The 72,089-nt window shown below is 36.8% G+C and overlaps 1 protein-coding gene across 1 annotated transcript; it reads right to left on the bottom strand.

The window, feature by feature from the left end:
- Positions 1-39,954: 39,954 nt before the first annotated feature.
- Positions 39,955-41,754, bottom strand: LOC145166071 (protein NUCLEAR FUSION DEFECTIVE 4-like). Its single transcript, XM_079084998.1, has one exon. The coding sequence runs from the start codon at positions 41,670-41,672 to the stop codon at positions 40,044-40,046; it is 1,629 nt and encodes a 542-aa protein (XP_078941124.1). The 5' UTR covers positions 41,673-41,754; the 3' UTR covers positions 39,955-40,043.
- Positions 41,755-72,089: the final 30,335 nt, after the last annotated feature.

The following is a 72,089-nucleotide window of genomic DNA, read 5'->3' as shown; positions in this document are numbered from 1 at the left end:
GCTGAAGATAACGTCTGGCCCTAGCTGATGAACATTGAATCGACCCATATTGAGCACTCTCTCCTTGAATCACTAACTCTCCCCTACTTGGGGTCTGAACAGGTACCATCTGATGCTCGCAATCAATCACTGCCCCATTAGGGCTCAACAAGTCCACCCCTATAATAACCTTGTTCCCGCGCAAAGGAATAGGAACCAAATGAATCGGATACTGCTCACTGAACATCTCTAGAACACAACCCCGATGAACCCTCGATACCCGGATAAATCAATCATCTGCAATATCAAGAACTAATGGACAATCTAACTCCCCTGGAGCACCAAAAAACCTCTTTGTGAGCGTAAGAGATACAAAAGATCGGGTAGCCCACAAATCAAACAATACCAAGGAAGAGATATCATTCACAAGGAACGATCCTATAACCAAAACACACAAATATAAGAGAAAAATCAACATAAATAATGAGATAAGGAGAAGATATATACCCGTCACCACATCAAGTGTTGCACGAACCTCCCCAGATGTCAGCCAAAAATCCCTGCTCCTCACCACAGGCGCATCTGCCTTGCCCTGGTGGCCATCAGTAATCTATAAAGTCGTTGGAGCGGGTGCTACCACTTGTCCCGCTGCTGCCAAACTCAAGCAATTGGTCTTCTTATGGCCCCTATGATTGCAATGGAAGCAACTCAGATCAGATGTTTGGATGGTGGTGGTAGTAGCAGTGCAATCCCTTCTAATATGAACCAGCCTGCCGCACTTGAAGCAGCCGGAACCACCCACACTGCACGTCCCATCCTGTGCCTAACCGCACTTGCCACAACGGCCCGACCCTGCTGGCCTCTTGATCTCAAGTAAAAACCCATGGGCCTCTTGCCCGAACCCTCTGAATCCTAAACCTGATCTGGCTTCCTCTTCCTCTCCATCTCTAAATCTCTCTCTCTCTCTCTGGCTCTTGCAATCATATTATCAAGTGTCTTGCAATTGGATCGGCTCACAAATTTCCGGATATCACTCCTCAACATCTCATGGTATATCGCCTTCTTCATCTCCTCATCTGCCACATACTGCAGAACTAGCAATGCCCTCTCGCGGAACATAGCAGTTATTTCAACCACCGTCTTAGTACTATGCTGGAGATCCTAAAACTCTCACGCCAATTGCAGGACCTCAATCACTGGTGCGAACTCGGCCCGAAATCTCGTCACAAAATCCTCCTAAATCATGGACTCAATCGCCTCGCCTCCCAAGGCATGTCCTACCTCCTCCCACTAGTCTCGAGCTCTGTTTTTCAGAAGACAGGAAGCAAGTATTGTTGGATTAATGTCTAAGTCCATAACTATAATTAGTATGTACTTGACCCGACCCGGCCTGGTCCATTTGGGTTGCACTTCACCAGAACAATTTGTATAGATAGACTTATGAGAAAAGGATATTTATGATTTATTAATATATTATAAGTTCTAATATATTAATATGAAATCATATTATTTAATTAGTATTGATCAAGAATTAATTTGGAATTACTTTAGTGATCAAAAGAGACTAGTTAAATATGGACTCATATAGTATGACTAATGTTATTTAGGATGGGTTAAGCCTACATGGAAGTCCATGGTTAGTCCATGGATCTTTTAACCCATGGATCCTAAGTAATGTGGAAAGTCATGGGTATTAGGGTTTACCCTAATCATGCATACTATATAAAGGAGTCCTTGGCTCATAAAATTGGCACTAGTGTGTGAAAAAGAAAGGTGGCCGGTTTTTCTAGTGAGCTCCATATTCTCTCAAGTCTTCCAAGTTGTTTTGGTGATTTGTGATTCCACTTGAGGCATTCACATTATTGGTGCTAGGCTCTTAAAGCTCTAAGGAATCAACCACAAGAAAAGGTATGTAATTCTATCTAGTTTTGTTATACAAGTACCTATGATTATATGCTAGTTAGGGTAATACCTTGGAAACTTCAACTTTGCATGTATAATAGAGAAAACATAGATCCAAGGTATTTAGGGTTGCATGTACACCTTAGGAGTGTTAGAATTCTCAAAACACAACAGTGGTATCAGAGCCTAGGCTTGTTTTCACTTATACTTGATGTAAACTTATTTTTCAAAGCCAAGAAACTACCCAGACTGAAAACTCGACGAGTTCTGGCCAAAAACTCGACGAGTTCATGTGTTAGAGCATGAACTCGACGAGTTCCTTGTAGAACTCGACGAGTTGGTCTCCCAGAATGTAGATTTTCGAGTTTTTTGGCTGGAATTGGACTAAGATCATTACCCTAAGCTGTTTTTGAACTTATAAACATATTTTTGATGTGGTAATGATCATACTAATTCAATTCAAAAGATAATTGTCAAAAGTTTCATGTTTTGTATTAGTTTGATGGTTAGGCTAATTACATGAAAATTGTTTGACTTGAATTACCTTGTTCATATGAGTTTAATATAGAACTTGTAACATTCTTGGTTGAATTGTTGTTTTTGATGATTTTAATGGACTCCATAAGTTGTCCTCAAGTTATGGAATTCCAAAAGTAATTCTTTTAAAATGGATCATTAAAAGTTATAAGTTATAAAACTTGAAGAGTCCTTTTCATAAATTGTTTTATGATCTCCATAACTTGTCCTCAAGTTATGGATTTTCAAGAGTCTTGTCATTAAAGAAACATTAAACTCATATGTTATGAATATGAAAAGTTTTGAATAGTTTCAAAACTTGCCCTCAAGTTTTGGAATTTGTAAAGTCTCACACACATTAATACTTCAATTCCAAAACACCCTAGAATTTTAAAAGTTTAAAATTTAACCCTTATACTATTATATTATTAAAAGTCTAATTATATATATATATATATATATATATATATATATATATATATATATATATATATATATATATATATATATATATATATATATATATAAGAGTAAAGTCAATCTTACCGTTAGTAGGCCTCATTCACGAAGCCAGTCTATAAGGGGGTATAAGGTTACTGCCTATAAAATGGCAGTTTAATGGGTGTCCACTCTCACCCACCGCTTCCTTGACTGGTGGAGGGTCGTTAGCCGAACGGGTAGGAAAGGACTATAATTCTCCCTTCACTAAAAGTATAATGATAAAAAACTAAGTAACTAAACACTTATAAATTCTCAATCTTAGCTACTTAGGAAAAATGTGAAATGGTGCTAACCCATGAAATTACACTTTGCACCTTGTTAAGTCGTTAGTGGAGCGTGTGTGGTTAACCGTCACACTAATCTGGGACTGACAATGTAACGCCCGTAGATCCGGGCTAGTCAATTTAGAGACAATGAGCATCAAAAATGAGTTTCTGATGGAAGATTATTTAGAAGGATTAATCTTAACCAAGTTGTAGTATATGTTACAAGGGTTCCGTACATATAAAGAACGCCGAAATCCAAGTTATAACGAAGAAGTTATGGTCCGTCGAAGTTTCGCGGGAAAACCGGCACGGCACCGGGAAACGTAAAATAGTGAATTTACGATAGAGGAATTTTTGGCCTTAGTAATCTAAACCAAAGTTGTAGTATACGTTAAACCGAGAGCGTCCATAAAAAGAACACCCAAATCTGACTTCGTATGAGAAAGTTATGAATTTTCTAAGATTTGGCCTAGCAGTGCACGACCCGAAACTCGAATTTTAGTTCGAGCGGTTTTTGGCCTACGCGACCTAAATTAGAGTTGAAGATTTCATTAATAGGAACTCAACGATAAAAAGACAGATGAAAACGGAGTCTGTATGAAGGAGTTACGAATTATTCGCGGTCATTTAACAGTCTAATCTTCTTGTACTGTTAAATTTAAGATCGGTCGAGAATTAGGCGACAGAGTCTAAATAAAATTTGTAGATATTGTTTTTACCTACGCGTGAAAAAAAATAATATCGAAAACGGATCTCGTATGTGAAAGTTATGAATTTTTGAAAATCGACTGATTTCCACCCTATGTGCGATGCCACGTGTCAGCGCCAGGCTGTGCCTTGCTGTATCCAGCTGGCTCACGATGTGAGCATCTTAAAACTCACGACGTGAGGCTGCCTCCAGCCCCCTATAAATAAGAGGTGAAGCCGTTTTCATTCCTCACACCTCCCATCACTTCCCTCTCTCTGTAGAACCTCTCTCTAGACCCGAAACCCCCCGAAAAACCTAGGGAACCTCCCTAGCACGAGGCGGAAGCCCCGGAGCGCCCTACGGCTCCGAGAAGAAGAGCCTTTCGGCTCGGGAACGCTGCTCCAGCGAAGCCCGGTTTTGAGAAAAACCCGCTGTAAGTGAGCTACGCCTACCCTATCTTTAGTATAGCTTATGTTTCAATATAGTAATGTCATTAGGACCTTATAATAATTATTTGGGCTATTATTATGATTTATATAAGTGTCGTTATAATATCTTTTTTTCTACTCGCGGTACGGGGAATCTGGTTTGGAGGGCCGCTTGGGTTGCTGGATTCAGAAGTGCTTTATGCCGAAATGATCCTGCCCTCCGGTGTTTCATGTCTGGCCCTTGTCTGTACATAGTGGTTGAGAAATATTGTTTCATGCTTGTATAATATTAATAATAGCAAGCCTATTAATTAGTCTCGTCGAGCATTAGACTAAACTCTAGTGGTAATGATACTAGGTTTTGTCCGAGGAAGATTGTTTTAAGAGTAACGAAGTGCTGTCCGAGTACCGAGTCACCACCTTTCCAGGTGAGTGCATAGTCCCTTTCATCTTACACATAGATATGAAGTATTTAATATAAATTACGTGCTATGTATGCATATTGTCTGAATATTTGCTGTCTATGCTGGGTGAAAGATTTTTTTATACATGTTTTAAATGTTTTAAACTGTATATGTATTTTATATCTACAAAATGTCTTGGTAAAACATGGGTAGATGAAATAGTTGTTGTGTGATAACACGATGAAAGACCTCAAGGTTGACAGTGATCCAATCATCTAGTGGAGTATAGATGACGACCATAGACTATACTAGACAGTCCAGTGGAATGCTAGCAGGCTCGTAACCTGTATGTGTTCTTGAATTAGGTGCTCATTAGGTATTTTGAACTGAGTGTGCTCACCAGGTATTTTGAACTGAGTGTGTTCACTAGGTATTTTTGAACTAAGTGTTCACCAGGTATTTTGAACTGAGTGTGTTCACTAGGCATTTTTGAACTGAGTGTGTTCACTAGGTATTTTGAACTGAGTGTGTTCACTAGGTATTTTAGAACTAAGTGTTCACTAGATATTTTGGACTACGTGTTCACCAGTTGTAGTCCATAAACCCTGGTAACGATGGACTTTGCGCCTATTCCATAGGATAATCCTTAGGAATGAATGAACGAGAAATTGTTGATTCTTAAGGTAGACCCTTAAGAGTAAAGAAGATAATGTGGATGGGTAATTGGGTTGATTGTTTGATGTTTAAACATAATAATTATATTATTGTGGGTTGAAAACCCTATGTACTCACCAGGTTTCCCAACCTGACCCACTCAAGCTTATTTGTATCACAGGTGTCGATATGAAGCTACTTTACACTGAGAGATTTAAAAGAGATGTAGATCACTAGTGTAAATGAATGTAAGTTATGTTTATGCTTATGTTTCTGTATTGACGATGACCTCCCAAGGTTTTAAAAGGAATAAAAATACATTTCTTCGGAAATGCTTTTGATAATGTATTTATCATGTTTTTCTGGGAGCAAATTCCGCAACATTTTTATTAAAAAGAGATACTCTGATTTTATAAAGCATAAACAAAATCAGTCTTTTCTGGCCGTGAAAATGGGGATGTCACAAACAATGTGTGGCAAAGGGTAGCTTGATGTTAACCATGGATCAATGGAGCGTGTGTGGTTAACCGCCACATTGATTAGGTGGTTGTAACATTGGGTGTACCAAGCTAATTTGCATGGTTATTCACTCCTTGTTTGTGATCCTCGGCATCCCAGTCACAAACTTGAAGGGCACAATCGAGATTTAAACATGCCATTGAATAGTTCAATGAATCTCAAAGGATCTAGGAGTTTCAATCCACTTAAAACTTAATGAACAATTTCGTTTTTTCATGGTAGAAATTGGTAAATCGTCATTTACCTACCTTCAAATATTTTGTAGCTTGGATTACTGCATCCCTCTTCCAAGTTATAAAATATTGTGTTGGATCCTAGCCTTAATATTTCATATTGGGTGCTATATTAAGGACTTAAATCAACTAAACTTAAATTTCTCCCTCATAGATGTCTATTTCAGACAACAATGGTCTTCCAAATCTTTAGGAACAAGTTTCCTTATGAAGATGATATCCCACATGACAATCAAGGTGAAAGATTTAATCCTTTTGTTGTGCATTAATGGGATTGGAAATCATACTTCTCTTCCTCCACCTCCTCAAATTATTCTTCCTATCCCACAAGTTTCAAGACTTAAAAAGTTCAAGGTCACTCAATCCTTATTGGCAAGTAAAGTCTATATGTGCTCGAGTCTTGAAGATCAAGTCACATATTGACAGACCGGGAGAGTTGGGTGTCGAAGTATCGAGGAAGCTAGTTTTTGACTTGGTTCTTCAGTCACTCACTGATGACAGATCACGACATGACCCTTATCGATCTTACCTATTTGCTTGTTGTTGTTGAATCAACAATGATTTGGTCACTAGTAAAGCAAAATTGATTAGAAGATCCACTTCCCAAGTTTCCATGGAACAATCCAGAAATGATTTCTTCTCCTAGGGAGAGCAATTGGCTAAAGTCAAAAAGGTTTGAACTTAAGATAAAGGCCAACTTTGGAATTGTCTCATGTGTCAATGTGGAAGAAACCATTGGTTTCTAACTGCCAATAAAATGGACATTGGAAGCAAAGCTGCCCTGACTACCTGAGAGATCTAAGAGATGGTAAAGTCAAAATGTTTGACTCTACTTCAGGTAAATCCATTATCTAACTCTATTAAGCTCCTATTTGGAGATTCTTAATACATGATGTAATGTAATTACATTTTTTGATGTTTTAGAGGATCAAAGGATGCTTAAAGAAAGAGTGTGTTGATTCTGATCGCGAAGATGGATTTCGATCGCATGATTCGATGATCAAAATTTTGAGCTGCTTCATAAGAGTTATGATAGATTGCTTAGGAATAAATAGCAACATAGTTTTCATATGTATTTGCATTGTAAAGATAAGTTTTTCCGCAATTTTTTAAATAAAAGAAAAAAAAATATTTTATTTTAAGTATCCTTACAATGGCATTTGTGATATCTGTTATTTATATGTTTCCATTGATAGCAATATGATAAAATGGATTTGATTTTTTAATTTGTGGTAGTGTCATAATTTACCAAATGAGGAAAGATTCTCATCACCCAAGTTTCAGTTGGATATAAACTTGGAATCATGCAACTTGTATTGTATGATGAATGAGAACTTTTCATCTTTTGTAAATTAAGACTAATTCCTTGTTTACATGTATATGTGAATCAAGTAAAGGACTAAGGGATCAGGAACACTAGGTTGTACGCTGGTCACGTCCACCACAAAGGTCGATACGATTATTCGTCATGATTTACTAAAGTTCAGTAAATATGGTTATGCTTACAAGTTTAAGTGTAATTCCGAAACATTGGAAAAGTTTCAATGATTGGCATAACGAATAAGAAGAATCAAATTAGGCAGAAAGATAAAAGTTTCTCCAATCTGAAGAGATGGGAGAGTACTTGAGTATCTTGTTTTATGATTATCTTAGTGACTATGAAACCATATCACAATTAATCCTCTAAGGACACCTTAGTGCATTTGTTTGGCTAAGGAGAGGAATTGTGAATTGTTGAAATGGTTAAATCAAGAGATAAATCATACTTTGTTCCAAAATCAAGTCTTAGAGTCATACTCCAAGATTGAGATTTGAGTGACATGATCTTAAAGAAAGGTTTATAACACCTATAAAATGTAGAGTAAAATGTTTTATACTCTTGTACATTTGAAATTGGTATGTTGTGATGTCTTGGGTAAGACAAAGACCAACTATGACCAATTGTATGAAGTGTTAGTCTTCATAAGAATCCACACTAACTCTTGAATATTTGTTTTGTCAAGGAATGGTTCTTGACAAGAGAATCTTATATGTCAAGAGGACAGTGGGAGTCTTAAAGGTATTGGAAAAGTTCAAGAACTAATCAGGAATAAAACCTATTGTTTAATCACTAGCACACAACTTGTGGTTTGTCACCCATTGTGTTGACATATTCTTGTTTATGTGCCATTCCAGTTGGTTGACTATGCTTGTGAGTTCTATAACAACCTGGAAGCAATGGTAGGCTCTTGTGCTACCAAGTGGCAAGATATTAAGATTGAATAAGTTCAGTCCATATGAGTTTGGATTTGTCACTAACCTTGTTTTATGATTATGGTTTGAAAATTTTGCATGGATAGGAACACTTACACTATAAAAATCTAAGTGTCATAAGGTTTCTCTCCGATTCATGAAAATGATGGTGAGGAAACGCTTTCACTAAGTAGATTTTAAGTAGATAGCAATTGTGATATTTGCATTCTCAAAGTCGTTAATGGAGCGCGTGTGGTTAACCGACACACTAATATGGACTTGTGAGAATGGAAAAAGGTCTAAACATTATGATTACGACATCCCTATTCATAATTGTTTAGACACACATGTGACCTATCTAAGGAAAGGTGTATGATTTTGATAAAGACTTTTCAAAGCATCTTGTAACAGAAATCTGAACTTCGGTAAGAAAGTCAATAAAGTATTGATTTCTAGAAGTCCAGCTGATTTCTGGGTATATGTCAAAGCTAGTGGGAGCATAAGTGTTATGTTAATAATCATCATGTTACTGGGAGCATGATTATTATGTTAAGTATTGCAAGTTAGCAATGTTAATTATAGAAATCAAAAGTTTCAGTTTGCTTTGAAAAATTGTTTTGCTATAATTAAGGGAGAGGATTTTGTACTCCATTCCAATTCTACAAGATTAGATTGAGATTTTAATCAACTTTAGTCAAGGATATATATGAATGCTATATTGGAATGGTTCAACATAAGGAAATTCTATATATGTTGTGTTCTCAAAATTCGATTATGATTACGGCATCCCTCTTCATAGTTCGAATTGTGAGAATATAGCAAATAAAATTATTTTAGCAAAAGACTGGTCAAGTATCATGTCTTTATTCTGAAAGGAGGCAAATCTTGTTCAGAAGCGATAGTCAAAATGGTAATATGGAATTGTTTCCATAGGTGGAAGTTATTCTTTAAAACTGTGTAGGATTAGAAAACCTAATGTAAGAAGGATGTTCAAAGGAATGTACTTTGAATGAGAGACTTCGTTTCCATGGAATTGCTCTCCATTGGAATACTCTGTAATGTCTGTGGCCAAGTCTCTGTGACTTTTGCGCATAGTCATTACAAGAGGATCATTGCAAGTTTAGAATCGTACAGATTACAGTAAATGGCAAGATTTTGGTATTCTTACATTTACGATATGGATTTGGAATTGTGAAATGAGCATCATTGAAATGTTGTCAATTGATCTGTTTCACAAAGGAAGGACCATAGGTAAACATAGTGTGTATGCTTGGAGCATGGCATAACTATTGTTTTAATTCAAGTATTAAGTTGATTATCCAAAACATTATACATGAATAATGAGTAATCAATATGGTGCTTAGATAAAAGGTGTTTTATTTACACTCAAAATTTTTTGGGGCCATATAGGATTAGTATTATTCTTGTGTTTCACTTTGCATGTTTTGACTTCTCGAATAACTAGGTTATTCAAACCATCCACAGTCGATCATACTTTGGAAGTAGGTATTGAGGCAAGACTGTCACGAATGGGTATGTAGTTTGTCTGGGTGTTTTATACATTTAGACATAGCTGCAGTGCTCATGAGTGCTCCTGGAATAAGATTCGAGTATTGGATTAAACCTACGCTCATTTGTATCACTTCATGGATTTTATCATGAGTGATCATGATATGATAATATCTTATATTCTTCAAATGGAGAGACATGAGTTGCAGTCTACAAGTCGGTTACACATTGATTATGTGAAAACGCACTAGTAACTTGGTGTTATAAAACGCATTTTTGTGTGTGATTTGATGAGTAATAGAGCAAGCATATGATTCGAAGTTTATCCATTCTTTTTACCCTTAAAGGGATAAAAAGCAATATTTGTGGGCCCCTCGATGATTTAGTGATGACACCCCTAAGTGCTTGGCCAAGCCTGGACTGATTTGATTTGTTAAATTAGTCAATTGTCATAAATCGGAAATCGGGAAACAACAGATGGACAGAGAGAATGATTATAATCCATGTCTCAGTCCATATGATATCTAGAATGAAGGAATATATGATCCCTTATCTAATGGACGCGTCATTGCTTTGTTCAGAGTTCGACAGCGGCTTTAAGAGCTACGATTGCTAGTCGGGTTATGAAGTCGTACTTGCAATAATAGTTATTAGACTTATCCAAGTGGGAGACTGTTGGATTAGTGTCTAAGTCCATAACTATAATTAGTATATACTTGACCCGACCCGGCATGGTCCATTTGGGTTGCACTTCACCGGAACAATTTGTATAGGTAGACTTATGAGAAAAGGATATTTATGATTTATTAATATATTATAAGTTCTAATATATTAATATGAATTCATATTATTTAATTAGTATTGATCAAGAATTAATTTGGAATTAATTTAGTGATCAAAAGAGACTAGTTAAATATGGACTCATATAGTATGGCTAATGTTATTTAGGATGGGTTAAGCCTACATGGAAGTCCATGGTTAGTCCATGGAGCTTTTAACCCATGGATCCTAAGTAATGTGGAAAGTCCTGGGTATTAGGGTTTACCCTAATCATGCATACTATATAAAGGAGTCATTGGCTCATAAAATTGGCACTAGTGTGAGAAAAAGAAAGGTGGCCGATTTTTCTAGTGAGCTCCATATTCTCTCAAGTCTTCCAAGTTGTTTTGGTGATTTGTGATTCCACTTGAGGCATTCACATTATTGGTGCTAGGCTCTTAAAGCTCCAAGGAATCAACCACAAGAAAAGGTATGTAATTCTATCTAGTTTTGTTATACAAGTACTGATTATATGCTAGTTAGGGTAATACCTTGGAAACTTCAACTTTGCATGTATAATAGAGAAAACATAGATCCAAGGTATTTAGGGTTGCATGTACACCTTAGGAGTGTTAGAATGCTCAAAACCCAACAAGTATGACCTTTTGCCCCATCGGGACAACTGCTAGTGTGGAAGGAATTAGCGACATCCACTAACCAATGTCTGCTCGCGATCGGGTCCTTCTTCCCAAAGAACTCTGGAGCTCCACATTCCCGGAACTCATGGAAAGTTAAAGTACGAGCTCCCATCATCGCTACCATCTAAGAACGGAATGAACCCAAGCGTTCCTCTAAAACCTCTATCATACCCTCCTTGATCGTACCAAATATCACATGAGTCTGATCAAGAATATTGTGGGCAATCTCAGACAAAATGAACTCTCGCATCTGCTCGTCTAAATGTCCAACTCCACAACCCGAACTAGAACCACTGCCAGATCCTCCTCGTGTGGCCGCCATACTGAAAATAGACCACATAAAACATCAGAACATATTATATATACATCGAGGAGTCCCATACTCTACAAACTTCCCAATATCGTCGCAACTTTCCTTGACTCGAGTACGGATCCTCTACTTCCAGTAATACGGGCCCATACTACCTTCCACATCTATCCATACTTTCCTCAAGGACCGCTCTGAGTCCTCCAAGTCACTCCCTTATCCATACATACAACCCTCAACAAGAAAAGGATCCCAGCACCAAATCTCTTTCTAGGCTTCCCTAGGGCAATTACCACACCACTCTCCGCCATCAGCTGCAGAAGGAACTCCCTCTAACCCCCCTCTAACTATCTCACAAATACAATTACATATCACCAACACCAGATAATTATTTGAATGAAATGTCTCACACTACAACGGTTGAACTCAAACAAGAGATGCACAATCGAGTTAAAACCTAACCTTCTAAAATTATTTAGTCTCAATAATATGTAACATAACATATTCGCTTACTAGTTAGCTGAAGTCAATGGGAACTCCTAAAAAATACAAAGCAAGCAACATTCAAGCATTGAGAAATCAGAATCAAGCACAACCTAAACATGTCATCCTATCACTGACTGATCAGTACTAGCAGGCATACAAAGGCATCTCTCCTAGATCCTTAGCCCTAATCTAGCATGCGATTCACAGATTCATAGATCAAGCATATCATAAAACATGTACGGGTATTTTGGGACAACTTACTTGAGCTCGGTCGATTGCATGCACCATACCCCTTTCTTTTGTTAGAAAATTCTTTTTATAAAACATTCCTGAAACATCCCAAAAATACGGTCCAAAACTTTTGTTTTAAATAAGTAATAAAAACCATGAATATCAATCATCATATAAAATATAAGTCGTGTAACTCAAAAATAACATAATATCTGTCAATGTATCAAAATCATATATCAAATATCAGTGTGAATCGTCCCAGACTAAAACTGTGGTGTGTGCCATGCAGTTATCCGGAGCCCTTCCCTTGCTAGTGGAAGTACCTGAAACCAACACTGAAAACTGTAAGCACGAAGCTTAGTGAGTCTCCCCAACTACCACATACCATACACATATCACAATAACATTTCTTGGGCCCCGCCCCTGCTACATCGAGTCAGGATCGGCATCAGGCCCCGCCCGGCATCGAACCATATTCCGCATCGGGCCCCGCCCGACATCAAGCCCCGCCCGACATCGAGAACATCTCGGCGTACATATAAGCATATCAACTAACACATAACATAAGCATATAACACTAACATACAAACATTCCTCGGTCATCGTCCGACATCGGACTGAGATTCGGAAACATACTAACATTCCTCGGGAACCACCCCGGCATCAGATCGAAGTCCGGAAACATACTAACATTCCTCGGGAGCCACCCCGGCATCGGACCGAAGTCCAAAAACATAGCAACATTCCTTGGGAACCGCCCCGGCATCGGATCGGAGTTCGAAAGCATACAAATACAAACACATGCAAGAATCACAAAGACATCAAGCATACAAGCATTCCTCGGGACCGCCCTGGCATCGGATCGAAACCCGGAAAGCATATAAACCTACATCGGGCCCCGTCCGACATCGGACCGTAGTTCGGAACTACTACTATCTAAACGGGCCGGCCTTGGTGCCTTAGACCCGTTCCTACAGGAGAAAACTCACCTCGCATGCTAACTGTGAAATCTCGTGTGAGGAATCTCTGACGGCTGCACCAACGACTCCTCGACTATTAATTTCACAAGAACCCATAGTCAAAATCCGATAATCCTTCTTAGGGTAAAATGACCATTTTACCCCCGGTTAAAGTCAACGTTCTGGTCAAAGTCAAAGTCAAAGTCAAGGTCAACTCCCAGTCGACTCAACTCGTCGAGTTACCTCCTAACTCGTCGAGTTCCTATGCTATTCAGACTCGTGATAAAGCGAGTCAACTCGTTGAGTCCCTTTACAGACTCGTCGAGTTCTACCTGGTACAAGATCGGGACAAATCGTCTCAACTCGTCGAGTCCCCTTCTGGACTCGCCGAGTTCCTCTGTCTGTTTGGGCTATATTAATGGATTAAGCCCCTATACTTCAGATCTAAGCTTCTTACCTCACACATCCACTGGAAATGTCCTTTTAAGGGTAAAGTTTCCAACTTTACCCGTTAATACCTCTTCTTAATGGTTTTAGCTCAAACCCTAATTCCTTGGGACCTAGAACTTGGTCCTTAAGCCATCCATACACCAAACTAATGCTTACAACCACAAATCTAAACCCCTAACACTACTTGGACACTTAAAGCTCCCACCTTTCTCTACATGCATGGCCTTTTGGGGCTAAAAAGGCCAAATTGACACTCTATGGCTTGCAATGGCATAAAGTTTGCACCTTTATGCCATATCAGCCCTTCAAGGTCCTAGAATCTGGAAGAATACCTACTTGGTTCGACCATTCTCTAAAAGCTATCATTCTTGGACCAAAACCCTCACAAAATGGACATACGGAGATCTAATGAACTAGTAGACAGGATAGAGACTTGATTACCATAAAATAATGAGGATGGAAAGAAGTTTCTGGATCTACTACTTTTCCTTGAGCCTTCTTGCTCCTTCTTCTTCTTCAAGCTTCAAGAACACACCAAGATTACTCAAAAATGGCTCACACACTCACAAAATGCTCTAGGGTTTCGTGGATTAGGGTTTGGGACTTGGAGGCTGGAAATGAGGCTAAGGGGTGGGGATTAAGATGCTTAAATAGGGTGCAAAACCCTAAAATTAGGGTTTCATCTTGGCAGCTCTACTCTTCGAGTCGAGGCTCTCGACTCGTCGAGTAGGTCACTTAAAACCCGCGCATATCTTGCCCTCTACTCGACGAGTTAGGGCCACCAACTCGTCGAGTTTCCCTTCCAAAATAAATAAGATAACGAGTTAAATGCATACCAGGAACCAAGCGTTACAATTCCTTTTATAAAAACCTACCAAATCCTTAATTTGAGTTCAGACACACCCGAGAGTGTGTCCGAATCCCTCAAACCAAGGATTTGATACCAACTTGTAATGTCTCAAAATTTAAGACCAAAAATTTCATTTTTAAAGTAATAAAACCATCATTCAAACGTGTTCATAAAACTATGATAGAATCAGAGTATGATCAAAACAACCAAATATATCAGAGTCACATAAAAAGTGGAACGATATGGTGTGTGTGATGCGATCACCCCGAGCTCTTACCCTTGGTTGCGGAAGCACCTGAAACATAAACTGAAAAACCGTAAGCACGAAGCTTAGTGAGTTTCCCAAAATACCACATACCATACATATTAACCTTATAATGGGCTCCGCCCGACATCGGGCCCCGCTCGAAACAGATTTGTAGGAAATATGAGATGGGCCCCACCCGATATACATACAAACACATAAACACATGCAAGAATCACAAAGAAAAAAATCGTACAATATAGTCATCCGGCCCCGCCTGGCGTCAGGCCCCGCCCGGTACAAATATAAACACATATCATACATCCAAGAGTCATGCAAAAAACTAGCATCATAATCATCATAACCCATGGGCCGGCATTGGTACCTTCGACCCGCCAAACATAGTAAGGAAACTCTCCTCAAACTGTTGAATATCTCAGATAAAGACTCGGATTGTTGATCCGGAAAATCCCCGCGCTAACACCATCAAATAATATCTAATCAATAATCGAGTTACATCCCAAAACTGGATTCCTAGTCCAATTGTCCACACTCAGGGTAAAAGACCATTTTACCCCTTCCTAACTTGGCCCAAAATCCAAGGCCTAAACCAATAGCACCAAAAAGCCTAATAAGGCCCAACTTCCTAATTGGGCGTAAAAACCCGTCATGGGCCTAAATCCTACAAGGCCTAAGGCCTACAAATGGCCCAAAAATCAGAAGGCTAATGGTCCATTAGGGCCCAAAACTCTTCTAGCCTAAAAGTGGCCCAAACTGAGAAAGTCAACCGAGGTCAGCGGCAGCTGAGTACACCCGGCGTACTCAGGCTTACGCCCAAAGTTCTTCAAGGATCTCTAGTACGCGCTGCGTACGAGCTGGGTACGTACAGCGTGATCAATCATGATCGGGGAGCGGGGCAACGTACACGCAACGTACACATACGTACGCCCAACGTACGTGCCCATTAAGCATTTCTCCATTAAGTGCTTAATTCTTGCAACCAAAAATCCAAACTTCAGATCCAAGTCTTATCAAACGTCTTAAGCCATAAATTCATGAACTTGGACCCTTTGCATGGCTCAAAAGGACCCAAACCTCTATTTTAGCATTCTACTTTCACCATAATGACCGAAACTCATGCATGGTTGATCCACAACCATCAAGTTGCTAAATTTATAGACTTAGGACCTCAAAAACATAAAGAGAAGCAACTCCTAACTTCTGGAGTGCAAGGAATCCACTAGATCTCATCATATGACCAAAATGGGACCAAAACTTCATAAAGACTAGATCTAATCAAACAAGGAGCAACTTCCAAGATTTATAGCTCGATTAAGCCGGAAATGATGTGAGAAATCTGGATCTACAAGCTCTAGTTTGATCAAGGCTCCTTCTTCCAAATCCTTCTTTTTTACATCTCACCAACACACACTACAACACACACACAAGAGGGTCAAAACTCTTCAAAAGAGGGCCAGGGTTTCGGAATGTGACTAAAAGGGCTTTGGAGGCTGAGAAATAAGGTATCCAAGGTTCATAAATTTTGTTTAAATAGGGTCCAAACCCTAAAATATAGGGTTTGTCCCCTACATGTGTATGCCCCACGTACAACAAGTTTGCTGGAAATGGCAAAACTGCCCCTAGGGACCAAATCTGCAAAGTTTTAGAATAACGAGGGTCAAAAATGAAAATACCTTGAATAGGGAGTTATATATATATATATATATATATATATATATATATAACTAAAAATATTTAACTTCTACCCATACTTATATTCGATTTTTTTTTTTGCATATAACGTAAAATGTGCACAAATGCACATAAATAGAAAAACGTTTGTTTTGAATTTCTTTTTTTATTCAAAAAATCACTTTTATAGCAATGTCCTAACTTATTAAGATGTTTTTCATCTGTACACTAATGTGCATATATGCAGATGTGCATATATGCATATTTTATTTTGTGTATAAATGCATATGGTGCACAGTTTATGTAAAAAAATATTTTTTCAGAATATCAATATGAAAAGTGGTTAATAAAGGATGAATTTATATATTTTTAGTTAATTTTTTCGATACAAGATAAACTCTAAAACCAATGTTGAAAAATAATGCACATTTGAGTTTGTGCATATGTGCACATTTTTTTTAACTTTTTCGAAATATTTCTTTTTCTTCAAAATGTCTTAATTGTCTAAGATATTAATATTGAAGGTGATTCGTTGAAAAAAATTTCAAAAAATGAGTTTTTTTTAAGAAAAATGTACATATGTGCACATTTTTGTAGTAATTTTTTTTCGAATACCAATATGGAAAGATGTTGGAAATGATGAATTTACATATTTTTAGATATTTTTTTCGATATAAGATAAGATCTAAAATGAGAGTTGAAAAAATGATCATAAAGATCCTAAAATACTTTTGATTATATTTGAACTTTAGTCTCTCTCTCTCTCTCTCTCTCTCTCTCTCTCTCTTTGTAAATTGATTTTTTAACGAAAAATAAAATAAATAAAAATAAATAATAAAACTCACTTAAATGACGTTCCTTGGACGTTCGCCATATGTGATCAAATCGTTGAGTCCATATTAGTTACCATGGACATGGGTCGCATGCGAACGCACCATGACCAAGTATTTGAGTTTGACGTTTGTGCCCTTGATGTAATGGGTGATGGAGAATTGTCTTCGCAGTCCTCACCATTTTTTGAGTCTTCACCGGAACCGGACCCTATATATTTATATATATATATATATATATATATATATATATATATATATATATATATATATATATATATTATTCACCAGATAATTAGATAACATTAGAACGAATTATAATGAAAGGTAAAAGAATCATTGTGGTAATACTATGACCCTCTGAAAATTCTGAAAAGAATTGTTAAGAAACCTTTCAATTATTATAGATACTCTCGTTCTTGGTATCAGTAAGTACTTGACTAAGAAATCACTCTCACTCTTACTCTTTGTATCAATAAGTGCTTAACTCAGGAATCACTCTCACTCTCACTCTTGGTATCATTAAGTACTTGACTGAGGGATCACTCCCACTCTAAAGTCTTAATAAGTAATCTCTCCCCTCTAGACATTAACAAATAATTGACAGATGGATTAATAATCACGACTATCGTAAATGATAGGTGATTGTTTATAAAATAACATCACTATTATCTAAAGGAAATACATTAATGATATGTAAATGTTTATAAGATAAAATAATAATCACGACTATCGTAAATGATAGGTGATTATTTATAAAATAAAATCACTATTATCTAAAGGAAATACCCTAATGATGGGTGATTGTTTATAAAAAATATATTAATCATTACCATCAGTTCTGAACTTTAGAGAGTATTAAGGAAAATAGGAAAAATCAACAAAATAAAGTTTTGTATAAAGAAAAATAGAAAAAATCAGCAAAATTGTTTGTAAGTCGTAAAAATTAGTGCGTCAAAACACACACAAACACACACACACACACACACATATATATATATATATATATATATATATATATATATATATATATATATATATATATATATTATTTTGAAAGTATATGTCACCCCGATTCCAAAAATATAAATTTCGTAGAAATCCGAGTTCATATTAAGGAGATATGGGTTTTATAAGATATAAAAAGCAATCGTATAGTTAAAAACTATTAACGTCAAAAGATACGAAGACAATGATTTACTTTTGGGTAAAGTCACCAAAAGGAAAATCATAGTACTCTTTAAGATAGGAATTTTGGTAAAAGAAACGCCAAAATCGGAGTCCGTACGAGAGAGTTATGATTTTTGCAAAATCATTAAATCATTTAAAAATAAGGGCAAAAAATAAAAGTCAGAATCAGCCAATACAGCCTAAAGGAAAGTTGTTGTACCTATTGAGAGCTATGCGTGAATATAAAAAACATCAAAAATGGAGCTCGTGTGAAGGAGATACAGATTTTTGAAGTTTTTGCGAAAAGCGTCTGACGCAAGTGGTATGCGCGGCGCACAAAGGTTCTAGAAGGGGGGATACGCCGCACCAACGAGATTCAGACACATGCCAAGCCCTCACCAGAGCCATGATCGATGACTGCAGTGCGCAAGAGAGAAGGGTGTGGTGCGCCTAAGCCAAAAAAAGCCTATAAAAGGCCATTGCAGCCTCATTCCGAATTCACACCTCCAATTCCTCTTATTTCTTTCACTTTGCTTCGAAATTCCTTCACTAAATTTCTTAGGAAAATTATTATTTTATAGTCACTTTCATCTTACACATAGATATGAAGTATTTTACACATAGATATGAAGTATTTTATATAAATTATGTGCTATGTGTATATATATGTTATCTGTTTACCTGAGATGTTTGTTGGATGAAAGATCTATACTTCTTTCCTTCATATCTGAAACTTTTTCCTTCAGATCTACACTTTCTCATCTCAGATCTAAACTTTTTCTTCAGATCTAAACTGTATTCTTTGAGATCTATGTTGAAGGAAAGATCTGAACTTCTTTCCTTCAGATCTGGACCTTTTCTTCAGATCTGGACCGTATATGTATTTTATGCTTTGAACGTTATGCTGGATAAAAGATGTAAGCTTTGTTTTACAGATCTGGACCCTGTATGTATTTTATATCTACAAATATGTTGGGTAGAACATGGGTAGATAAAATAGTTGGTGTGTGGTGAAAGAAAATGATGAGAGGCCTCAATGTTGACGTTTTTCCAGTCATCTAGCGGAGTATGGATGACGACCACAGACTTTTCTGGGAAGTCGAGTGGAACGCTAGCAAGCTCGCAACCTGTAGGTGTTTGTGAACGAAGTGTTCACCGGTGTACTCCATCCCCCCCATGGTTGCCTTACGGACACTTATGGATGAGGAATCCCCTTAGCAGTAGTGTCCATCCCGATGAAATTCCGTAGGATAGGTCCCTTATGAGAGATGTTTTAGGGACGTAAGGTGAGGATAACGGGAACGAGTAATCGTGTTTAATGATTGTTGAAAATAATAAACTTATTTATTGTGGGTTGAAAACCCTATATGCTCACCAGGCTCCCCAGCCTGACCCACTCAGTTTCTTGTATTACAGGTAGTGGCAAAAACATAGTTGGATGACTTGACGAGAGATTGTGGATTTTAGGCCAGTAGATAATAAATGGAATATTGTAAGGCCTATGTTGTTTTGAGGCCAGATTGTGTTTTGTGGCCTATGATGTTTTTGGTTTATGCTTATGATCTGTATCGATGATTGACATCCCGTTTTTTTTGTAATGTAATGAAAATACATTTCTTTAAGAAATGCTTTGATAAATTTTTATCATACTTTGTTTTGGGAACAAATTCCGCAACACTTTTTACTCTGATTTTTATTAAAAAGCATAAACGAAATTGGTCTTTTCTGGCCGTAAAAATGGGGATGTCACAGTTGGTATCAGAGCAATAGTTTAAGCGAACTAGGAATTTGTAGGATTTCTAGACTTAAACTTAGAATCCTAAGCGATGATCGTGAGATGAGTGTCTTCCATATTTTAGACACGAGCACTAATTTATTTTAGGAAGGATGCCTAAAATGCTTTTATGTGCTAAATGCTTTATGTTTGCCTTGTATGCTATTATTTGTTCGGATCTATGGTCTGTTGCCGACCGGATTTGGAAACTTTATATGTTTAGGATTCTAAGCGTTCAAATATGATATTAGAACTAGCATGTAACGTTTCGGAGTGATGAGGGGAATTTAAACGCCTATCATAAATAAAGATCTAAATTCAACTAATTTGGTGTATAGATCGAAATGGCAAGAACCCAAAGTGGAGCTGGAAACACAAATGGAAACAGGAATCAGTTGCCTCGTCCAGAAGTGATTGAACAGGTGCCGATAGTCGAAGTTGCACCTGAGCCAGCCGCAATGGTTGGAGTTCAAGCCATGATTCGGGCTATGATGGCCGAACAGAGGGAAGAAATGAGACAACTGTTGCTGAATAACAGAAGTGAACCTTCAATTCTTGTTGAACAACCAGAATGAAATGACGGAGAGTCGGAAGAAGGGAATAACAGCCGCACTGTCAGTCAACTGGAACCCCCAGTGGTGAGAAGGAATGACCCGGAGAGGAAAATCGACCGATATGGACGTATCTATAAGAATTTCTTGGGTGCCAAACCACCAAGTCTTTCTGGAAACCCAAAGCCTGTGGAGATTATAGACTGGATCTCCGAAATGGAGATGGTATTTGAAAGCTGCAACTGTAGTGATAAGCAGAAAATCGTCTTTGCGGTTCGACAACTGAAGACCGGAGTCTTGAGCTGGTGGAAATTATTGGTGGATACGATGCCATGAGGAGAAGCTTTGAAGATGTCTTGGGAAGAGTTCATGGAACAGTTGAAGATGCAGTACTGCTCCGAGATAGATCTGATCGATCTAAACAATGAGTTCTAAAACTTGAAGAAAGGGAAAATGAGCATTGATGACTATGCTACTGCGTTTACCGAGAAGATGAAGTTATTTCCATACTTGGTGCCGACTGCACTCGCCAAGATCGAGAAATTTGCTAACGGATTGCCATCAGACTTTGGCCCAACAGTCAAAACGACAAGCACGTTGAAGGCAACCTTTAGAGCAGCCAAAAATGTTGAGACCCAATTAAAGGAAAGGGGTCTAAAGAGAACTAAAGTGGGTGAGAAGAGGAAGTTTAAGGGATATTCAAGATCCAACAAGAAAAGTAAATCCTCGAAGTCTGGTTCGAGAGGAGGAGGAGGCGAAGCGAAATGGTACGAAAAGTGCAAAAAGAAACATCATGGGAAATGTGATGGGGAGGTCACTTGTTTTAAATGTGGAAAGCCTGGGCACTATGACAACGAGTGCACGTTCAACAAGAAAGTTTGTTCTGGTTGCAATGAGGAAGGGCACCTTTTGAAGGACTGCCCGAAAAAGAAGGAGGCAGCAGGGCCTAATGTCCCACCGAAGCCAAAAGCCAGAGCTTTCCAGATGGCACTCGAAGTTACGAAGGAAGCAGCGGACGTCGCTTCAGGTACCTTTCTTGTAAATGGATTGCCTGCCAATATATTGTTTGATTCTGGAGCAAATTACTCCTTTATATCACATAAATTTGGTGGAAGACTAGCATTGCCTATAGAAAAACTTGATGATGCTCTAGTTGTAGAAGTTGCCAGTGGAAAATTCATACCTGTTAGCGATTGCATTAGGAATATCGTCATCGACTTAAATGGAAACGAATTCCATGAGGAGCTATTACCTATTGAGCTGAATGGTTTCGATATCGTACTAGGAATGGATTGGCTTAGCGCCAATGATGCCGATATATTGTGCAAGAAGAAGATAGTAAGAGTGAACCTGCCTGGGAAGAGTCATTTGTGGTCTACGGGGACAAACGTAGAGTGAATTCTGGAATCATTTCCCTAATGAAAGCCAGAAAATGTTTGTCCAAAGGTTGCTCATCATACTTGGCATTTGTGATCGATGCTAAGAAAGAGAAGAAGGAGATGCAAAATATACCAGTGGTGTGTGACTATCCGAGAGTCTTTCCCGAGGATCTTCCTGGATTGCCCCCTGATAGGCAAGTGGAGTTCCGAATAGACTTATTACCAGGAACGACACCGATAGCGAAAGCACTGTACAGATTAGCACCGACGGAGATGAAGGAGCTTATGACGCAACTTCAGAATTTGTTTGACAACAGTTTCATTAGACCTAGTTCATCACCCTGGGGAGCTCCGGTGTTATTCGTAAAAAAGAAAGATGGAAGCATGAGGATGTGCATAGATTATAGAGAGCTGAACAAGGAAATGGTGAAGAACAAGTACCCATTGCCAAGGATTGATGACATGTTCGATCAGCTGCAAGGTTCGAGTTATTTCTCCAAAATCGATCTTAGGTCAGGATATCATCAGCTGAAGGTGCGAGAGCAAGATATTGAGAAAACCACGTTCAGAATGAGGTACGGACACTATGAGTTCTTGGTTATGTCGTTTGGACTAACCAATGCTCCAGCAACATTCATGGATTTGATGAACATGATTTGTAAACCGTTCCTCGATAAATCTGTAATAGTGTTCATAGATGACATTTTGGTTTACTCAAAGAGCCAGCAGGAGCATGGCAAGCACCTGCGAGAAGTGTTAGAAGTTATGAAGAAGGAGAAGTTGTACGCTAAGTTCTCCAAATGTGATTTTTGTATTCGAGAAGTCCAATTCTTGGGTCATGTGGTTAACCAAGAAGGGATCATGGTTGACCCAGCAAAGATTGAAGCTGTAATGAAGTGGGAACGACCGAAAAGTCCCACGGAGATCCGAAGCTTTCTGGGATTAGCCGGATATTACCGAAGGTTTATCCAAGGCTTTTCTTCGATAGCTGCTCCATTGACAGCTTTGACCCATAAATGAGCTACTTATATTTGGAGTGAGAAGCACGAGGAAGCATTTGACAAGCTAAATAAGAAGTTATGTGAAGCACCGATTCTTTCTTTGCCCGAGGGAGTTGAAGACTTCGCAGTCTATAGCGATGCATCTGGAGTTGGGTTAGGTTGCGTTCTGGCCCAAAGGGATAAGGTGATAGCATATGCATCGAGACAATTGAAAGAACACGAAAAGAACTACCCCACTCATGATCTGGAATTGGCAGCGGTGGTATTTGTACTAAAGATATGGAGGCATTATCTTTACGGCACGAAGTGCAAGCTTTTCACTAATCATAAGAGTCTTCAGTATCTCTTTGATCAAAAAGAGTTGAATATGAGGCAACGACGCTCGCTAGAGTTGCTTAAGGATTACGATTACGAGATACTTTACCACCCTGGTAAAGCAAATGTCGTAGCCGATGCTTTAAGCCGAAAATTGAGCCTTGAAAGGAGAAGACCTAGAGCGTTACGAATAGAAGTTGTCTCGACGATTGTGCAAAGTATCAGGAAAGCTCAAGAAGAAGCTTCAGAGAAGAATGACCGAAATGAAGAATGTTTGGGCAAAACGTTGGAGTTCGGTACAAACAGTCAAGGGATGAAGGTATTTCAAGATAGGATTTGGGTACCTAAGACGGGAGGAATAAGAGATCTTCTGATGGAAGAAGCTCACAATACCATGTACTCAATTCATCCCGGCAGCACAAAAATGTATAGGGATCTGAAACCCTATTACTGGTGGCCGACGATGAAGCTCGATGTTGCGAAGTATGTGGCAGAGTGTGTAACCTGTGCAAGATTTAAGGCGCAGGATCAGAAACCATATGGGAGTTTAGAACCTTTACCTGTACCCATGGGTAAATGGGAAGACATTACCATGGATTTTGTCACTAAACTGCCCAGAACGAAGGACGGTCACGACATGATTTGGGTAGTCGTTGATCGGTTCACTAAGAGTGCACACTTCATAGCAGCTAACGAAATATGGTCGATGGATAAGCTCGCCAATGCTTACGTGAAGGAGGTAGTAATACTTCACGGTGTTCCTTTAACGATTGTATCAGATCGTGATAGTCGATTCACGTCAAGGTTTTGGAGGAGTCTACAAGAGGATCTGGGTACGAAATTGTGTTTAAGTACAACTTATCATCCGCAAACCGATGGTCAGAGCGAAAGAACGATTCAAACGTTGGAGGATATGCTAAGAGCGTGTACCCTGGAATTTCAAGGTAACTTGGATGAAAATTTGCCTCTGGTAGAGTTTTCCTACAACAATAGTTACCATTCGAGCATTAAGATGGCACCTTATCAAGCCTTGTACGGACAGAAGTGTCGTACGCCATCTTGTTGGCTTGAAGCCGGAGAAAAGCAATTTATGGGCCCCGAGATAGTCCATCAGACTGCTGAGAAGTTAAAGGTGATCAGGGAAAGGATGTTAGCAGCTCAGGATCGTCAAAAGAGCTATGATAACAAGAAGAGGCGACCGGTGACATTTGAAGTTGGAGATTCAGTTTTGCTCAAAGTCTCACCGTGGAAGGGACTTATAAGATTTGGGAAACAAGGAAAGTTGAGTCCAAGGTTTATTGAACCATTCAAAGTTCTTCAAAGGATTGGGAACCAAGCTTACAAGCTTGAATTACCCGAAGAACTAGATGGTATTCATAACACATTCCATGTGTGTTATTTGAGGAAGTTCACAGGAGAAGTTCCCGACATAATTCCAATTTCAGAGTTAAGGATGGATGAGAATAAGAGGCTAATCGAAGAGCCCGAGGCGATTGTTGACCATAAGACGAAGAAGTTGCAACGCAAAATGGTCGACTTAGTGCTTGTGCGATAGAAACAGTCGAATGGGCCAAATCTCACTTGGGAAACGGAGAGTAACATGATTAGTCGCTATCCGCATTTGTTTGCTGATGCATGATTCCGGGACGGAATCATCCTAAGGGGGAGAGAATTGTAACGCCCGTGTTTCGAGGCTAAGCATTGATTCGATGATGTAATAGTCTATGTCAACCATTTTAACCCATTTTAAAGTAATAAAGACGAATTACTTAAATATTATGTGAATTATGTGCTTTTGTGTGCTTATTACTTGTTTATAATAATATAATAAATAAAGGACAAAAATAAGCGTCAAAATTAATGTGTGAGATAAACCCGATATCTTTACATAAATTTGTAGTGGTCGAAACAAGGATTCCGGGGATATAAAGAACGCCGAAATCCCAGTTATAACGAAAAAGTTATGGCCTGTTGAAGTTTCACGAAAGAATGGGCACAACACTGTGTGACGTAAATAGTGAATTTACGATAGAGGACTTTTTAGCCTTGATGATCTACACGAAAGTCGTAGTGTTCGTTAAACCGAGAGCGTGCATAAAAAGAACGCCCAAATCTGACTTCATATGAGGAAGTTATGATTTTTCTAAGTTTCGGATCAGCAGTGCACAACCCGAAGTTCGAATAGTAGATCGGTCGATTGTTGGCCGAAACAACCCACGCGAGAATCGAAGATCTCGTTAATAGTAGCGTAACGATAAAAAGACAGATGAAAACAGACGTCGGATGAAGAAGTTATGAATTTTTAACGGACCAATCTTGTCCCGGCCTGTTAAAAATATAACTTTAAAAATATATTCAAAATTAACCGACGGAGTCTAAACAAAAGTTGTAGAGCACGGTCTCACCTACGTGTGGATATAAATAACGTCAAAAACGGAGATCGTATGCGAAAGTTATGAATTTTAGAAGTCAGGAAGGAAAATTATGAAATCTGCGAGGCGTGATGACGTGGCTCGATCTGGACCGTCGCTTGCTGATCCCAGACTCAATTCGGATGGAGACACTTGGCCTCGCATACGCGTCGCGTAGAAGGTACGCCCCGCGTTCGGAATCGCTTGGTCTCGGAAGCTCCACGTCGCCCCAGCAGACTTGTGACACGCGTTGTACGAAGCGAAGGGAACGCCCCACGTAGGGCCTCGGTACGCCCAGCGTACGTCCGAGGTTCGGCCTATAAAAAGGGGAGCGAAGGCAGCCGGCTTCTTCACTCATTTCTCCCATCTTTGTCTCACTACTTTCTCTCTCTAGCCTCCCTAAACTCCCCTAAAGCCTAGGAAAACCCCTAGCCCCCGAAGGAGGCCCCGGAGAGCCCGAAGGCTCCAAGAAAAAGAGTTTTTCGATTTGAAACTCTGCCCGCGCGGAGCCAGGTTTTCAAGCAAACTTCCCGGTTTCGTCAAAGAAGATTATTTTAAGAAGCGAAGTGATGTCTGAATCATTCCGTATCAAGTGAGTGTATAATCACTTTCATCTTGCACATAGATATGAAGTATTTTATATAAATTATGTGCTATGTGTATATATATGGTATATGTTTACCTGAGATGTTTGCTGGATGAAAGATCTATACTTCTTTCCTTTAGATCTGAAACTTTTTCCTTCAGATCTACACTTTCTCATCTCAAATCTAAACTTTTTCTTCAGATCTAAACTGTATACTTTGAGATCTATGTTGAATGAAAGATCTGAACTTCTTTCCTTTAGATCTGGACGTTTTCTTCAGATCTAGACCGTATATGCATTTTATGCTTTGAAAGTTATGCTGGTAAAAGATGTAAGCTTTGTTTTACAGATCTGGACCCTGTATGTATTTTATATCTACAAATATGTTGGGTAGAACATGAGTAGATACAATACTTGGTGTGTGGTGAAATAAAATGATGAGAGGCCTCAATGTTGACGTTGTTCCAGTCATCTAGCGGAGTATGGATGACGACCACAGACTTTTCTAGGAAGTCCAGTGGAACGCTAGCAGGCTCGCAACCTGTAGGTATTTGTGAACGAAGTGTTCACCGATGTACTCCATCCCCCCCATGGTTTCCTTACGGACACTTATGGCTGAGGAATCCCCTTAGCAGTAGTGTCCATCCTGATGAAATTCCTTAGGATATGTCCCTTATGAGAGATGCTTTAGGGAAGTAAGGTGAGGATAACGGGAACGGGTAATCTGGTTTAATGATTGTTGAAAATAATAAACTTATTTATTGTGGGTTGAAAACCCTATATGCTCACCAGGCTCCCCAGCCTGACCCACTCAGTTTCTTGTATTACAGGTAGTGGCAAAAGCATAGTTGGATGACTTGAAGAGAGATTGTGGATTTTAGGCCAGTAGATAATAAATGGAATATTGTAAGGCCTATGTTGTTTTGAGGCCAGATTGTGTTTTGTGGCCTATGATGTTTTTGGTTTATGCTTATGATCTGTATCGATGATTGACATCCCGGGTTAGTTTTTGTAATGTAATGAAAATACATTTCTTTAAGAAATGCTTTGATAAATTTTTATCATACTTTGTTTTGGGAACAAATTCCGCAACACTTTTTACTCTGATTTTTATTAAAAAACATAAACGAAATTGGTCTTTTCTGGCCGTAAAAATGGGGATGTCACAGTACAACACTCGATAAGTATTATACATCGTCGTCACTCTGTACGTATAATTAGTGATATTTAGTATACGCCATTTTTACTTTGCATGTACAACACTCGATAAATATTATACGCCGTCATAAATCTTCTTATATAGATAGTGATATTTAGTATACGCCGTCGTTACTCTGCCCGTACAACACTCGATAAAATATTATACGTCGTCGACACTCTGCCCGTATAAATAGTGATATATAGTATACATCGTCGTTACTCTGGCCAAATCTCTAGAGCAACATTATACCCAGTCGTAGCACTAGCCAAATTTAGGATAAGGCACCGTACCTAGTTGTTAGTTTGCCATGGTATCTCGTTTAGCTTTAAAACAAAAGATATAATCACTCTAATAGAAGTATCCAATGGGCATACTTCTGGAACAAAAGATATAATCACTCTAATAGAAGTATCCAAGGGGCATACTTCTGGAATAAAAGATATAATCACTCTAATTGAACTATCCAAGGGGCATACTTCTGGAATAAAAGATATAATCAATCTAATAGAAGTATCAAAGAGGCATAATTCTGAAATAAAATATATAATCACTCTTAAAGAAGTATCCAAGGGGCATATTTCTTAAATAAAAGATATAATCACTCTAATAGAAGTATTCAAGGGGCATACTTCTGGAATAAAAGATATAATCACTCTAATAGAAGTATCCAAGATGCATACTTCTGGAATAAAAGATATAACCACTCTCAATAGAAGTATTGCTTTATACAAGCATACTTCTAGGATAAAAGATGATAATAGAAGTATCCAAGGGGCATACTTCTTAAATATAAAATATAAGCGGTATGTGTCAATAAGATAATAATACTACGGATAAGATTATATTATACTCCATTTGATAGGAGAAAACCTAAAGAGAATGGTAGTATGTGATAAAAAGTAAAGCGTTAAAAGTTAGTATCTGGAAATAGTAAAATACTATTAGAAGATACCTTAACAAATATAAATCAAAATAATTTTATAACTTAATAAAGTTAAACATAAAAAGTATTTTCAAAGATATAACACTTAAACTTGTGAGCTCAAGAACATTATGTTGACGTTTTCAAAAGCTCATGTATTCCTAGGAAACTGTGAGACTGAAGTTTGCACTCCCGAAATCAGCAGTTGATCGAGGAAGCAATTGGAAGACTTCTATCTTTATCGTTATGCCTACTTATTAATGTACCTTTGTATTAGGAATTCAAATAATCCAATGTAATATGTTATCTATCAATAAGAGTGACATTTATGTTTTATATTGTTCTGTACTGTTTAATGTATGTTCAATGATTGTGATCCAATATCCTTACGTCGCGCAACCCGACATTTCCGCCGCCGGTCGGGGGTGTGACATCATGGGCGAGGCTCGGTTGGCGATGATAGTATGGGTGAGACCCGTGGGCAATGCCCGATTGGTTAGGTTAACTTGGGTGAGCAGACCATCCAAACTTTCGAAGATATGATCAGGGCTTGAGGTGTTCGTCGTGGGACTCTAGACCAGTGTTGGAGTGATGGAAAGATCACTGTGACCTGCAATCTTCAAGTGTTCTAGTAGATTAGACGGTATCATGGTGTATCATGAAACAGTAAGTGCATCACTCAAAAGGGTGGGACCCGGTAGTAATTGGCTTAGTTGAGATGTTAGATCTTGTTTAGAGTAGGGAAACCCTATGATCAACGGATTGGATTCGTGTGGTAGATAGGCTAGGGTAGCCTTTATCAGTTAGACTCTTGGGCAGAGTCTTATTATGCGACCATGCATGAGATTGTCAGTCTTAGTGGACGGTTAGGGATTCTGCATCCCAGTTTAATAGAAGGTAAACATGGAATCAGGAGATCACGTATAGATCGAATATGTGAATCTTTGGTCATCAGGATGTGAGTTATGTATTGGTTTGGCACCTATAGGTGAGACTCATGTTGGGAATCGCCTTTGTTTTCAAATGAAAGGCATCAACAGTGATGAATGGTCATGATTTCTATTTTTTCCAGTTATCAGCAAGATAATTCCGGGTCGGAAGAGTTTCCTGGTCCGAGTTGCGAAGTGGAGTCATTATGGTTGAGATTCGAAATGATTATGTCTGTCTGGAAGTCAGACATGGCTTTGGGGTTTTCAAATTTTGGACAGAGTAGTGATGGTCACTCTTCATTGGTTAAAGTTAGTAGGACAAGGTCGACTGGTATAGTGGAGGGGGTAGTAGGAAGTGATTTCGAGGAAGAAATATAATTTAAGTGGGGGAGATTTGTAACATCCGTTTTCCAAGATGGATCGATACAGGGTTTTAAGGAGTCAAAAGCTTGACTTTTAGAGAAAATCGAGTGTCACGACGTGACCATAAGGTGGTCACGACATGAAAAGCTAATATCGGAACCATCATCACGACGTGAAACCTAGGGTGTCACGGCTTGAAACCTGCTGCAGCCCAAGCCCATGATCTTTTAGGGTTTCCTTCATATTTAAACCCCTCTAAGCCAATTTTAGGGTTCATTATCAGCCTCCATCACCCTTTTACCTCAAAAAAACCATAACCCTCGTTCCCTTGGTGATTCTTGGTCTTTTGGAGTATTTGTTAGCTTGAAGAAGAAGAGAAGAATGTGTTATATTGGTGAAGCTTGCAAGGAAAAATCATCATCATCATCTCATATTCTTTCTGGAACTTTGTAAGTATCGAAGCCTCAATCGTTATTGCTTAATGTTACTAGATCTAAGTTATTGTACCATGTCCTTCATGTTTGAGCGAGTTTGAATTGAAGAAATGCATAAAGTTGACAACTTTATGCATTCCAAGGGTCCCTTGAGTATGATAATGTTCAGATCTAGAAGTTAGTTGATTATTGTATCCATGCATGTGAGTTTTGGTATAAGATCTTCACTTTTGACCAAGAATGGATGGAGAACATGCATGAGGCTTGCATGTACATAAAGTAATCATTTTTATGGACCTTTGGAGTCCCTTTTAGCTGCTGGAGAAGTTAAAGTGAAAGACTTAAAGGATTAAGGACTCAAATCTTTGGATTGTTGTTTAAGACCGTAGTCACGGTGTCACGAAGTGACCATGAAATGAACCCGTATCTGTTGTCTCTTTTGGGATCACGACGTGACAAAGGAATGTTCACATCGTGAGGTCAGCCCAATGGATCGTCCATGTCTGATTTGGAACGAGTCGAGTTGGAATCGGGTCGAGTGTTCCCCCACGACGAGACCAAGGGTTGGTCACGATGTGAGACTTAATGGTGGACAATGTGGGTTGTTGACTTTGAATTTGATTATTGACTTTTGGCATGGGTTGACTTTTGGGAAAATTTCTATTTTAGAAGGTTGTTAGGAGGTGTTTAACACCCATCATTTAGCGTTGAGAGGTGGTAGCAGGGTCGGCGCGACATAGGGCCGAGTTTTAGTCGGCTTTGTGAGTCAGATGAGTCTCTTCACTGTATTTGTGGGTTGAAGGCACCAATGTCGACCCACTAGATAGTGTTATGTAGGATGCTCGTTGTCTTTGTGACCTTGCATGTGTATGATGGGTTGGGCCCATTATGTATGTTGGGCAGGGCCCGTTATGTGTGTTGGGCGAGGCCTGATTGTATGTTGGGCGAGGCTCGAGGTTATGTATGTTATGAGGTATTTTGGGGAACTCACTAAACTTTATGCTCATGGTTTCATGTTTATGGTTTCAAGTACTTCCAGTTCTAAGGAAAAGGGCTCAACGAGATTGTACCGCATCCACCAGTGTTCCGCATGATTGACTTGTTTTGTACTCTGATGATTATATGATATGTTTTATACTCTGATGAGATTTCTAAACTGAATGAATGGTTGTTTTTTGATCGATCTAAAGAAAAATTTTCACTTAGAATTTTGTGGGATGTTACATTAACTCAAATTATTAGGACCATTTTTTCCATTAATCAATAAATATCTTTTGTCACTTGTTGATTGGATCCATAATGTGTAAGCCTAACATATATATTCTAATGATATATATATATATATATATATATATATATATATATATATATATATATATAGGGTTAGGATTAAATGTAAATTATAAGTATTGTGTGAATGTATGACCAAATTCTAGCCATTAGATTAAAAAAAATGAAAGGATGTGATCTTAGGGTGCATGTTATTAACATGAACTACCACTTACTATATAATTACACTTAATTGATTATAATGGAAAATATGATATTTTATTAGGAGAGAGAAATATAAATTACCTATATTTTTGCTAACTAAAGTCAAAGTAATTAATAAAAAATATCAAATATTATTTTTAATTTAAAAAAATTCAAATTAAATCAAATTTTCTAAGAACATGTTATCATTCAATATACATATATACATGAGCACATATTTTCATTCTTTCATTCTTAAAGAATATGGTTTTATTCAAAAAGTTTTTTTTTAGAATTAACATTCTTAAAGAATATGCATGCATATATTAGACAATAACATATCATTCTTTAAGATATATGTATTGCAATATAATCAATAATATATATTATAAAATAAGAACCATTCTTATAACATAAAACAACCATTTTTATAACAATAAACAAGAACGTATATAAAACATTTTGAAGAATATAGACAACCTTTTATTATGCATTCTTTCAGAGTATGTCATCATTCTTACAAAATATACAAAAAATCTTATAATATATACTACATTCCTTAAGAATATGTCGTGATTCTCGAAGAATTCGTCTTTGCTTTTTGATGGTTTTCCCATGTCTGTATCTTACCTCTACATAATTGAACTGAAACCAACAAATAATTCAATTAAAACTTTTGTTTCCCTCCTATAAACAAAAAAGAGAAAAAGTTAGAATATTTGCTACCAAGGTTATATATTTTTTAATTAGAAAAAAAAGTTTAATCATAGAAAAATCAACTTTTCCCATGATCCAATTCATAAATTTGGAATGAGCATTTTGAAAAAAAAATGTTCATTCTTAAGGAATGAACATAATTGATCATTTCTTAAAAAAATGAGCATAATTGACCAGTAGATTCATACAAGGATACACCATCTTTAAGGTCCTCATATGTATGCAAATTACATTTTCATCCTGCACAACAAAATTAGTTTAGAGGAAACAAATGAAACAACAAAAGTAACAAATTACAAATATTTTCTTTAAAGATGTGTATGTTTTTAAATGTTACAGGAGAACATTATAAGCTTCCAGGTCTACCGATTCATGAATGAAATTGATTTTCATAATGAAATTGTTTGAAGCTCCAACATTTTACCATCTTGGTAGACTAATTTTTTTGTCAAATATTCTTAAAATCACAAAAATTAAGAAGCCATATCAATGGACTGTATTTTCTCCTTCAAGCACTACTTTGCATAAAAAAATCATATTCTCATTCTAAATAAATACTTTTAAAGGTATGACACAAGCAAAACAATCATTCTAATAGTTTCAACAATCAAAACCATTAAATAAGACCAAAACATTGGAAAATACTATTTTTATAGTCCGAATTTCCAACAATACCATCTTAGGCCTCTTTAACCTTTTCAACTACTTGTTCTTTTAACATTTTTCTGGTGTATGTCCTTTGATATACTCTTTTTTAGTTTCTTTGCCTCGTCAATTAGTATTCTTTCTGCAATATATCCAACTTCAAATACGCATGTGCTTCACTAGTTGGCATGCATTTATTAACTAACAAAACATATAATTCATTCGCATTATGCATTCTATAAGAATCGCAAAAACACTTTAACATATACATCTATTAGTTTTACCTTGTTTGAAGTTTTAGGCTTTCTTGAATCACCTGAAAATTGTTCGTCGTTGAAGGAAAAAGCAGTATAGGCGAAGGAGAAGATTTAAACAATGAAGATGAGGAAGAAAGATATTAAGATCATGATGACGCTTGAAATTTGATCGGTACCTAATATATTAGACTTCAAATTTAATTAATGATAATTATCAAGTTTCCTAAATTAATGACAAGTAGTCAAAGTCATCGTTACAACCATATATTAATTAATATATATATATAAGTTAATTATATTGCCATTATGGCTTTGACTACTTGTTTTCAAATAGAAGTTTGTTTATTTGATTGTTTAATTACATGCAAATGAGTTACTTGTCATAGGTCATTTTGTGCTACGTAAACTAGTATTATGTAAGCTAATTAAGTTCAAATCTTTTGTGTAACTAATTTACAAGACAATAAGATTTGTAATAATAATATTACAAAGATTCTTTAAAAAAAAGAGAAATTAAATATCTTCCTATTTTTGTTCTTATAAATCATTCTATCCAATTAAATGATGACATGTGTCATATTAAATGAGCATTAAATGTTACATATATAGAAAGATTTGTAGAAATAAAAAATGGAAGGATATTTAATTTCTCTTAAAAAAATTAAACATGACACACGTATAGAAAATTATAAATACTCTTACCTATCCATTAACTCCATCCCAACAATTGAATAAATTCTTGAAAATCTCCGAAAAAGCGTTGTAAAAAGAATTAATAGATAAAACAGAAAACGTGCAAGGGACAAAAAAGTGATATCCGTGAATCCGTGAATGCATCAGGTACAACCCTCCACAGCATCAGTATTTAAGTCAAAAAGTACTATTACTATTTATTTGCAAAAGGTCATAAATATCCCTTGGGTCACGGATAAGCTTTGCCCTGCTTTTAGGACTAAGTTACTAACATCAGTACATCACCTTTGATTACTTTTCGTTTTTTCGAACTCATTCACGTTAAATTATATAAAACTATTTGAATATTTGTTTATTATGTTAAATAAAACTATACAGTTAAAATTTGATAAATAAATATTAAAAATAATTAAGTTATTAATATTATTTATAAAGTAACAATCTTTTATATTAATTTATTAGGGAAAATGGCGTATAGGCCCTATAATGTTTCTAGGGTTGACCCATTTAGCCACTTAACTTATTTTGTGGCTTAATAAGGGAACGAATTACTCTTTGTCGGGTCGATTAAGTCCTTATTTCAATTTTGAAGGGGTTAGCCGGTCATTTTAAGTCCACCTCCTTCTACTAACACCACATCGGATGCTGACTGTGACTTTCGTCTAATGACATGTCATTAATTAGTCGCCTCCTTCTTAATGTCGGTATATGCTTTATAAAAGAGCCCTTTTACATCCACTGTTCAACACTTCATCGGTAAACCCTTTTTTGTGAGCTGCTTCTGAATCCTCAAGCATGGAACCCGTATTCTTACAAGTAGATGTCCACTTCCAAGGAATGTTCGCCAGAAACCCCATACGCTACACCGATGGAATTACTCAGAGGTTTTCGGACATCGATTTCGCAGGAATGGACAAGGATGGGTGTGTTGCGTTCATCGAAAGGTTCACTGGGGAAAAGTGTGAGAAGCTCTATTACTGCCAACCTGATATTGATTTTCCAAAAGGTTTGACTCTAATTTGCAATGACCCCGATTATTACGACTTCATAGCAATTGCATATGAATGTGGTGTTATACTCCCTATGTATGTAGACCATTTTGGGAATAGTAACATACAGGAATGGTTGGATGAACGCAAAGACGAGTTTGTTGGTAACGTTGAGGAAGAAGTACTTGATGGTGCAGGACTGGTTAAGGAAGTTGCACCAGGGCATCGGGATGAGGGTGACACAAACGATGAGGAAGAGAATGGCGACGATGATGACGACGAGGATGAGGATGTCGATGGCGATGAGGATGACCATCAGAAGCCTCATTTTTTTATAAAGGGTAATGAGATTCAGGTAGAGATGGGTGAGAAAGCAGGTGCAGGTGAGTTTTTCGAAGAAGACATGGGTGACAATGAAGATGTTTATCCCGAATTGCCAAACATTTTCAATGATAAGCTCAATTGGAAGGAGCATGAACCTGTTTTAGGTATGAGGTCTGAGAGTCCTAAGCAATTGAAACACATGCTTTGTAACTATGATGTCGCGAATGGTTATCAATTATGTTTTGTTAAGAATGATACTAGACGATTACTTGTCAAATGCTGTGATGGCAAATGTACTTTTAGGCTTTAGGGTTCTTGGATGAGTGAAGATAAGTCTTTCCAGATAAAAATCTCTTATCGGTGAGCATAATTGTGCAAAGAATTTAAAATTCGGATCAATTGTGACTTACAAATGGACAGGGACCCACTTTAAGCACCAATTTTATAACAATCAAAAGATGAGCGTCCGAATGCTTAGAGAGGAGGTAAAAACCGATTTTGGGATTAATGTGAGTATAAGTCAGTGTAGGAGAGCCAAGAAGTATGCATTGACTCTAGTTGAAGGGACAATAGCTGAGAATTATGCAAGATTATGGTCATATGGTGAGGAGATTAGAAGATCAAATCCTAGATCCACAGTTAAAATTTGTGTTGATTCAATGCCTGATGGTAAGAATTATTTCAGCAAAATATACATATGTTTTGCTTTAGCAAAAGAGGGATGGAGGGGAGGATGTAGGAGGATCATTAAACTGGATGGTTGTTTTCTGAAAACTTTTTGTCAAGGGGAGTTGGTTTGTGCTGTGGGTAGAGATGCTAACAATGGAATATTCCTGATTGCTTGGGCAGTTGTTTCTGTGGAAAACAAAGAGAATTGGAAATGGTTCTTAGAAACTCTTTCAGAAGATTTGCAATGTTGGAATGATGGTAATGGTTTGGTTCTAATTTCGGATCAACACAAGGTATGGTTCAAAACTACTGCATGTTCTAAATTTAGTTATTGCTATTTGAATTTCAAACATTAATGTGACTTATGTAGGGTTTGATTGAGGCAGTAAAGGAAGTATTTCCAGCAGCTGAACATAGGCAGTGTGCTAGACATATCTATGCGAATTTTAGAAAGAGATTTAGTGGATCCAAGTTTGAAAATCTGTTTTGGAAAGCAAGCAAGGCAACAACTGAAGCACAATTTAATGTAGTTATGAAAGAGATTGGAAAATTAAATCCGGAAGCAGTTGTGCATCTTATGGATAGAGATCCAAAGACTTGGTCTTTGGCTTTTTTCAGAGTTCATAATTTTTGTGAGTCAGTAGAGAATGGTTTTTCAGAGAGTTTTAATAGTGTGATTTTGGATGCCCGGAAGAAACCAATAATAAGCATGTTAGAGGACATTCGTATATATGTGATGCAAAGGATGGTGACTATGAAACTAACCGGACAAGGATGGAATGCTTATTCTGTTTGTCCAAATATCATAATACGGTTGAATATGCTCCAAACTGAGCAAAGGTTTATACATTTATCCAATTACATTAGTACTTTACTCTTCACATCTCATGATATTTGCGGTTTTCATCTATATATGTAGGCATTGGCACGTCATTTCTTGTGGGGGGATGAAGTTTGAGGCAAGGAAAATGGACGAGGCGTTTACTGTGGATGTTGAAAAAAAGGAATGCAGTTGCAGGCTATGGCAACTTAATGGATATGGTTGCGTACACTCAGTTGCCACCTTAGCCTACTTAAATTTGACACATGATGGTCCATATATAGATCCAATGTACTTGGTTGCATTATACCATAATACTTACAAACAGCCAATCCATGGGATGAATGGAAAAAATATGTGGCCTTCTACTAACTTGATACCCCCTTTGCCTCCATTGAAAAGAAGTATGCCAAGCAGGCCAACCATAAAGAGAAGAAGAGATGCTTCTGAACGGATGGGAAAACATACCGTCTCCAAGGCAGGGAAGAAATTTTCTTGTAGCATATGCAAGGAGAAAGGACACAACAAGGCTACTTGTAGTAAAGGTGTAGGGACATCCAAACAAAATGGAACAAAGAAACAAAAAACTATACCTACGCAGGAGTCTGTAAACGTTGACACAGGAGTAGGGGATGATGAGGTAATCGTAGATGCTACTGATGCTTTGGATAGGCCTGGAGATGAAGAGCGAATGGTGGGAGTCAATGGACGGGATGAAGGGGTGAATGTCAATGCTCGAGTTAAGCATGTTAAACCGCCTAAAATGCGAAAGAAATCAGAACGAATCATTAAACTGAAGCTTGCAAAAAATGTGGGAGGTGAAGGTAGCAGTGTTGCAACGGCCATGGATTTGGATTAAATAATTGTTTGTTATTTGTAGTGAATGTGTGTTGCAGTAAACAAATGATCTTTGTATGTTATTTTATGGTGTACTATGTTGTTTTGTTGTGTGGTAAGTTGTTATATGGTATGTTATTGTTGTCCCGTGCCACGAATATTTAAGGGTATTATGAGCATTTTAGCCATTACAAAGTAAATTGACCATTTATGATGTGGGGGCATTTGAGTTATTACAATTTAAATTTACCATTTTGGATGTGGGGGCATTTTAGTCATTAGAAATTAAATTTACCATTTTTGGATGTGGGGGCATTTTAGTCATTACAAATTATATTGACCATTTTTGGATGTGGGGGCATTTGAGTCATTACAATTTAAATTTACCATTTTGGATGTAGGGGCATTTTAGTAATTAGAAATTAAATTGACCATTTTGGATGTGGGGGTAATTAAGTCATTACAAAGTAAATTGACCATTTTTAATGCAGGGGTAATTAAGTCATTGTAAAAAACAGGGTACTTGTGACTTAATCCATTCAACATGAAAAGGCCATCTTTAGAAAACTTGATTCCCTTTTTTTTTCCAAAAAAGGTTTGCAGACAAGCAGATATGGTTCAATCGTGTGCAAATGTATTTTTGTCCCTTTTCCCAAACTGCACCATTTGTGGTCCCTGTCTATGCGCATAAAGAAGGTATATTCATTTTGCTTTGGCTTGTGGTCCCGTCGCAGTCAATGAAACATATATAATACCCAAATGTTTCTTTCTTTCATGCACACATACAGATGCAGGTGTAAGACAATTTTTTTTTAATAATAACATATTAAAACACATTTTAGCCATGGGTTTGTTTACATCGCTTTCTGCTATTCAATAACCTATTACAGAGATCATCGACAAAAAACTTCATCAAAAAACGATGACCATCAGCAGCCCAAGCAACACCACCACCAAATCTACACACCAACATCACAAACTAATACCAGCAACCCACACAAAATCTACTACTAATATTGACACTAAACAACATAAATAACACACCAAAACACAAACCCAGGACTGAAATGCTTCAACCTACACAACATTTTTTTTACTTAAACACCAAATACGTCACCACAGACGCAGAAACAACACCAACAATCCCAACACAATACATCAGCTTCTTACGTTTGTTGTCCTTGAAGACCATCTTCACATATGCTCCTTGTAGAGAAACGAAATGATTTTTAAGATCAGCAACCATATTTGAGATATCCAACTGACCAGTGCGAACGTCATCGACCTCAAGGTTCATGGCATCTAAGTGTCGATTAACTGCCTGACGGAGCTCACGCAACTGGTCTTGGAAGTCCTCCCGTATAATAGACAGTTCCAGCTGGGTTTACAGTAGATTGATGGCCATGTCTTCGTTGGTTACACCATTCGAATGATTCTCATCCATGTGACGACGGTAATTTGGAGACCAGCTGTGTTCTGCATGTCCGATCGAAGCCATTTTGGAGTAAACTTAGAGACGAGATTGGGGTAATGAAGTTTGCAGATGTGCCGTTTTAGGTCAAGGAAGTCTTGATTTTATATGGAGGCGCTTGAACAGTCGATCCTTGCTCCTTACGATTCGCCTTCAATACGACGTCGTTGCGGTTTGTTCGACGCTTTAAATTCTTGCCATGTCATCGCTTACGTGTTAGGCTAGGTTTATGTGGCAACGTTAACCGGCTACAATAGGTAAAAGGGATTATATTGTTAGGTAACAAATACTTCGTTCCCTTATTAAGCCGCAAAATAAGTTAAGTGACTAAATGGGTCAACCCTAGAAACATTATAGGGCCTATACGTCATTTTCCCAATTTATTATAACGACTTTAACCAAGATGTTGAATAGAATCCCCAAATGATCGAGGGTGGAAGTCATGTTATGAAAAAAAAATAAAAAAATAAATGTAAGATTTAAAGGGTATGTGTTCGATTCCAAATAAAAAAGATATTAGAATACTTTAATGAAGACTAAAAAATATAAACAAGGATTACATAATTATAATCAGATAACTAACTCTAAAAAGACTAATCTTGTTTTCACTATAAATAAATATTACACCCTGGTCATGAAAAAGACACATACCACATGAAATTAATGGGTAAAAGAAAATGGATATATTTTTCACTTTATAATTACTATATCATTCATAGTTACATACTCAAAAGATGATTGTTTACAAACACATTTTGGAATGTTCTTAAAATGCTTATGTTCCAATGATCTGAGCTTCGTCTCTGAACTTCTTGTAAATATCTCCATTGTAGAACTTTCGAGTTCTGATCACCAAAATCAACAAAGATAAACCACCAAAGCAACAAACGCAAGCCAATATGATAAAAGACGACCTGTAACAATGGTTGCCAATGCAAACCAACTCTTTAACTGCTGACCTATCTAATCCTTTCTTTGCAAGCTCCTTCAATGCTTCACGATCGTACAATGGCCCTGTAACCCTAACATTCAAGATGTATGATCCCAATGGGCTTCCCAATTGCCCGCAATTGAATAATGTTGAGTAGTATTTCAATCCGAAAAGCTCTGAAATGATGGCGAAGATTAAGGGCAGTTGTGCCCCAAATGAGAATCCAATGATGATGGAGGCGACGTAGACGGATCCCGGAATCGGAAAAGCAGTCAGGAGGAGGCCGACGCAGGAGAGGAAGAGTACAAGTGTGAACATTAGTGTTCTTGGGAATTTGTATCTCACCAGGAGGATTTCTGACACGAATCCGGCGAAGATCCGACCGAAATAATTCCAGATACTTAAAAGGGAAACGAATGACTTTATCGTCTTTGTAGGGTAACCTAGAGATTCGCCGATTTGACCTAAATTGTCTACTGCGGTTAAGCTTGTTCCAAGCCCACAAAAAGTTGCAACAAACAGAATTAACATGTCTGTGCTTAAAAGTGCTTGAAGAATACTGTAATCTTCTCCTCTTTCAGGCTTATTCAAGAACACATTAGCAAAACAAGATGTTTTCGCTTTTGGTTTTGGATTTGGATTATCCAGTTCCAATGATGTGGGATTTGTGGATTGATGTTCATGATTCTGATTCATATTCTCGATTTTAACCTCGGGAACGATAACTGGTTGTTGTTTGTTTCTCATCCAGAGGTTCAATTCCTCTTTAATGGTCATAAAAAGGGGAACAAAGAGTACGAAAATTACCACAGAAGCACTACCAGCGTAAGCCCTTTGTGAAAACGTCACAATATTCCTAGCAATCGTCATCCCCATTATGAACAATGCTAGAAAAATCGAGACGCATAAGAAACGGTAGAAAATTCGGAGCTCATTCGGTTGTCTCACCAGGGTCATCGTTCGGATCGTGTACACAAAAACCACAGAAATCGCCGCCGGGAGCCAGGCAATCAACAGGATTAACGATTTCGAATCGTTCCCATAAATAGACAAGTAGATTTGAGTCATGATGGCTCCACTTAATCCTGTGAAACCTTTCAACAATCCGAGAACAACTCCCCTGATTTCCGGAAAATTACAGACGGTTGTCACCAACGCTCCGGTGTTTGCAAAGTTTTGTGAATTCGCTCCGATGCAAATGTATAAACACATCTGCCAGACTTTAGGTTTCGCGATTCTGTTCGTGACAGCCAACCAAATCATGAAGTAACCGCCAAAATTCAACGCAGAGCCGAGTAAGAGCACGAACCATGTCGGAGTGACCTCCGCAATTAGGCCGGAAAGAACACCGACGTTGGCACCAAGGTCTTTGAAGAAGTCTAGGAGGTTGAGGGTGGTTTGATCGTAACCAAGGGAGGATTTGATGTCTTTGGAGTAGACGCCGAAGAGGTAAGTCGCTCCGGCTCCGGTCATGACTTTGATAGGTAACTGGGGTAGAGCTGACTTGGGGCAGAGCTGACTGAGTTAGATACTTAATGGGTTAGAAGTTCTGACTGAGTTAACTTCTGACTGAAAGTTAATGTTTGATTTTGTGTTTGATTTTGCATCTGACTGATAGTATAAAATGACTATATTACCCTCAGATAGTTTTTATAATAATTCCTTAATAATTTACCATTTAATTTATAACATTATATTTTTCTATAAAAACATTTGTTCTCTCATGTTTAAAGAAACAAAACTTGATTATAATCTCTCCACCAAATATAAAACTTATAAAAGCAAAATAGTTCATAGTATTCTTCACCAAACTATAAAAAAGAACAATCAATAGCATGGGTTTTTGAAAATTATAATGTAATAAAAAAAACATATTCAAAGAAACAAATGACACAAAAAAACAACAATTCCACTAATTATGAAAAGCAAGTATCCTATAAAATTAATCTCAAGCATGTGCATCCAGCAGCCTTCCAATTTGGTTGCAGGGGCTTTGAATTTGATCTCGAGTCTCACTACAAAAACAAAGAAACACACAGAAATCAATTACATATTTAAGAAACAGAGCACATAAATCATTACGTTTATGTGCAGCAAAAGAACAAGCATGACTCTTTCAAAAAAAGCAAAAGAACAAGCAGGAAACATAAATAGGCATTCCTTCTTTATCTACACCATGATACCCATGATGATAGTGTTCTAGAACTTTTTTCAGCTCATTGAACTCAAAACCCTCAAAGATATTGTCAATACCAAATGATTTTCTCCATTGAAGCATGTTAGCCCGCATATGTTTTGATTTTTCAATATAAAAGTTCCTAGCTTTTAAGAACCTGTACATGAGCACAAACATAAACACAAACATAAACATCATCACAAGCATGAGCATGAAAAACACCGATAAAAGATGAGAATGGAGTACCAACATAGAGAAACATGGAAAAGTACCAACATGGATTAGATTTCACACATACATAAGATTTTTACCAACATCCCACATGAAAAAAAAACAGAGAAATTCATATATATATATATATATATATATATATATATATATAATCTGATTTCACATATACATACATAATCTAATTTCACAAACAAAGAAATCCAACAGACTTTTCATCTGATTTTGTTCAAGCATTTTATCAAATAGCTAACGTGCATACCAAAATATTACACTGTGATGCTTCTAACTTGTACATAAAATTTCATACAACTCCAAATTAGAAGATATGAGGACAAGGAAAACATCTACGATAATAGATGGCAGAAAAATCGAACAAATAAATACATACCTGGAATAAAAATGGAATAAAAAAGGAGGAAAAAGATGGGTTTTTTCTTACCACAGGAAGGAGACCGGAGCTTAGGCGAGGCGCTCCAGGGAGGCGGCGGAGGAGCCAACACAGATGTTGGAGGTGGTAGGAGTTGTGGAAGAAATTGTGTCTGGGCAAGGAGAAGGAAGAAATCACGTCAAGGCTAAGAGAAGGAGAGGGCAACAATGAGGTGGCGACGCTCATGTTTGGTGGCCGGAGGCAGTTGGTGGTGTGGGGGAGGAAGTCGTTGGAATGGAGGTTATGGGTGTACGCGATGAAGAAGAAGGTGAGAAGAAGACGCCTGCAAAAGTAGGAGAAGGGCAAGGAGGGAAAAGGTGATGCTTGGTCTCGGTCAGCTCTATTCTATTAATGGACCGAATCAGGAAGTGGGTTAGCAAGGACTTACCGAGTCAGACGAAAATCACAAATATCAAACATGTTGACTGGACCGAGTCATCCAAAAGTGCAGACCCAGACCCAGTCAACAATATATCAAACACCCCCTAAGAAAGAAGCGAAAAGTGAGAACCAGCGGCCGCGGATTACATGGACGGCAAACGCAAGATTTTTGGCGCTACTGGCGACGGAACCGGAGGTGGTAGTTGAAGGCGCTTCCCCCATGTTTTAGGAATATTTTGGGATGGAAGACAGAAAGTGTGAGTGAGTGGTAGTTGAAGGTAGGGGTGTGCAAAAAACCGCACAAACCGTCCGCACAGCATAATGCGGTTTAGAATTTCGTGGTGCGGTTTGCGGTTCGTCATTTTATCAAACCGCACTATGCGGTGTGGTTTGCGGTTTGTATTTATAAAATCGCGGTTCAAACCGCACCGCACCGCATGTTATATATATATATATATATATATATATATATATATATATATATATATATATATATATATATATATATATATATATATATATATATATATATATATAAAATCGCGGTTCAAACCGCATGTTATATATATATATATATATATATATATATATATATATATATATATATATATATATATATATATTCTTTACTTTGTTATAACTTCAAATCACGATTTAAAAACAATGTATTTAAATATATTTTTTACAATAATCAAATATCTATAACGTAACATTAAATCACTATTAGATCAAGATCCCACGGTTTACAAGAATATAACAACTATAACGGTAATATAAAACAATAACAGTGACACCTACAAAACTATAGTAGCATGAATCACAATTTATTAAAAACGATTTAACTTGAAAATTGTATTTGTTTTTATAAAATAAAAGTAATCAATTTTTTTAACCGGGTTAGTTTTTTGGTTTTTTGATAGATTTAATGTTGAACAACTCATCAAACCGCAACCAAACCGCATAAACCGCCCGCATCAAACCGAACCGCATAACGCGGTTTTGAACATCTGTGGTACGATTTGCGGTTTCTAAAATATTCAAACCGCATATGCGGTGCGGTTTGCGGTTTTGACTCTAAACCGCACCAAACCGTACCGCGCACACCCCTAGTTGAAGGTGCTTCCCCTATGTTTTAGGAATATTTTGGGATGGAAGACGGAAAGTGTGAGTGAGCAGGGAAGAGTGGGGAGTTTTTTTTAAAGGTAGGTTAGTTTCCAAAAATATCGTAGAAATAGGTTAGTTTTAGAATGTGTCGTAGCAACAAACTTTTTTTAGTTGGGCCCACTATTTGTATGTATATTTATGGTTCATTCGACAAATGATATATATATTTTCAAGTATCACCCCTTAAGTTTCATTACTTTTCTATTAATTATATCTTTCATTGATTAATTCAAAATTTTACATTCATTATATATTATACATAGATATTTATTATAAAATATATAATTATAATTTATGCATTATTCTTAAGTAGTTATACCATTAAATGAATAATACAAATATCTTCAAATAGATACTAATATTGAATATATTACGTCGGAAAATTAACATATCAACTATAAACGATAGTGGCCAATGGAAAGATTTACATGTTTGCATGCAATTGCAGTTTGCGGTTATAGAGGGGATAACCCTCTTTCTATTGTTAATAATGTGTACACTATTATGACGTATAAACAACAATATACGTCGGCTTTTGTCCCACTTTCTCATGTTGATTATTGGTTGGAGTCGGATTGGAAGATTAAAGCAGATAACTCGAAACTTTATGTGCATAGAGGCCGGAGGCGTGCAAATCGATTTCATAACGAGATGTACATTCGTCATCCCGACGAACCTCGCAAATGTAGACTATGTCACCAAACTGGTCATAATAGAAGAAATTGTCCAAATTCCCAGCCAAGATTCAATGCGACGTGAACTTTGTAACATTTTCAATTAATGATGAAGTTACCGTTTAACTTGTATTGTAATTTTACGCTTAGTTCGTATTGTAATATCGTTTTTAATTGTTCTTGTAATTTCGTAATGTTGTAATATATTCAATATTGGTATCTATTTGAAGGTCTTTATAAGCTCTACTTAAAGGTATAATTTGTAAATAATAGTACATAAGATATAATCATATATTATGGAATAAAGTAATCTATGTATAATATTTAATAAGGGTAAAAAATGAATTTTTCAATTGTAAAAAATATAAATAAAAAAAGATTAAAGTTGAAGGGTTAGATTCATAACATGTAAGGGTTAAAAATGAAAATATATATTTATTTTTGGGAAAGAAGGATTGGAAAGATAACAATGGTGGGTCGTTATTCAAACCAACCTATTTCTACAACTTATTATAAAAATAACCTATTTCTACATTCTCTTTTAAAAACCAACCTACTTTTACAAAATAACTCGAAGAGTGGGAGTTATAGAGATACATATAGAAAGGATATTGTTTTAAGATTTACATGGGTTGGTTGTAGGGTTGTTTGGATCATCTATTTAATACTATATTTTATTTTATTTTTGAAAAGTATTAATAAACATAAATATATATAATTTTGTGTATGTGTTTTTATGATTTATATTCAAATTATATACATTAGTACGTAATTACGATAAAATCTACTTTAATAAATGAAGGTTTTTGCCACATGTCCTTTCCTCCTTCATTTGGACACATGGCATTTTCTAAAATTTTTAAATTTTCTATTTTCCACTTGTCATTTTATTGTATTTTTCATTTTATTAAATTAAAATTTCACATTTAATATGTAAAGTAATATATATGTAAGATATTTATTAGAAAGGTTTATATATGTAATTTATTCAATACATTAAAGTCTAATTAATTTTAATAATTCAAAATTTTTCTCATTTTTCTTATAAATTCAAACTTTTCAAATTGTTAAAATTTTATATTTAATTTTTTTTAAATAAACTCATGTAATACATAGGTCTCACACCTAGTTAACTAATATAATAATTAGAATGAAAATGATTAAGAAAAAGATAATTCAATGTAGAGTGTAGAGACCAATTTTCCTAAACTAACGTGATAAACTATTAAAATAACAAAATTGAGTTCACAATCTATATTTTCGTTTAAAATATTTTAAATATATCTTGGTCTTATATATAAAAATCTAGACGTCCAACTTACAAACTTTTTATGATTGTCAAATTGCGTTTTATCCGACTTATAATGTTGTTAGAAAATTAAGATAAGTAAGTTAGGGGTGAGCAAAAACCGAACCGCAAACCAAAAAAACCGAAAAAACTGCATAAACCGAAACCGAAAAACCGAAACCGAAATGAAAACCATTGGTGCGGTTCTTAGTTTTGCAAAAACCGAAAATACTCGGTGCGGTGCGGTTTCTAGTCTCGCAAAAACCGCAAAAAACCAAACCGCACCGCATATATATATATATATATATATATATATATATATATATATATATATATATATATATATATATATATATATATATATTAAGTGTTGATATTTGTAAGAACCAAAAACTTATGACAATTAAAATTTCTATAAATATAAATATCTATCTTATCTATCGGATGATGATTGTATATTTTTAAGCATACATTCAATGGTATTTACAATAACAAATAATGTTTATGACATTTTTTTAACATTTAAATATGAAGAGTAGTAGTGATATAGTATTATTTTTATGACTACATTAATTGATATTATTTTATGTACTTTTGAAACAAATATTATATTAAATTCGTATTATATTGAAACATTAGAAACATGTTGGATGAGTGGTTATGTAATTTGATATCAACCCAAGAGGTGGTGATATCGGTTTATCTCCAATAAATGATTAGCACTCCTCATCTGAGTCAAAGTAACTCGCTGAGTTACTTGAGTTTTAGTAAAAAGGCAAAACGAAAAAAAAAAAAACTAACAAAAAACCGCAAAAAAAAAACCGAACCGCAAAAAACCGCAATAAAAAACCGCAAAAACCGAACAGCATAAAAACCGAACGGTGCGGTTTCTAAATTTCAAAAAACCGAAGTTGCGGTTTCGGTTCGATTTTGCCCAAAACCGCACCGAACCGCGTCATGCTCATAAGTAGCAACGTATTTTTTTTGTTTGTTTTATTGACGTCATGTAACATACACGTTTTGAAATCGTGTATTGTAAATTATAAAAGAGAATAATATTATGAAATATTATGTGAAATTGAGTGTTGAGTTCTAACAGATAGTTTTTTACTAGAAATGAAGTAAAATTATGTTTAGAATCACTCAGAAAATATTGGAAGTCTTATGAGATTCCAATTAAAAGCCAAATAGTGAAATTTAGCGAAAATATAAAATTTGAAATAAGTAAAATTTTATTATTGAAAGTTGTAAAGAATCTCGTTAGAAACATTTAGGCGAAAACCTCGTCGAAATCCGAGTTATAACGAAGAAGTTATGACCAATCGAAGATCCGCGACAAAACCGACACGACGCCGAATGACGTAAAAAGTGAGTTTTTGATAAACTACTTTTTAGCCTTGGTGATCTAAATGAAAGTCGTACTATTTGTTAAACCGAGAATTTTGATAAAAAGAACGCCAAAATCTGAGTTCGTATGAGGAAGTTATGATTTTTCTATGTTTTAGCTTAGCAGTAAACTGCTAAAAACTCGAATTTTAGATCAAGCGATATTTAGCCGACACAACCTAAACGAGAATCGAAGGTCTGGTCAATAGTAGTACAACGGTAAAAAGTCTGACAAACACGGACGTCGGATGAAGAAGTTATGAATTTTTAACGGATTTACCAGTCCCGGTCTGTTAAATATAATAATATTAAAAATAAAATTCAAAATTAGCCGACAAAGTCTAAACGAAAGTTGTAGATTATATTCTCGCCTACGCGTGCATATAAAGAACGTCAAAAACGGAGCCCGTATGAGAAAGTTATGGATTTTAGAAGATTGGGGCACAATTTCCGAGGAATCTCGCATAGGCCACGTCACCTTCGCTCCATGCGCTCCCCGTGTCCGATCCGTGACTCATCCGAAGCTGGGTCCGCCGCGTTTCGCACATCTTTCGCCTTCTGATTGGACCGAACCGCGGACCAGTGCGCGTCCGAAGTGACTCGCACAGGTGCCCGCGTCCGAACCTCGCAAATGTGGCCCTTCGCATGCGCGCCGCGTATCTTCCCCTCCTCCTGCCACCTGCCCTCGCTGCTGACTCACTCTTCTCGGCCGACCTTCGGACCTCGCCCTATAAATACAAGGCTTGCGAGATTACCCGGGTTAAATTGGATTTTTTCCATTTTACACCCCTCTTTCAATATCTTTATCATTTCGACTTCCCCCGAAGCCCTGAGATCATTTCCAACACCCGAAAAACGCCCCGAAGTGCCCGGAGAGCCCGAGAAATTTATCTTTTCGGTTTGAAGCTCTACCCTCGCAATGCTCAATTTTCAATAAAGCTCCCGGTTTTCAGCGACGAAAGCTATATTATTGTACGAAGTGCTGCACAAATTACTATTTTAACCCCCGGTTATTTCAAGGTGAGTTTAATATATAGGAACAATTGTATGTTATGTGTTATATGTGCTATGTGCTTTTCAGCGTTATTATTCCGGATTATTTTCCCGTGTTATTTTTATTCGCTATTTTAATAGCAAAGAAATACCTTTGACCATGTGATCAGTGAAAGGACTTAGATTCACATTTGTACTGGTATGTAGCCTCTGGCCATGTAGAGCATGTCTCCGTAAGAGAATGACTTCTATTCTATGGCATTGGCAGAAGGTTAGATAGGGCTGAAAGTCTGAAATCTACTAAAATGTTTAATCAGAAAGTGTATGTCTTCTGTGCCATTTGGGCCGAAGCTTTATTGATGTATATCAAGTATGGAAATTGTTATGTCTCATTGATTGTATATTTTTGAATCAAATCAATGATTGATATGGAAAGTTTGTCACATGATTCACATATGCCTTTGTTGTTCCTTGTTACTCTTTGCTTCTGCCATATTGAAGTATATATATGGCATAACGTTATATTGTATCTATTATTGAACTCATTAAGCGTCACCACTTACCCTCTCAATGCTTAACAAATTTGCAGGAGATAAGTAACCAGTGTAGTCATATACTGTTGGAAGGTTTAGAATAGTTGTAATATTACTTTTGTATTTAGGGATCATGTATGTATAAAATATAGCATCCTGGGTAGTTGTGTAATATATAACACTTTGTAATAGTCGGTTTGTATCCAGTCATTTGTAATCACTTTATCAATGTAAAATATTGTTTTTATGAATATGCAAATAGCATGTTTTGGAGTAACTATATTGTCAAGTATGAAAGTTTGGGTCTTTCAGAAATACGGAAGTGAGGGTTTTTCAATCATGGTATCAGAGCAATAGTTTAAGTGAACTAAATACCACGGATTGGTATTTAGACTTAAACTGTTGGAAGTTCAATATATGAACTGGATTCATAATAATTATATGGATACAAACCATAGGAAATACTTAAGTGGGGTATTGGGTAGTGATAAACTCTAGTATTCCAAGATATTAAGTTACTTCAAAATTTTCAGAGAATTAGTTTAAGTGAACTAGGAATTTTGAGAATTTCTAGACTTAAACATGAATTGTTAAGTGAAGATGATACGATATGTATCTGGTATACTTTAGGTTGAATACCTAATAGAGACAAGCACTAGAATATTAAGAGGAGATATGCCTTATATTCTAATATGTGCTAAATGATAAATGAATATAGCATGCCTTAGAGTGCTTATCTATAATTGCTATTATTCGAGAAAGTTTAAGGTCTGTTGCCGACCTTGGTTTAGAAGAGAAGATTTTTATGTTTAGAATTCCAAGAATTTCCGTATTAGAATTTACATGAAACTTTTTGAAGTGATAAAGAGACTTATGATAGTCGACATCGATAAGTTTGTAGATAAACGATCGAGGGATATCGTAAAATAATATTTACCAAGTGAAATCGTAAATAGTGTATTAATACCAATAGAGTGGTGTTGTACATTCAAAGTATAAATTTGATGAAATAATAACATCTTTAGAAGAATGATGTGCGTTTGAAACACATTTGGACAAGATAAATGTGTTGGTGCAAATCCATGAAGTTGTTCCACCGCTGTCCAGATTGAAGTAGTGATTGTTTATAGTGTCGGAAGAACCGAAGATGGTGATAAATACTTCGACAGTATTGAAATTAATATGGTACAAGATTTAGAAGAATTAAATGAAGATCAAAGGAAAGGCTAATGAAGTTTTCAGACTCAATAGGCCAAGACTTTGTGATGTAGTATGTAGTTCGAGTAGTAACCCTATACAAGATGTTCAGACTTAGTATTTAATAATACTGAGTGATGATTGACTTCTATCACATCCTTATGGAAGTTCCATTGTGTGTTAAGCCGACTTTAACATACAATATTGGGATGGTGAATTGAGTCATTTAGTGGTAAAAGGTTAAGCAACTTACTTGTTTAAGTAAGGTAGAATGCTTAGTTGAAGAAGCAATACACCCATAGTATATTGTATGAGAAGAGATGTTGTAGTTAGGAATGACAGTGAACCAAGTTGAAGCTAGTAGAGCTTGCTGAGATACAACTATAATGTGGACTTCTTAGGATAGACTCCTATGAAGTAGACTTAGACTTACTTATATACAGGAATAATGATGTCATGGAAGGATAATGAAACGAACAAATGTGCATGGTGAATTACATAAGTTAGAAGATGATGCAAGTAGTTGAAAACTGTTTGTCTCTACACTGCTAGAGTAAATTTTGGGTATAGTATGTCTTGCAGAGTAGACACTACCTGAGAAAGAATTTATATGAAGAATTGGAAGTAAAATTCTATCGACCTATGAAAACGTATTATGATATGCTAGATCGAGCATATGCGTGAGAAGAATCTTAGAAGACTAGTATAAGTAATCCAATATATGTTTGATAGAAACGCGAAATCCCTAGTTGAGTCTAAGAGAAATTGTTGTATGTACTTATTTGAACACACTCAGGTGTGAAAAGTTGCTTTGTGAAAAATTTTGAATGGTGACTTGGGAACTGCGAGACAATACTTGGGACGAGTATGAGTAGGTGTGAATAGTAGTAGAGGCCTATACTACTGGAAGCACATGACTCACGCTTGGATCAGGGAAAGTCACAAGGTTACCAAGAAGCTAGTAAATGATTTCGTTTTATTCATGTGTGTCGTTACCTTCGTTTCGGTAATGACTAAGAAGATAATTATCGTTCAAATCTTAATGCCATATAGAGTGGAGTCCGATTAATATAAATCTACAAAGATAAAGTTGATTGGTTTAGAAAGCCATATATTGAGTAATGACGAAACTTCAGTCAAGAAGGAGATGGTCGAGATGGTCGATAGAAATATAGCGATCTTCATTAAAGAATTGAGCAACCATTAACTAGAGATGTACCTGTTATGAAGGCGATGAAGAATTTAGTTATTTATGGAAGGATTACAGAATGAAATCCGTGATTTCGTAATCAATCGAAATATTCTGTCATTTGACAAAATTGACGTGTATGTACGAAAGCACGAATTAGAGATACGTGGTGATATTCTTTCTGTTCCGAAGCATCCACATGTTGATCAAACTCTTTTTGTTTTCTCTATTCCATCAGCTCGATTTATTCGATATGATTCTAATACAAGAGTTTGGTTCGTTATGTGTCTTGTGCGATATAAAATCAAAGGTCATTAGAATATGACCATTCGAGTTGTTGTTATAGCAAAAGTAAAGACCTTATCTTGGGTTTAGTCTATAAACCAAGAAGGAGAAGGAGTCTGCAATGAGAGTTGAGTTTTAACTCAAAGATTAGGATCGAAGGCCCAATAGAGAATGATGAGCGGGTGCAGGTTTGAGCACCACTAGTAACTAAGAAGTTTGAAGAGTTTGACAATCGTTTGGCAAACCAAAAGTTAAATATCGTACATTTTAGATTACCACAGAGGAAGTAAGTTAGGACTCGAATGTTGTGACTAGTAATTTTCTCGTAAACTCTAGATCTGCTCACATCTTATTTGATTTCGATGCCTCAGATTCTTTCGTGCCTTATAAATTCGCACATTCTTTTCAAATTGCTTGTTACGCAATTGTCCAATCATTTCATATAGATAACATAGGAAGTATATCATTACTTGCTGACAAAGTCTATAGAGATAGTGTCATAGGAATTGAAGGTTATAATCTTCTTGCTAACCTAATTCCTATCTCCTTGCCCAACTTTGATATTATTATCGGCATAGATTGGTTATCAAAGAACCACGCAGAACTCTTGTGGTACGGAAAGATGCTCCAATAGAGAAATACGTGCAAGTATACTTGGACGGAATTGTGGTGAGACATGGTGTACCACTAAATATTATTTCAGATCGTGATACTCGCTTCACTTCTCACTTTTAGGCGAATATGAAACGTGAATTGGGATCTCGAGTTGCTCTCAGCACAACTTATCATCCCCAGACAGATGGTCAGACGGAGAGAACGATCCAAACAGTAGAAAATATGCTTCGTGCATGTGTCATGGAATTCGGTGGTAACTGGGACAAGTACTTGTTCTTGTAGAATTTTTGTATAATAACAGTTACCACGCTTCAATCAAAATGCTACCATATGAAGCACTATATGGGCACAGATGCCGCACTCAATTATGTTGGCGTGATGTAGGCCAGAAAATCCTTGGCAGCTCTGAAATGATTCAAGACACCATTGATAAGAATCAAATTGTACGAGAAAGAATGAAAGCAGTCGAGGATCGACAAAAGTCCTGTGTAGAAATGGAGGAGACGATCCATAGAATTCCAAGTGGGTGATACTGAAGGTAACCCCGTGGAATGGTATTATGAAATTTGAGAAAGAAAGGAAAACTAAGTCCTAGATTTGTTGGTCCTTTCAAAATCATCCAGAGGATTGGTAAACAAGCATACCGCTTGGAATTGCCTGAAAATTTGGCAGGTATTCATGATGTATTTCATGTGAGTTATCTGTGCAAATGCTTGAGCGTATATGATGAAACAATTCCGTTATCCTAAGAGAAATTGGATAATAAGATAAGATATGTAAAAAAAACTTGAAAAGATCGTAAACGAATGAACGACTAATCTATGTAATAAAGAAGTGCAGTTGGTGCTTGTCAAGTGGAAGCACCATCGAGGCCCAAATTATACTTGGGAGAATAAGAATGAAATAAGAGCGAAGTATCCCCATTTGTTTTAATCGTTGTGATTTCGGGGACGAAATCCTCAAAAGGAGGAGGTATTTGTAACATACACGTTTTGAAATCGTGTATTGTAAATTATAAAAGAGAATAATATTATGAAATATTATGTGAAATTGAGTGTTGAGTTCTAACAGATAGTTTTTACTAGAAATGAAGTAAAATTATGTTTAGAATCACTCAGAAAATATTGGAAGTCTTATGAGATTCCAATTAAAAGCCAAATAGTGAAATTTAGCGAAAATATAAAATTTGAAATAAGTAAAATTTTATTATTGAAAGTTGTAAAGAATCTCGTTATAAATATTTAGGCGAAAACCTCGTCGAAATCCGAGTTATAACGAAGAAGTTATGATCAATCGAAGATCCGCAACAAAACCGACACGGCGCCGAATGACGTAAAAAGTTAGTTTTTGATAAACTACTTTTTAGCCTTGGTGATCTAAATGAAAGTCGTAGTATTTGTTAAACCGAGAATTTTGATAAAAAGAACGCCAAAATCTGAGTTCGTATGAGGAAGTTATGATTTTTCTAAGTTTCAGCTTAGCATTAGACTGCTAAAAACTCGAATTTTAGATCAAGTGATATTTAGCCGACACAACCTAAACGAGAATCGAAGGTCTGGTCAATAGTAGTACAACGGTAAAAAGTCTGACAAAAACGGACGTCGGATGAAGAAGTTATGAATTTTTAACGGATTTACCAGTCCCGGTCTGTTAAATATAATAATATTAAAAATAAAATTCAAAATTAGCCGACAAAGTCTAAACGAAAGTTGTAGATTATATTCCCGCCTACGCGTGCATATAAATAACGTCAAAAACGGAGCCCATATGAGAAAGTTATGGATTTTAGAAGATTGGGGCACAATTTCCGAGGAATCTCGCATAGGCCACGTCACCTTCGCTCCATGCGTGCCCCGTGTCCGATCCGTGACTCATCCGAAGCTGGCTCCGCCGCGTGTCGCACACCTGTCGCCTTCTGATTGGACCGAATCGCGGACCAGTGCGCGTCCGACGTGCCTCGCACAGGTGCCCGCGTCCGAACCTCGCAGAGGTGGCCCTTCGCATGCGCACCGCGTGCCTTCGCCTCCTGCTGCCACCTGCCCTCGCTGCTGACTCACCCTTCTCTGCCGACCTTCGGACCTCGCCCTATAAATACAAGGCTTGCGAGATTACCCGGGTAAAATTGGATTTTTGCCATTTTATACCCCTCTTTCAATATCTTTATCATTTCGACTTCCCCTAAAGCCCCGAGATCATTTCCAACACCCGAAATACGCACCGAAGTGCCCAGAGAGCCCGAGAAATTTGTATTTTCGGTTTGAAGCTCTACCCTCGCAATGCCCAATTTTCAATAAAGCTCCCGGTTTTCAACAACGAAAGCTATATTATTGTAACGAAGTGCTGCACAAATTACTATTTTAACCCCCGGTTATTTCAAGGTGAGTTTAATATATAGGAACAATTGTATGTTATATGTTATATGTGCTATGTGCTTTTCAGCGTTATTATTCCGGGTTATTTTCCCGTGTTATTTTTATTCGCTATTTTAATAACAAAGAAATATCTTTGACCATGTGATCAGTGAAAGGACTTAGATTCACATTTGTACTGGTATGTAGCCTCTGGCCATGTAGAGCATGTCTCCGTAAGAAAATGACTTCTATTCTATGGCATTGGCAGAAGGTTAGACAGGGCTGAAAGCCTGAAATCTACCAAAATGTTTAATCAGAAAGTGTATGTCTTCTGTTCCATTTGGGCCGAAGCTTTATTGATGTATATCAAGTATGGAAATTGTTATGTCTCATTGATTGTATATTTTTGAATCAAATCAATGTTTGATATGGAAAGTTTGTCACATGATTCACATATGCCTTTGTTGTTCCTTGTTACTCTTTGCTTCTGCCATATTGAAGTATATATATGGCATAACGTTATATTGTATCTATTATTGAATTCACTAAGCGTCACCGCTTACCCTCTCAATGTTTAACAAATTTGCAGGCTATAAGTAACCAGTGTAGTCATATACTGTTGGAAGGTTTGGAATAGTTGTAATATTACTTTTGTATTTAGGGATCATGTATGTATAAAAATATAGTATCCTGGGTAGTTGTGTAATATATAACACTTTGTAATAGTCGATTTGTATCCAGTCGTTTGTAATCACTTTATCAATGTAAAATATTGTTTTTATGAATATGCAAATAGCATGTTTTGGAGTAACTATATTGTCAAGTATGAAAGTTTGGGTCTTTCAGAAATACGAAAGTGAGGGTTCATGACTTTTTTTTATTTATATATATTTATTAGTATATTTATGAAATCTATTTTGCTGAGTTATTCGATAATTTGAGTCTTTTCACCGATAAATTTGCTGAGTTTTGCAAAATTATCCTTATGTGATATGAATATGAATATTACATTTCTAGAGTATCAAATTTATAGAATAGACATATGCACCAACAACCATATTTTAAACCCAATATTATAAAATAAATATTTTTCAGGGATAACATAAATAACTACCAACTTCATTATAATTTTCGAACTCTATTATTATAATCCCTTATTTGAGGCAGTATGATTATGATAAGATATCCACTTTAGAAATCCTGTTAGAAACTCATTTCGTAGTTCTATGTAGATGTTTTCTCATACAAAAAACATACTCAAAAATTCTAAAAATAATAATTGGAGACCGACTTTATTCGAATGATTTATATAATAGGTATGTTAGATAGCACTAGTTAGTAGTTGAAAGCAATAACTTTTATTTTTTTTGTAGAAGTGTTTGACAAATGTAGTTGATAGTTTTTAAAAAATATAAAATTACATAGAAACCAAAAGTTATTTGAAGTACCTTTTGGTTTATGAGTTTTATGTTTAGAATAAAATCTGAAAACTCTTACTTTCGAATGTAGATTTTTTCATTTTCAATTTTTTTCTTAAAAGCTAAAAGTAAAAAAATCGAAAAAAAAATCAATTTGTAGCAAACATGCCCATTAATGTAATTAAGCATAAATGCTATTTATTCTGTTTTTAGGTGTGTACAACCATCTCATCTTCATACTCTCTGTCATAGCTCGGCTCACAACTAACTTGACCTTCAGAGTATATCCCAAGTTACGCCATGTGATATATATATATATATATATATATATATATATATATATATATATATATATATATATATATATATATATATAGTTGACTGTTGTTAATAGTGATCTCTAGTTTGGACTTTGGAGAACGTCAAAACCCTTCACGGGTTCGAAATGTGATTGTCCAAGGTCCACATCTGGATCTTGGATGATTCAATAATGTAATTGTTTTTGAGAAATGGTTGAGTTATGTGTTATTCCTTATATACATTCTCTTTGTCATGTAATTATGGCTTGTTATGATTTGAACAGTATTGAAAAAAAGCATTTTGTACATGATTATGTGAAATAAATGGGTTTTACAATCTTATGTCCTCATAATGAATTCCTTGATATTGAGAGGCATCATATTTTATATGAACAAACGTAGGTGGAACCTGATTTTTTCTTGTTTGCTAGTGTGCTTCAATACCTTCTTATTCAAGCCTAGGAAAAATTCAAAGAGTCAAACCGATGAATTCAGTAATTATCAAGAGGGGTCCAGACACAAACCGGATCAGTGAGCTTCCCCTGATAGGAAATGGTTATGTGTTATTTTTTAATTTTAATTGTTTTTTGAGCAATTTTGATTGTTTAAAGAATTATAAAAAAATTAAAAAGTAAGCCGTTAAGGGGAATGAGAAATTTCTATGTATAGATCACATGATAATTAATCGGCAGGTTTTTTTCCACTACAACATAGTGCTCAAAATAAAGTATGTCTCGTCAGTTATGATCACTTTCACATATATGAAAGTCAACGTTGTCATTTTGCATCACCACAAATTTACATACTACATGTAAACAAATAAAACTATTTATTATAATATTAACATCGAACAAAACATCTAAACGAGGCGATCTCTTGGTTTAAGGGTTCGAAAAATCCACTTTTGGTTTCTAAAGTGTATTTTGAAAATCCGTACAATTCAATTTTGCACCTTATTGAGATCATGCAGATTATGAGTTTTGGCCGCAAGTGGTGTGGGTGGATTTTGGAGTTGTTGAGATCTTCGAGAGATTTGGTGTTGGTCAAGGGTCCCCTACTAAGGAATTTCAGATTTAGACAAGCTTGAGATAGGAAGGTCCTCTTTCTCCTTTCCTTTTCATTTTAGCGATAAAGGGCACACATGTGGCGTTAGAGAGGTCTTGGATGAATAGTGTCTTTAGGGGGATCTCTATTGGAGGCATATAGATCTCTCACCTTCTTTATGTAGATGATGTAGTGTTACTTTCACCTTGGAGTTTGGATAATGCTAATCATATGGTTCGTATTTTGAGATGTTTCTTTATGGCGTCTAGGCTAAAAATCAATTTGCAAAAAAGCAAATTGATTGGAGTTGGGGTTTCTTCCTCGCAGTTTTCGAGTATGGCTAATTGCATGGGATGTGCGTCAGGGTCTCTTCCTTTTATACATCTTGGGGTGCCAGTGGTTCAAAACATGTCTGGGTTAATGGTTAGTCTTCCATTATGAATATATTTCGATCCAGGCTAGTATAGTGGAAGGTTAATTGTCTTTATGTGGGTGGACGACTTACTTCGTTTAAGTCGGTTTTGGGATCTCTCGGTAGCTATCTGATGTCAGTTTTCCCTACTTCGATTATGGTTCTTAGATCTTTGGATGAGAGACTGATGCATTGAACTAGATGGGATAGAGTTATGGAGTCTAAACGTGTAGGAGGCTTTGGAGTCGGAAGCCTGTTAATCCACGACTATCAGTAGAAAACCTGTCAATCTCACCCTTGATTCTCTCCTATTTCCAATTTTCCTTCTTGACTCCCTCGGCTTGAGCATCCCTGATCAAGTCCAAAAGCGGTGAATCGATCGAAATGCTCATACATACGCTCGCAATAGAAGAACTAACCGACTTGCGGCTCAAAGCATCACCAACCACGTTCAATTTCCCCAGGTGATAAAGAATCTCGCAGTCATAATCTTTGACTACGTCAAGCCATCTACACTGTCTCATACTTAGATTCGGTTGATCCATGAGATATCTTAGAGTCTTGTGAACCGTGTAGATTGTACACCAGACCCCATACAGATAGTGCCGCCAAATCTTGAGGGCAAACACCACCGCCCCAACTCCAAATCATGCGTCGGATAACGAACCTCATGCGGCTTCAGCTGCCTAGAAGAATAAGAAATAACCCTCTCTCCCTACATGAGCACTGCCCCCAAACCGGTGATGGATGAATCACAATATACGACAAAATCCACAACACCCTCCAGAAAGGTCAACACCGGGGCCTCACATAACTTTTGTCTCAGTGTGGACTAAAATCCCGTTCTGGTTAATGAGGTGTCCTAAGAACTGAACCTCCCGGAACCAGAACTCACACTTCGAGAACTTGGCATACAACATCTCACTCCTTAAAATTCCTAATAGCTCTCGAAGGTGCTCCTCATGCTACTCCCCAGTCTTGGAATTGACCAGGATATCATCGATGAACACAATAACTGATTGGTCGAGCACCGGCCTACACTATAACATCCCGTTATTTTCTGTTTGTAAAGTCAACTCTAGTCAACCAAAGTCAAACGAGGGTCAACTAAGGTCCTTTTTATTGTTTGGGTTTTTATTTAGGTTATAATAATAACCTTTACTTGTTAAAATCCTTAAAATAATTACAATTGAATTTAGAACGAAAAGGCTTAAAAACCAAGAAACTTCGCATCTTATTCTTTCGCTTCGGACCACAAACACTTCGGACCACAAAAGTTTACGGTCGTACACTCCTCGGACCGTACACTCCTCGCAGCCGTACACTCCTCGCAGTCGTACACTCCTCGCAGCCGTAAACGAGGTTCACGGTCGTAAACCCTCGGACCATGAACCCTTGCTCATATATATAGATTTTCTTCATTTTTCCTTCATTTCTCATATCCTCCAGTCTAGGGATGTCAAAAACTCCCGCGAGACCCCGTCCCCGTGGGACCCGCTACCGTACGGGACTAATTTTAAAAAAAATTCGGGAGCGGGAGCGGGGGCGATATTAACTCCCGTTTATTTTCGGGACCGGGGGCGGGAGTGAGTATTTCCGTCCCGTACTCCCGTGGGGGCCCCGTTTATTTTTTTATAATATATATATATATATATATATATATATATATATATATATATATATATATATATATATATATATATATATATATTTAATGGAAATTACAAATGAAAAATTAGGGCTTCATCTTTCTTCCGTCCGTTTTCAATCGTCACTCACGAATGGGGGGCAAATAGGAAGGGCGACTTTCTAGTTTCGAGGAGTCGACGTCGAGTCGTCGAGGACTTCATCTTCCTTCTCCTTCCCGTTCCCGTAGTCGGCGACCTGTACTCCCAGTCTTCGACCGGCGAGTGGGGAGTGAGTAGTGACGACTGCCTACGCGACTTCTCCAATCTCCAACTCCCACGGGCTACCTGCGAGGCTGCAACTTCGGCTTTCTTCCGTCACCGGCTCACCGCTGCCGAAGCCTTCCACAATTAACGGTAAATACCACCTGTTGCTGCTATCAATTTCTGCTGCTTTCAATTTCTGCTTCTAAATTCTCACTCTCACCGATTTCTGCTTCTCACTCTCACCGATTTCTGTTTATCACTCCCACTGATTTCTGCTGCTTGCAATTAATCTTTTCCAGGTTTCGTAATTTCATATATTGTTTGTTATCAATGAATTAACTATAAGTTTGTAGAATACTGCTATAGAACTCGATGCTTGCAATTAATCTTTTCCAGGTTACTTAATTTCATATATTGTATCTTAATCATTTATATTGTTGCTATCAATTAATTAGCTACAAGTAAGAATGCTTGATCAAATTTTGTAGAAAGCTTGATGTTTGCAACCTCTAGTGAGAATGTTTAATCATTTTATTGTTGTTTGCTGTTTGCCTAAATAAATAGATAGCTTTGCCATAAACAAAGCAATTTTTTAGCAAAAAAAAATCTAATTTTAAGCCGGGGAACCGGGGGAGCGGGGGCGGGACCGGGGGCTGTGTAAACGGGGGAACCGGGGGCGGGAGCAGGAGCGGGGGCAACAGCTGATTTCGGGGGCGGGGGCGGGGGCACCTATTTCCGCTCCCGTTTGCCCCCGTTGACATCCCTACTCCAGTCAAGAACTCTCAAATCCTCTCAAGTATCATCAAGAATACTTCTAATTCTCGTCAAATTTGTAAGTGATTTCTTCCATTTATAAGTTGATATCCTTCTTGATCTAGTAAAACCCCTTGATTTCATCCGTGAATTCATCTCTTTTGGGTTAGATCTTCAAGAACACCAAGAACACACACTAATTTCTTTAGGTCGTGAACACCCCTTCAAGCTTCCAAATCGTAAGTATCCTTTCCATATAATTGATATTCATTAGAAACTCTTGATTTACACCCTAGAAACAACCATTTTAGCATGAAAACCAAGAGTTTACATCCATAACTTCTCCCTTGGCCGTAAAACCATCTCAAGAACATCAATGGCCGTGAACACCATGGCCGTGAACACCTTGGCCGTGAACACATCTAGGTCGTAAACACACCTTTGTGTGTGGCCGTAAACACCTTTAGTACAATCATGTGTGTTTGTAACACTTCATTCCAAGTGTTTCCTAGTCCCTAAGGTTGTTCCCTAGCAAGATTAGTTGTTGCATACACTAATTATATCCATATATGTGTCATTATATGCTTAATAGGATCTGTTTGTGCTCGAGACTTCACTTGACACTTAGCGTCCTATATCGATCTTACATTCGAATCACTCACTACAGGTGAGTTCATACCCCCATATTTTCATAGTTTTTACTGTTTTAAGGGGGGGGGGATACAAGTCTAACACAAAGATTTTGTGTTATAAACAAATGGTTTCAAATATCTTATCAAAATGGATTTCAGTTATCATCAAATCAAATGGTTTTCAAAGATTGTGTTAAAATGACATCAAGTCTACAAAAGTATTTCAAAATATTAAACTTCTTTTAAATGATTTTATAAACTTATATTTTTTCCCATAAATCATATATATATATATATATATATATATATATATATATATATATTTATATTTATATAAATAAGATTTAAAAGGCTTAGGACTAATAAACCACTTTGGTTCCTTTTCCTTGTTTGGATGTGGGATCATAATTATCGGTTATTTGTCCGAATGTCGTTTAAATTTTACTTATATATAATCGTATATGTATATGGGTATAAAAGCTATCTCATTTAATTCAAATACCCTTTGTAACACGTTGAGCAAGGGGTTGCATTCATGAATACTCAGTATCAATTCAGAAAGTACATATAAATTATAATATGTATAATTTATGATTCACAGAACATTAATTCACGATTCAAGTATACTAAAGTACATTGTTTTACAAGAACAAAGGTTTGATTCAAAACTAATCAAGAGTATACGTCTTTCATATACATGTTAAGAATACTAATTCAAGAACATACTGTCAATCATTTATTTCAGAATGATTGGGTTTTCATAACTATTATACATGTAACGTTTATATGCTTTTTATGAGTCATTTGATACAGGTTGTTTAATTAATTTAAACAATATAGTTAAAGTTCTGACATTATAACCAGAATCTCCAGCCGGGGATCGAAACAATGTGTGTATAGATCTATATTGGGATTGGCAACCCCGCACTCAGACTGCTAGCTACAGTTAGGCATACACACCTATGAGTGACAGTTGTTATCAACAACTTTAACGCATTCATAGCGTTGGGTCAGACCATTTAGTCAGTATGGTTATAATAACTCATTAAAAAGATATTAACAATACGTTAGTGTATAATTAACTAAACATAAGTACATTTTCAAAGTACTAGTTTTACAAGATACAAATTTACAGTATTACATTATAGCTTACAATAACAGTTGGTGGAACCAGACACACTCACAATTACAAGTTTTACATAAAGGAATACAAATACAGAACATCGGTTTACAAACAGAACAGTTTTATGAGATTAAAACTACTTTTCATATACAGCAACAAATATAGGATTTTCTAGAACAATTTACCTATTCAAGAAACATAAAACATTCTTTCAAATATAAACACTTATGCACTCACTCAACTTTATGTTGATACTCTCTTTTCAAACTACTTGTATTCTCAGGGAACCAGTAGACAGGTACTCCCCGAGCTTTTGAGAAGATGGAGCTATTTTGAGTATTGTCTTCTTCTTTTGTATAACTATTTTGGATTCAATATACAATGATGAAACACATGTAAATACTTATACTTTTTAAATACAGTGGTTGTTTGTACTCTAATTACTATAATGCATGTGTTGTGATATTACAAATGAAGTCATCCACCCCGTACGTTTCCGCCGTCTGGTTTGGGGGTGTGGCATACACAGTCGATTATTCAAATCCATAAATGTCGTCGGTGTATTGGTGAGCCCAAAAGGCCTTACCACGAACTATTAATGACCATAACAAGTCCAAAATGTTGTCTTCTACACACCCCCTCCTCGACTCTCATCTGATGATACCGTGATCTCAAATCGATCTTGGAGATCAGAGATGCACCCTATACCTGATCGAAGAGATCATCAATCCGTGGAAGCGGGTTACAGTTCTTCATTGTTAGCTTGTTCAATTCCCGGTAATCAATGCACATCTGATGTGAACTATCCTTCTATTTCACAAAAAAAATCAACGTTCCCCACGACGAACTGCTTGGCCTAATAAACTGCTTGCCTAATAGCTCCTTAAGTTGAGAGGATAAATCATGCATCTCTGGTGGTGCTAAGCAATATGGTGCCTTAGCTATTGGGGCCGCGCTAGAAACCAAATCAATCCTAAACTCAACCTGCCTCTCAGGTGGCACGACGGGTAATTCCTCCATGAACACATCTGGAAACTCTCTGACTACAGGTACATCCGAAACCGAAACCCCATTTTCCATCTGAGTGTTAATCACATAAGTAAGATATCCTGAACATACATGCTGAAGATATTGTCGAGCCCTGGTGGTTGAACAAAAGGTTGGACCAAATCCGGTAGCATTGCCATAAATAATCAGTTCTCCCCCACTTGGGGTTCATACTGTAACCCGCTTCCCCTCACAATCTCTCATGGCACCGAACCTGCTCAACCAGGCCGTCCCTAATTTCACACACACACACACATCCCTCATAGGGATAGGGATCAAATCGATCGGGTATGAAACTCTGAAAATCTCTAAGGTACAATCCTGAAAAATGCTCGATGTAGAAACCCCGTGTTCGTTGACAATGGAAACCCACAATGGGCATTTTAACTCTCCAAGAGTCATACAAAAACTCCTACTGAAGGACTGATACACAAATGACCGACTCGCACCCAAGTAAAAAAGCACAAGAGCACGCAAGGAATTCACTAAGAAGGTACCTAGCAGAATCATAAACATAAACATACCATAAAATATTTTTGACCGAATAATAAATGAAAACATACCAGTAATGACATCTGGCGCCACGCTCGAGCCCTCGGGGGCTCCGCCCTACCTTGGCGTCCTTCCGTGATCCTCAAAGTAGTCGGGGATGGGGCCTGCACCGGCCTAGCAGCAAGAAAGGGACATTGGGCCTTCACATGGCCCACCTGATTAGAATGATAACAAATCTTGGTGCTCGGCGGCAGAGCCTGCTAGCAACAGTCCCTCACAAAGTGTCCCTCTCTGCCGCAATTGTGGCATGCTGTCGATGATCGACATACCCCCTCACGATCTCTCCCATACTTGCGACAAGTGCAAGACCTATATCCCCCAGATCATGAATCAGCAGGCTTGAACCGCTTCCCTACAGGCTGTGGTTGAACGGGAGCCTGCCTCTGCTCCCTCATTTGAGTCTCAATCTCAATCTCCCGTCACCGAGCGACATCCTGGAGCTTAGAGAGGGTACTATAACACTGGGTGGACACAAACCGTCGAATGTTAGTCTTGATCATGCTCAAGTAACGCGTCATCTGGGCATGCTCTGTAGGAGCATACTCAAGATAGAAAAGATCCCTATCAGTAAACATATTGGTGATATCCGTCATCGACTCCGTCGTTTTCCTCAAATCCATGTATTCCTGAGCCAATATCTCTCTCTACTCTAGGTAAACATAGCTCGTGCGTAACATCTCTGAGAACTGCCCCCAAGTAACAACAACCCTCTTTTGAGGATATTAGAACCAGTCACCATGTTCCACCAGTCATTTACGCCCAGTCGAAAAAGGTTCAGGGTGCATCTGACCTTCCAGTCCTCCGGACAGGAACAGGTGAAGAAACATCCCTCAACATCTGATAACCACCTCATAACAATGATCGGGTCCTTGAACTCGTCTAACTCTGGGGGCTTCGTGTTACTGAAGTCCTGGTACTGAAATGAACCTCCTCAACTGTTGGGTTTTAGTATACTACAACATCCTATGGTGCACATACAACCCTAAAAGCTTTGGATCTATGTTTTCTTTAATTATACATGCATATGGTTTCCAAAGCTTTAAGCCTACAACTAGCATACAAATAACATATGTATAACAATACAAGTTTTAGACATACCTCTTAATGTTGTTGATGTTTCTAGGAAGACTTTGGCCTTTAAGAACTTAGTTCCCCAAGTGTTGAACCTCAAATGGAATCACAACTCACCTAGGATAAAGGTGACTCTTGAGAGAGAATTTCCATGCACCAAAAACACCTCCATGAACTCCAAGAACTAGAAGTATTCCAAAGTGGCGTTTTTAGGTTATGGAGTTTATATTTATATGTAGGATTCCAAGAGTCATGGGTATAACCCAAATCCATACCCATGGGTTTTATGATCCATGGTTCATGTGGCCCAACTCTTTATGTATCCATACATAAACTTAGTCCAATATGGATCATAAGCCCAACACATATAAATATAACCAATTACCATAATTAGTCCCCATAGATATAATTAGTCTCTTTTGATCACTAAATTAATTCCAAACTAATTCTTGATCAATACTAATTAAATCATATGATTTCATATTAATATATTAGAACTTATAATATATTAATAAATCATATATAACCTCTTCTCAAAAGTTCATCCTAACAAATTGTCATGATGTTATGCAACCCAAATGGACCATGCTACTCTCGGGTCGAGTACATACCAATAATAGTTATGGGCTTAGACAACTAATCCAACAGTCTCCCACTTGGATAAGTCTAAAACTATTATTGCAAATACGACTCCAAAATCCTGACTAGCAATCGTAGCTCTTAAAAGCCGATGTCGAACTCTGACCTAGTCAATGACATGTCCATTAGATAAGGGATCATATATTCCTCCATTCTAGATATCATATGGACTGAGACATGGATTATAATCATTCTCTCTGTCCATCTGTTGTTTCCCGATTTCCGATTTATGACGACCGACTAATTGAACAAATCAAATCAGTCCAGCCCCAACCGAGCACTTAGGGTTGTCATCACTAAATCATCGAGGGGCCCACAAATATCGCTTTTATCCCTCTAGGGGTAAAAGGAATGGATAAACTTCGACTCGTATGGTTGCTCTATTTACTCATCAAGTCACACACAACAATGTGTTTTATAACACCAAGTTACTGGTGAGTTTTCACATTATCAATGTGCAACCGACTTGTAAACTGCAACTCATATCTCTCCGTTTCAAGAATATAAGATATTATCATCTCATGATCACTCGTGATAAAATCCATGAAGTGATTCAAATGAGCGTGGGTTTAATCCAATACTCGAATCACGAGTGATCATGAGACGATAATATCTTATATTCTTCAAACCAAGAGATATGAGTTGCAGTCTACAAGTCGGTTACACATTGATTATGTGAAAACGCACCAGTAACTTAGTGCTATAAAACGCATTTTTGTGTGTGATTTGGTGCGTAAATAGAGCAAGCATATGAGTCGAAGTTTATCCATTCCTTTTACCCTTAGAGGGATAAAAGCGATATATTTCGTCCCCTCGATGATTTAGTGATGACAAACGTAAGTGCTGGCCGTGCCTGGACTGATTTGATTTGTTCAATTAGTCGATCGTCATAAATCAGAAATTGGGAAACAACAGATGGACAGAGAGAATGATTATAATCCTTGTCTCAGTCCATATGATATCTAGAATGGAGGAATATATGATCCCTTATCTAATGGACATGTCATTGACTAGGTCAGAGTTCGACAGCGGCTTTTAAGAGCTACGATTGCTAGTCGGGATCTTGGAGTCATACGCAATAATAGTTTTAGACTTATCCAAGTGGGAGACTATTGGATTAGATGTCTAAGCCCATAACTATTATTGGTATGTATTTGACCCGAGAGTAGCAAGGTCCATTTGGGTTGCATAACACCAGGACAATTTGTTAGGATGGACTCTTGAGAGAAGGTTATATATGATTTGTTAATATATTATAATTTATAATATATTAATATGAAATCATATGTTTTAATTAGTATTGATCAAGAACTAATTTGGAATTAATTTCGTGATCAAAAGAGACTAATTAAATCTATGGGGACTAATTATGGTAATTAGTTATATTTATATGTGTTGGGCTTATGATCCATGTTGGACCAATTTTATGTATGGATACATAAAGAGTTGGGCCACATGAACCATGGATCATAAAACCCATGGGTATGGATTTGGGTTATATCCATGACCCTTGAAATCCTACATATAAATATGAGAGTACATAGCTAAAAACGCCTACACTTGTTCTTGGAGGGCATGGAGGTGTTTTGGTGCATGGGATTCTCTCTCAAGAGTCACCTTTGTCCTAGGTGAGTTGTGATTCCATTTGAGGTGCAACACTTGGGGCACTAAGTTCTTAAAGGCCAAAGTGTATCAAGCAACACCAAATACATCAAGACGTCCAGCCACATAAAAGGTATGTTACACTAACTAGTATCTTGTGTAGTTTACATCTTTGCATGCTAGTTATAGGCTTAATACCTTGGAAACACCTTTGCATGTATAATTAGTGAAAACATAGATCCAAGGTATTTAGGGTTGTATGTGCATCATAGGATGTTGTAGTATACTAAATCCCATCAGAACCATTCCAACATAACATTCATATATATACTTGACTAAATTTGATTAAAATCTCAATTTAAGCTTTTAGAATTGGAATGAAGTATAATTTCCTCTCCCTTAATTATAGAAAAACAACTTTTCAAACCCTACAACTTTGCAAATTGAAACTTTTGTTTTCTATAATTAACATTGCTAACTTGCAACACTTAACATAATAATCATGCTCCCACTAATATGATAATTATATTCTTATCAGCATAACACTTATGCTCCCACTAGCTTTGACATGTATTCAGAAATCAAATGGACTTCTAGAAATCAATACTTTATTGACTTCATTACCAAAGTTCAGATTTCTGATACGAGATGCTTCGATAAGACTTTATCTAAGCTTCCCAAAATCATACACTTTTCCTTAGATAGCTCACATGTGTGTCTAAACAATTTTAGAACTATGAAAAGGGATGTCGTAATCATAGTCTCAAATGTTTAGACCTTTGCCATTGCTCACAATTCGAATTATGAAAAGGGATTTCGTGACCAAGTCACAAAATACATCTTTTGTTGAAAACAAACATACTTCAAAACCCGCTCTGAAACAACAAGATTTTTCGAAAAGAAATACAAATGTTTCAAAATCACTACCAAAACGAATTGTTCAACAACCAAGAAGTGAGAATTTTGTGAAAAATCAACCATCAAATATTTTTGTTTCTAATCAACAAAATCCAAGGTTTTCACAAAATAATGTTCAAATAAATGGTTTTCACTTTAATGAACAAAGGAATTTTACTCAATTTTCAAATCAAAGATAATTTTCGAATGTACAATAAGTATTTAATCGACCAAATGTTGGTTATCATCAAAATTCAAAATCGTTTTCAATCACAAGTGACACAAGTGTTTCCAAAACAAAATTTTGAAAAGTTGGATGTTAATGCAAAAAGAAAAACATCATTTAAACCCAAACAACCTAATTTTCCCAATCCTTCTTTGAAATAAACATCTAAAGCTTCATTTTTCAAAGGGAAAACCGATGTGAAAAATATCAATCATTGGATGGAGGGCAAAGGAAAGTCCTTTCAATCTGGGAAATTCTCTCAAGAACAAATCAAGCAAGCTTATGAGAACTATTTGAATGAGTCTTCGAATGATAGTTCTTCATCAAAAGAGTCGAATCCTTCAGTTCGACAATGGAGAGTTGTTCCAAAAGCGAAGGTTGATATAAAGAGAACTGATAAGGAAAAAGGGGAAAGTCAGTGTTGAATCTATACCAACGAATGATTTCATTTCAATACCATTGTCTAATGAAGTGGACTTAATTATTAATTTGAAATCAAAAGTTCGTAATTGGGTATTAGGTTCTTCATTTCACAATGTTTTTCACACCAATAACCAATGACCCAAAAAGCCTTGGGGACCTAAATTTTTTCATTGATTGCAGGTTTTGTGTGACGAGCAATATGATGAAAAATGGGACATTGATAGTGGTTGCTCTCGTCACATGACTGGTAGGAAGGAAAACTTGTGAGACTATCGAAGTTTAGATAATGGTGTGGTAAAATTTGGAAACAATCAAAAATGTCAAGTCAAAGGTTTTGGGAAAGTCACGAATGGAAAGTTTACTGTAAATAGGGTAGCATATGTTGAAGGTCTACAACACAACTTGATAAGTGTTTTGCAACTTGTTGTGGGCACTGGTAATCAGGTTGTATTTGACGAAGAAGGGAGTGTCATTTCGAACAAAAAGAAACTAAATAAGTTATTCTCAAGTCCAAAAGAAAAGGCGATATGTTTACCCTTGACATCAAACCAATTGATGGTGTTCCCTCCGTCTGTCTACTTTCGAAAGCTTCATCAAATATAAGATGGCTATGGCATCGGAGGCTCTCACACCTTAATTTCAAGAATATGAACAAACTGGTGGTAAATGACCTTGTTTGTGATTTACCTGTCTTAAAATTTGATAATGATACTTTATGTGCAGCTTGCGAACAAGGAAAACAACATAGACAGGGTCATCCAATTGTCATTGATTCGAAGATTGTTGAACCATTGGAACTTCATCACATTGACCTTTTTGAGCCTTCAACTGTTGAAACTCTCAACAAGAAGAGGTACATATTGGTCAGTGTTGATGATTTTTCACGGTTTACTTGGGTGTATTTTCTTCGACTGAAGTCAGAAACAGCTCTAGTAATGATCGACTTTATCAAGCACATAGAATTGAGTCTGAAGAAGAAGGTTCGCAAGATCAAGAGTGAACATGGCTCTGAGTTCAAAAACAATGTTCTTGATTCGTTTTTAACCGATAAAGGAATTTCGCATAATTTTTCCTCACCTTACACACCTCAACAAAATGGTGTTGTCGAAAGGAGGAATATATCTCTTTGTGAAGCAGCAAGAACCATGCTTACATATGCAAATCTTCCACAATATCTCTGGGATGAAGCAGTATCGACGGCTTGTTTTACTCAAAATTGATCTTTCATTCGTCGTCGTTTTAACATAACCCATTATGAAATCACTGACAATAGGAAACTAAATGTCAAATTTTTCCATGTTTTTGGTTGCAGGTGCTTTATTACGGATCTTAAGGATAACCTTTCGAAATTTTAGTCAAACGTTGATGAAGGGATATTCCTGGGATACTCTCACAATTCAGTTGCATATAGGGTGTTAAACAAGCGAACCAGGAAAATCGAAGAAACTTTTAATCTTACATTTGATGATTACTTTGTTAAAAGATTTGAAAAGTGCTTTTAACAAAAACCAATCATTAATGAATCGAATGATGAATCTCAAAGTTTGAATTCTTTAGAATTTGATTATGATTTAATTTTTGGTGTTCCTGACAAGGCTATTGATGTAGAAATTCATACTGATGATAATCAAGTACCTGAAGCATCGAAGCATTCTGATGATTCGACTATCACACAGGATGATGCTGATTTGAACTCTTCCACAAATTCTCAACGAAAGTCTGCCATTTTTATCCAATTATCAAGTGGAGGGGGAGCACTTGAGTTCGACTAATGGTGTTGAGGGGGAGCATACTTTTGAGGGGGAGCAAAATCAAATGAATGTTAATGTCGAGGGGGAGCATCTTACCAATGATCCATTTGTTGAGGGGGAGCAAAATGGATCTCTAGCAAATAATTCAAATATTCAAACTAAAGTATTTCACGACATGCATGATAATATGTCAAATGCATGTGAAGGTTCTGAAACGGAAGAAATGTTCGAAGATGCACCATTGGATTTTGATCATGCATATCCACCGATGGATAGATGGACAAGAATTCATCCACTAGAACAAATTCTTGGTGATCCTCAAGCTGGAGTGTTGACTAGAGCTGAGCTACGTGCGAAGAATGAGGTACTCAATTGTCACATCCCTAAAACGGAACGACGGAAATGTTCGGGGGTGGATGACGTCATGTACAATATCACAACAATTGAATAATAGTAATCAAAGTAATAACAACCATTGCATTGATAATATAGTGTTTACATTGAGTTTGTAACATTATTTGTATAACACCAAAAAGTACAACAAAAACTATAGACGTGACACCATGAATGCTCCGTCTTCTCAAAAACCTGTAGTGTACCTGTCTACTGGTTCCCTGAGAATACAAGTGATTTTGAAAGTGTATCAACATTTAAGTTGGTGAGTTCATAAGTATGTTTTTGTGATGGAAAACTTGACATTGTTCTTTGAAAACGTTAGTATGTTCCTCCTGAAAATCCAGTATTTTCTTTTGTAAATGAAATGTAGTCTTAGGCCTTAAGACCAAAATGTATGTTTGTTAAAACCATATTATGAATGTTTCCCAGAATTATAGGTAGTACTGTATTAAGAAAATAGTGTACCGTATTGGGAAAGTAGTGTACTATACTATATTTATATGAATACCCTTTTGTATGAAAGTGAATGGAATCCACCAGTTGTACTGTAAAATAGTGTATTGTAATGTAGTTCTATTATGAAAATAAAACCATTGAAGTTATGTTTATCCCGTAAACTAAATGTTTTAGTTGATATTATTGTCAGTTTCATATAACCATGCTAAAATGACTAGTGGCCTCTACGACGTTCTTCAGGCGTCGGAATGTTATGACATTTGTCACCTCAGGCCTGCCAGCCTAACTGTAGCTAACAGTTTAGGTGCGGGATTGTCAGTCCCGTATAGATCTACACATAAATTCACGCTCTCCCTCTAGGAGACTC

This window comes from Lactuca virosa, chromosome 3, assembly GCF_052849685.1.
Source record: "Lactuca virosa cultivar CGN04683 chromosome 3, Lactuca_virosa_CGN04683_v6, whole genome shotgun sequence".
NCBI lineage: Eukaryota > Viridiplantae > Streptophyta > Magnoliopsida > Asterales > Asteraceae > Lactuca > Lactuca virosa.
The sequence above is the reverse complement of the archived record's forward strand: the minus strand, read 5'-3'. Positions and strand labels throughout refer to the sequence as shown.

Excerpts from the sequence above, each read along its gene's own strand:
- LOC145166071 (XM_079084998.1), bottom strand. The coding sequence starts at position 41,672 with ATGACCGGAGCCGGAGCGACTTACCTCTTCGGCGTCTACTCCAAAGAC.